The 72,089-nt window shown below is 38.2% G+C and overlaps 2 protein-coding genes across 2 annotated transcripts; one reads left to right on the top strand and one right to left on the bottom strand.

Moving 5' to 3' along the window:
• Window positions 1–21,456: 21,456 nt before the first annotated feature.
• LOC104440485 (G-type lectin S-receptor-like serine/threonine-protein kinase LECRK2) lies at window positions 21,457–22,938 on the top strand. Its single transcript, XM_039309941.1, has 2 exons — window positions 21,457–22,017; window positions 22,066–22,938. The coding sequence occupies exons 1-2, from the start codon at window positions 21,457–21,459 to the stop codon at window positions 22,936–22,938; spliced, it is 1,434 nt and encodes a 477-aa protein (XP_039165875.1).
• A 35,638-nt stretch (window positions 22,939–58,576) lies between these two features.
• LOC104440486 (germin-like protein subfamily 1 member 7) lies at window positions 58,577–59,464 on the bottom strand. Its single transcript, XM_010053406.2, has 2 exons — window positions 59,347–59,464; window positions 58,577–59,259 (listed from the first exon to the last, which is right to left on the bottom strand). Exons 1-2 carry the CDS (start codon window positions 59,462–59,464, stop codon window positions 58,706–58,708), a joined length of 672 nt encoding a protein of 223 aa, XP_010051708.2. The 3' UTR covers window positions 58,577–58,705.
• Between the last annotated feature and the right edge of the window lie 12,625 nt (window positions 59,465–72,089).

Raw genomic sequence — 72,089 nt, forward strand, 5'->3', positions numbered from 1 at the left:
GGACAGTCATCTAGTCATCTAGCCACATGATAGCTATTATTCATTTTAGTGTCGTACGAGACATGTTGGTTCGAGGGTTTAGTTATGCACGAGGAAATTATAATGCCCCTATAACTTTATCTCGATTTCATGGTTCAATCGACAAGGCCATTTCCTATGAGGCCGCCCCATAGGACTAGTATTATATATCTTGGGTGGTCTTAAGCCTCTCTCACCCTAAAAGCTAACTTAAAAGTGAAACTTTTCTTCATGCTTATAAACCGACCATAGGCCCCGATAATTTGTAACTTGTGACTATTGGATCTAAACTTATTGGCAACGTAGGCTCTAATACTAGTGTTAGATTTTTTGGGTCTCTTTCACCCCAAAAGTTAACTCAAAGAGTAAGATTTTCCCTCACACTATCAACTCCTTTCTTCACAACCAATGTGATACAGCCTTAACAATATATAGGCTAAATAAATTTGGATTTAGCTCATAATCTTCCATTCATTTCTGGATTTTGCATTGTAAATGTTTAGCAATGTTCACCTAAATGAGAGCCTCTTGTTATAATTTTTTTTCCTTGAAAGCTGGGTAATCTGGACAGATGTTATTATTATTATTATTATTATTATTATTATTATTATTATTATTATTATTATTATTATTGGTGGAAAACCCATCAATCAAGATTGATAGAAGGAATTGGGCCAAAAAATCAGCCCCAAAAGTCGGGTACGAAAATCACCTGGAAATGAAAATTTCTCTCTCCAATTAAACCACTAAAATAGAAATCTAAAGCCTGAGTGAAAATGAGGCTGATTTTCCTTTAACTCAATTTATATAAAAACGATCAAATTCTACCCAAAATTACAAGAAACGAAGTAAACTTGTGACATCCTAGGTTTTCAACCCTGTTTTCTGCTGAATAAATCGGGCATTTCATTGACACGTCTATAGGGCTGTTCTCAGAGTTGATCACTCTCGAGATAACTAGACTATCTAGGGAAGCCATTAAGAAATTTTAATACAATAGACTTGAGAATTCGATCAGAAATCAGCTACTTGACCGTGTTCATCTTTAGAGGTCATTACGGCACATATATAAAACGATTTGAGATCAGTGATATGTCGGTTCAACTGAGATGTGTGACTAATCATAGATGACACCACTAAATTGAAAAATTCTCTTTGGCCGACACTAAACTGATTTTTTTATTGTTTTGGTACCCTATGTCCATATTTGAATCATCGAGATTTTCACAACAACCAAGAGTCGCCAATGTGGCAAGTGGGTTCATTGTGGCTCGAAGAAAATCGACCACGGGTCATTTGCACTAAAATTTTTGAAAGTTACTCAGTAGCCTAGGTCACGCTAAACACGCGTCGAATGGAAATTAACTGTGAATTCGAGTCTGATTCCAGAACGTGAAGATTTTGTCATGTCACAATAAATTCTAGGAACGTCGACTTAGTCTTAGAAGATTTTTCAAAGATTCCGAGATTTTACGGAAAATCGTTTTGGATGTTGTGGAAAATTAACAGAAATTCATATGGGCTGAATTTAAGGGAGTTTTGACTTTCAAGCCGAGCTATTTGGCGATGGGCACTTGTAGAAATGGTATAGGCTTTTTCTTCAAGAAAATTGGACATCAAATTTGGGGAATTTGTAAAGAAATTGAAGCTCAAAATCTAGTAGGGCTACATGTTTTTGGCATCAAAATGGGTAATTTGGTGGATATTACAAGCTAGAAAGTATTATGAGACATTAGATATTTGTGTAGGCTTTAGAGGGACCAAGCTTTAATTGAATCAAGATATAAGGGACATTGCATTCAATTAGATGGATAAAGATGTTGGACTTCAAGCTTTTCAATCTTGCCGAGCACTCCCCCAGCTGCGATCCATCATCAAACGTCGGTCTCCCCTTTACCCAGAACCGGAACAAGCTGCTTGTTTTCATTTTTTGGTTTTCGTCCGAAACTCAGCTCTCACCCCATCGAAATTCTCGACTCCAGCTCTCTCTGTTGACCATCCACCGAAGAAATCTTCACTCGTCCGCAAGCCTTGCTTCCTTCCGTCGCCAGCTATACCTAAGCGAAGACCACCGAACTCATCAAGCCAGCGAAGCAACTCCACCGACCCCCATCTCTTTCTCCATCTCACGCCCACGCGTCCAAGCCCCCATCTTCGTCAACAACCGAAGCCACGAAGCTGCAGCGTCACACGTCCTCAGCGTCGTCGCCCTCGGTCAGCAAACGAACCAGCAGAAGCCCTCCGTTGACCCGCGCTTCTCCCTCACGCTGACAGCACCGAACGAAGCAGCTCCCCATCTTGTTGACCCCGTAAATCCTACCGACTTAGCCGCTCCATCAGGCTGCCGCCCCCACCGAGTCTCCATCGTCCTCAGTCAACTCTAGCGCATCTTGAAGACCAACGACTTCTCCAGCTGCCGCGCGTCTTCAGTCTAGCGAGCTTGAGTCAACAAAACGGCGGTTTGTTGACCCAGCAAGGCCGTTCGAGCTTCAGCCAATCCAGGTACGTGGCTTCAAGCGGCCACTGAAGACCAGCAAAATTTCCGCAGCTGCCCGTGTCGTCCATTGCTCCACCGAAGCAACGCATCCAGTCAACACCAGCTGATCCCCTGCCCGTGTGTTGACTCCAGCAAGCGGCCGAAGCTGCTCTCTCCTTCGATCTTGCCGCGCGTGTCTTCAGTTCATCCAGCCTTTGGGCCCGGTTCAGCACCTGCTTCTTTATTCGGCCCATTAATTCCAGCTGCAGCCCATGTGAGATTCAGCTTTTGAAGCCGGCGAACCCAGTGAATTCTTGAAGCCCAGTCGCAGCAAGCGCAATTCAATCTTCAGCTTTGGGTCCAGCCCATTCGAAGCCAAGCTGTGGCCCGCGAATTCATTTTCAGCCCAGCAGCCCAACCTTCGTTCAGTTTATTTGAAGCCCAAGCCCGTCAACCAAGCCCAGAAATTTCTGTGGTCTTGCAAGACCTGTTGGGCCCGACCCGAGTGTCCGCCAACACCGCCGAAAACTTGGATTTCGGCCGGCCGCCGTCACGCCATCGTCGCGGTGATCCGGTCTTTGCAAATCAAGTGAGTTTTGCTCACTAATGCTTTATTAGTTTGCTAATGATACTTAAGAATTGATTAGATTTAATTAAGTGCAATTAGGTGGTTAGAGTAGTTTAGAACAATTAAATTAGTGACTTAATGATGCATGTTAGGTGGTTAGACATAGTCATTAGCAAGTAGAGAGCTTCTAATATTTACTGAATGCATCTCAGGATTTTTCATGATCCGTCTCGAGCTTCAATTAGGCAATACAGGCCTAAATTGGATTTTTAGTAATTATTTATTAAATTTCGAAATTAATTATTTAATTATTTATTTTTTGGAAATTAGGCAGGGATAGTCGACGACCGGAATTTTATGCTAATTGTCATAGCGCTGTCGGTTTATTTAATTGAGTTTTATTTTGTGTTGAATTGAATTATTTGTGAAATTGAAAATTATTCTTTAATTGAATAATCTTTGGTTATTAATTGAAAAATAAATGGGCATTGGTTGATAATACCAAAAAAATGTTTTGGTGGACTATAGAAAATGGTGGGAATTATGGAAAGGAAGAGTATGGTATTTTGGCTAAGGCCGACCGTGTACCCACACACAATAAATTTGTATCGGGTATCGTTAATACAAGGGAAATAAGCCAATTATTATTTTGATTGAAGATTCTAAGTGTGAAGCACACAGTCTTTGGCCGAGAGTAATTAATCGTGTGAGGGTTATTAGTCACATTGAGCAGACTATTGAAAGATGAAATGATGTATGATTGGTGTGTGACAGTGTGGAATAGGACATGGAAACCACCAAAATTGGAATCGGTTGTGCTTGCTGAGTCGTAATTCAGTATTTCCACCAAAGTATAGTTGTGTCCACTGGACCATAATCTATCACCGAATTTAGAACTGGTTGTACATGCTGAGCCGTAATTCAATATTAATCGCCGAAGATTTAGTAAGCCATGCCCGCTGAGCCGTAATTCAGCATTACCGCCAAAGTTTTAGTAGGCCGTACTCGTTGAGCCGTAATTCAATGTTGGGATTGAATATTCGAGATGACTATGTAGGCCATGCTCGCTGAGCTGTAATTCAGCAGTGAATTTGAGTAAATGAGATGAGCTTACCAAGAAAGGGGCGAGATGACATGTAATCGACTAAATCAATTGATCAATGATTCAATTTGATTGATGTGATGTGATCGTGTATATTTGATATATATACTGACTTGTAGGAAGGAACTGAGACTGAGGTAAGTTCTCTGACCCGTGCGTGCATAGGTAGCCCAGTTAACATATTGGTTTACTAATCGAGTTTTAGGGGGTAGAACTTGCTGAGACGTGATCTCAATGGTTATTGTATAACCATTTTAAGACCTTAATGAGGAGCCTGAGGAGGAGGAACCTGAGGAGAAGAACCCTGATGTGAAACCTGAGGAGGATCCTGAGTACGACCCAAATGAGGACTGAGATTCCATCCTCTTTTGTGAACCCTGTATGTGTGTGAATAGAGTGAGACTATAAAGTTGTGAATAATTTGTGAAGCACTTGAGTTATGCTCTGTATAAAAGTATGGTTGCGAATTTCAATATGAAAAATGTGGCATTACTTTTCTATCCCATTGTTTTATTGTTTGAGAATTTATAACTGCTTCCGCATATGTTATTAAAAACGAAAGGGTCGGCGATACATAGTCCTGAGATATCGCATTTTAAAATCGACCAAGTAAAATGATGTGTGTGTACTTGAGGATCGGGGCATGACATCCTGTTTAAGTGGTATCAGAGCGAAGTTTAGAGATTGGAGTGATAAGGAGCGTTGACCATGGGATAGTTGGTAGGAAAGGCCTTTAAATTCATGCTGGTGCAAGTTGATTCCAACCCTACTCAGTTTTGTTCTTCATTGTGCACATTGCACATTGTCATGATCGATCGTCTTCATGAGTCGAATGCCTTAAAGCTTCATTTAAGCACCGTGGCATAAATTACAATTTGCAAAACAACATATACCCAAGAAAAGAAACTCTTAGTTTGTTGATATATGTGGACAATGTTATCATGGCATAGACATTTCAATCCTGCACAAGAAAAGTAACACTCAGTTTGGTTTTTGACCATTCTATTCATCGGTTGCACCCGAGGTTATCAGATAGATTTTCCAGACGAAGCTTGTGGCCAAACCTTCTTCTGAGCTTGAAGCATGTAGTCAACTAAGATAGCTAGTTCAACTATAAGAACATCTTCTTTGAAAAAATTATGATTATCGAGAACAAGTTGATAGCAAAAGTAACTAATCTCTACAAAGAACAATTTGCATTTTTCAAAAGCAATTTGTATTTGCCAAGAACAATTTGCATTTATCAAGAATGGCTCGGATATTCTAAGAACAAGTTATATTTAACCAATCATAACCTCATTTCTCCAAAAGTAACATTATTTTTAGTCATAATAAAGCTCAAGAACTCGTGGCAAATTATTATTTTTTTTTGTAAACTTTCCCATTTCCGGTAGAACTTCAAATGAACTATTCACTCGATAAGGTAGAGCTATAATTAGTAATCTACATTGTTATTAGAACAAATGAGAAAAATGAAAACTTATAATTAGTAAGAACAACTTTATATATCAAAAACAACCTGTGGTGAGTAAGAACAACTTGTATATGCTAAAAAAGACTAGTACTTACCAGGAACAACTTGTATTTATTATGAACTCCAGCATTTGGTAAGAACAACTAGGGTTTACAGAGCACAAGTTATTTTTACCACAACAGCTAGTGATATTTGTGATAAAGCTCATGAACTCGTTGTAAACCAAACATATTGATAGGAATTTTCCCATTTAAAGTAAAATTAATTTTAAAATAATAATTTTAATCAATAAATCGTAATTATTGGTAGCTAACTTAATAGTGGGCCTGGCTGCACGTAGGCCTGCCTTTAGCATATCTGTGTGGGCCTAGGCAAGGGCCTGTATTAATTAGGTCCTACGCAGCCCGCAAACTACTATGGAATATTTTGTTAATGAGGGGGCTCGGGCCAGGCCCGGCTTGACCCAGGCTCTGCCCATTGATAACCTCTTATCAGTAATGATGCTAAATTACTTTTCGGTGGTAAATGGAAAAAAGCGAACTTTTGTGTTTGCAAAGATAAGTTACTTTCGCTAATAAAACCAACTTATATATACGAAGCAACTTTCATTTCCCAAGGACGATTAGCATTTAGCACGCATCAGTTCCTTTACCCCCATCATGATTTCTTTGACCATAAATTAGATCTTCAACCACAAAATCAGTAACATTTACCGTGTAATGAATATTTTTTTACCAGACAAGAGACTCTTTTACTATGAGAAGGGAAACTTTTATAACAGGTAAAAGAATAGACGAGGGAGATTTTACTCATTCTATTTTATTCAATGGTGCCTCACCGTAGAGACTCTTTTTCTGCTCAAAATCATCAGCATCAAAACCTTGTGATGTCCACGAAGACCTTAAAAAAAAAAATACTTACACCTGCAAAATAAAATAACACTTTTTATCCCTAAAATATACATAGTTTTCTACCAAATCCTTGAAATTTTAATTTATTCTAAATAATTCTTGAAACTTGTCTAAATTTTCTAGTCAGGTCCATCTCCCATCAATCTCTGACTGAGCTAATGTGGCGATCGGAAGAAGTTGGAGGATGATATGGGGATACACGACCTAGTTGCCAGATAACCTTCAAGAACGTTAGGCCTTAGCAACCCAATTGACAACTAAATTCGTTTTCCTATTGCAACAGGCCAAGGAAAGGCCAGCAAAACCTCTCAATAAGTCACGGGCTCGGGTGATAAGAGCACCCACTTCCCAACCTGGTTGATCTACATTTAGATTACGCTTGACGGTCAGGATAAAATTTAAGATGTCATAAAATTTATTCTTTTTTGTGTTTGATACCTATTCAAGACAAGATAGAATTGGATATAAATGGGATATAAGCTGGATAAAATTATCCCATAGGGAAAAGTCATAAAAAAATGAACATGATTTCTAATATTCACAATAGGAAATTTTTTCTCAAATAAAAAATTCTTTAATTAACAAATTCAAAATTATATTTTGGTATAAATAATATTTGAATTCTAATATAAGAAATTCAAAATAAAAAAAATAAAAAAACATATTTTTAATTTAATCTTATTTTTATTTATATATTCGAATTTAATTCAAGTATATTAGTATAGTTTTCTATTAATAAAATTTTATTACGAATGATGGAAATGGAAGAAAGAAATAAAAAATAAATTAAAATAAGAGAGGAAAATAAAATAAAAATAATAATAAATTTGGTCACGAGAGATTTTTACCATCTTCGTCTCAGTAAAATTTATGGTTAATTTATATTGATAAGGCATTGTCACCAAATAATATATATGATATGATGTGAATATATCCAATTTTATTACTGTAATCACCAAATAATGGATAAGATATAGCAAAATCACATGCATTTTATATCCTATTTTACTCTATTTAGAAATTTAGATGACCAAATGTAACCTTAGAGTCTACTGCACAATCTCAACACAATCGAATTCTATGCTCAAAGCCTATTTAGAACGAAGAGAGAGAAATATGCGGCCTTTGTCTAAAGCTATAGCTTCCACTTGCTTGACTGGGAATGCCTTCATCGATTTAGCGAATCCGTCTACCAGTCGTCCACCGGAGTCGTGGCAGACACAACAAAAAGAGCCATCAATATTCACTTTCAAGGTTCCCGGACATGGACGGTTCCACTTTTCTGGTAATCGTTCTCTTTCAACTGTCGTTTCCCTATGACTTTTTCGCATGGGTCGCTTTCCACAATGACTTTTTCGCGGAGGCAACATGTTTTCCACGCTATACTTTGTCACGGTTCGACATGTCAACTTGAATTGACTAAATTAGTCGCTACAGGGACCTGGCTAAAAGATTATTCAAGTTAAAAAACTTGACTAAACATATTAAAAGAGAAAGGGTTTTAATTGGAAAACTACACAAGTCCGGTAATGAGAAATAGGATTTTTCATATAAAGAAAAGAATAAATAAGAATTGCAGTCATGAGAAAGAAGTCTAGGTGGCTTGGGTCTCCCAGCATTGAAACTACAAATTTTTAAGGAAACTAATGTCACAAATGCCATAACTCATATAACTCTCACTTTGTTGCCATAACTTTGAGAAAAATTCAGTTGAATTTCACATGAAATTTATTGTAAACATGAGTAAAGTAGGATCGCTCTTAGATTCTAAAAGTACTTTGTCTATTAAGGCTACATTTGATTTGTGAAAAATTAATGATTTGAAAATTATTTGTCAAAAAACAATTGCTTGTGTCGCTTATAAATATGAATTATCCATGAAATTATTTAGACATAAGTTGTTGTCAATAATAGAAATTTTTTTATTGGCTAATTATTTCAAGTGATATAAACAATAATTTAAGGAAAATGTTTTTGCTTTTGTCAACAATTTATGTTTGAACATATTCGTGGATAATGAAAATATTTTTTGTTTATTTATTTTTGTAAGCAACACAAACGATTATTTAAAAAAAATAATTTTCAAATTATTTACTTTTGCAAACAGATCCTAACTGTCTAGTCCATAAAAAATTGACATTGCTTGGGCACTTCATTGATTCTTCGCTGGAAACTCTTATAAAACGTGCTCTTGGGCGACATTTTGTTCAATCAGGACCATAGATTCCAATCCTGCATGTTTCCTGTTCGAAAGAAATCAAGATGATGATTTGAAATTCATATTAAATAGAGTTTCTTAATAATTGTGAAATTAGATTACCTAGCTATAGTTGGTATTGAAATTTCACTTCCATATTTCTGTAATATCAAAATATAAAAAAACGAACTCCTTTGCCACCTGCTGTTGGTCGCCACTAATGCCGCTAACGATCACTGTTGGTGGTCATTGCCACCGGTCCCTGATGGCCACTGCTGGTCTCTACCTAGTCACGGTGTCAGTGCCAGTGCTTCACTCACTCATTGGCATGCTCGTCTTGATCATCCTAATAAACAAGTTTTACGTCGTGTTTGCAATTCTAGTTTAAGTCGATATCTTGTGGCCAAATCTGATCGATTATTCTTTGAGTCCATTAGTTATCATGCATATTTTCTCTTCGTATGCCTCCTTCATATTGAGTTGATGCTCTTCTCACAATTGTTTATTTTATTAATCGGCTTTCCACTCTTGTCCTATCATGATATTTCTCCTTTCCACTTCTTATTGGGGTTCCAATTTGATTACTCGTTCTTTTGGGTTTCTGGACGTGCTTGTTATCCTCTTCTTCCATCTCATGTCTCCCATAAGCTGGCGCCTCATTTTGTGCCATGTGTATGTTTTAGTTATGCGTCGAATCACAAAGGCTATCATTGCCTTGATAAGTCAAGTGGTTGTGTTTCCATCAGTCATCATCTTCCCTTTTCTCTTCCAAGTTCAATAAGGAAAATCTTCCCTTCGTTCAAGGCAATGATAGCCTTTATGATTCGACGCATAACCCATCGTTCAACACTAAGTCCCATAACCCACTATTCTAGTTCAACCCCTTCGCCTTTTGTTTTTCTTTAATTAATCTATTCTTCTTACCTCCTTTGGCCCTTAAGCTCTTCATTTGCCTCTCTCCATTTCTCTATCCCAAACTTCTATCCCATCTCTCTTCTCCTCTTGGCCTGCTAAACCTACTTTCAATTCTTTTGGCCTTCATTGCCCCTCTTTCCAAACCCATTCACAGTATCCCGAACCGACTCCTTTCCCAATCAAATTCCTCCCACACTAGACCTGAAAAATCATCTCTATCTAGCTCCTCGACTTTCATTTGTTCTCTCACCCTCATCCTATGCAGACTCGTGCCTTATCAAGAATTTCTAAATTCAGAAAATGTCTAACCTTTCTCAATCTTTTCATGAAGAGACATTGACTTGGTACTTGAGACCATTCTTGACCCATATTGGAAAGTGGCCTTGGTAGATGAATTGAATGCCTTGGTCATTCACATATGGGATCTTATACTACTTGATCTTGTTACTAATCACTCGATTGTAAATGAATTGTTAAGGTTAAAGAAAAATCTGATGGAACTATTGGACATTTTAAAGTTTGCATTGTGGCACGAGGATTCAAACAACATGTTGAATTGGACAATGATTAGACTTTTGGCCTGGTCATTAAATGCACTACAATTCGAGTTGTTCTCTCCATTGCAATTTCCTTGGGATGAATCATATGTCAATTTGATGTTAAGAATGCCTTTTTGTACAACATCCTTTATGTGGAAGTTTATAGGCACCAACTTTCCAGTTTCTCTCATATTAAGTTCTTGCATCACAGGTCCTATATCTGAAAAGCCATTTATAACTTAAAGCTAGCACCGTGTGCATGATTCTTTCGCTTCAGTAGTTTTTATTTATTTATTATCTTTAGGTTTCATGGCGAGTAAGGTTTGTTGGAGAAAACATCTTCAAGTGATTTTGATGATATCCAAACTATTCTTAATATATTACTTACTATGCTATTTACAAATGTTTGGATTAAAGGACTACACAACATCCATGGTGTGATCCATTGGGAAGAAGTTTGCAGATATCCTGTTATAACAAACAACACCAATCAACCTAAAGGATCAAGTACTTATGATGTTTATGTTAAGGTAGTAAATATCATATTGATGGTGATTGAACAACAAAGTATATCAAATGATGTTCATTGGGTTAGCTAAAGAGCCGTTGAAAGATTTGGATTCACACAGCAGCAGAATCAAAATAAAGCATGCAATAGATTAGTTAGAGTGTTTGACAGGTCATTTAGAGATTGTAGTGAGAACACAAAAGTAGTTGTTATTTTTGGTTAGTTTATAGAAGTTCTAGGAAAGAAGTTGTATGGGCAGTACCTTCTTGAACAGTAATTCAAAGGTCACCTATTTCTCTAAACCAAGCTCAATAGATGGATTGTGGAAGAGTATAAAAGAGAAAGCTTTGAGAAACCAAAGGAGAGTGCACTACATAAAATGTCAAGTAGCTTATATACTATTGTTCTTAGCTGAAAGCTTTTTGTCTTATTGTTTTGATTGTCATGCTATTTAACAATTGTGCTACGAATTAAGTGTACAAGTGTAAGAGCACCAACTGAGTCCAAATAGTGTGATTTATCATGTGAATGATCAGTGCTAGCTGGTTGTAACTTTCAAAACAAATTGTTAATAGGATCCAACCCATTTTGAGGCTATTAGTTTGAAGAGTGGACGTATTTCATCTTCTTATATATCTCACTATGTCCTACTGTATTTCATCTTCTTATACACATTGGCATACAATTAACGAGTGTTTGCTTAAACATTAGGCCGAGGTCATTTTTACTTGGTAATTAGCTAATTTCCGAGAAAGATCATTGAAGTTTGAAAACAACCTATTTACCTCATTCTAGGTTGTATTGTTAACCTCAACAAGGTTGATCCGTTGTTATTCATCTATGCTTCTTCTCGAGGTTGTCTATATCTTTTGTTGTATGTTGATGATGTCCTTGTTAACGGTGATAATCCTCATTTATTATGATCTTTGATTACTTGACTCTCATAGGAATTTGCTATGAAAGATCTTGCACAACTTCCTTATTTTCTTGGCATTGAGGCTTATCATTATTCTGACAGTATGCTTTTATCTCAACCTAAGCATGTTAATGAATGTTTGCGTAAGTTTGACCATGTTAAGGTCAAGTCTTTATCTACTCCCTTAATCTCAAATGCTTCATTGCCTGCTAATGATTGTTAGCTTCTCACTTTTTTGACATTGTATTGATTGATGGTTGGTGCTCTACAATATGTGTTCATGACTAGACTTGATGTTAGTATTGTTGTGAACATGGCAAGACAATTCAAGCATTAACCTAGATTAACTCATTTCCAAAATAAATATATCAGTATTTAGTTGGCACATCCACCCACGGATTGCTCATTGGGTGGTGTTCTCCCAATTCATTGACTACTTGTACGGATGCAAACCGGGTCGGGTGCTTAACTACTCAACGTTCTATCTTTGCTTTTTCTGTTTTTCTAGGCACCAATCTTGTTTCATAGAGTACCAAGAAGCAACCTGCCATAGGCCGTTCTACTATAGAGATTGAATATCTCATTTCGTTCACTGTGTTGTTGAGAATATTTGGATTCATCATTTATTTTGTGAGCTTGGAGTCCCTCTTTTTAATCCTCTCACTGTTTATTGTGACAACATCTTTGTCACATATCTTTCTCTCAATCTAGTGTTTCATGAATGTACAAAACACATTGAGTTAGATTTTCACTTTGTTCGAGAGCGGGATGTTTCTAGAGATCTATGTGCTCGTGATGTGCCCATAGGGGACCAAGTAGTAGACATCTTCACCAAGGGACTACCTAGTTCGCATCACACATAATTGAGATTCAATCTCTCAATTGTCACAGCTAATTCGAATTGAGGGGAGTAATAAAGTGTAATTTATAAGTATTATAAGGTCTTTTGGTAATTATGTTTTAACATGTACCCTTACCCTAATTAGTCACTTCTATAAACATATATTGTACAATTCTAATTGGGTTGAGCCACCATAAACACTTGATAATGGTATTTTTTTAGGGATAAGTGCTATAGAAATCCTAAAACTTGTTACGAAAATGCAATTGAGTCCTAAAACTTACAAAACATGTAATCAAGTTTTAAAACTTGTCAAAACGGTTCAATTGAGTCCTAAAGTTAACACTGTTAGTCTTATTAACGGAAAATGCTGACGTGGCGCTGACGTAGCATTTTAAATGATCTTTTTAATTTTCCACCTGGCTTTTTAAAATAATTTTTAAGTCAATTTTTTTAGAAAATTATATTTAAAAACTAAAATTCATTTTTTTTAAAATTGTTAAAAAAAGAAAAAAGAAAAAAACTAAAATCCATTTTTATTTTCCACCACCGTTGCCCATTGTTGGAGGGGCCGGTGACGTCGCCAGTTGCCGCTTGACTAGGGTGAGGCCTCACCGGCCCTAGGCCAAAGCTGGTGACCCTCGCTTGGTGCAGGTGAGGGCGCCTAGATCTGGGCATGTCGGCCCTCACGGGGGGCCGACGATCATTGCCCACCTTGGGCGAGGCTTTAGCAGCCCTCGCCTAGGGGCCGGCAACCGTTGCTAGCCCCGGGCGAGGCCTTAGCGGCCCTCGCCTAGGGCTAGCGAGGCTTGCCCAAATCTGGTGCCCGCGCCCACACCTCGACGAGGGTCGGCCCTCGCCTAGGACCGGCGAGGCCTCGCCTGGTCGGGCGGCAGCAGGCGATTGTTGTCGGCCCCTCCGGCGATGGGTGGCGGTGGTGGAAAATAAAAATGAATTTTAGTTTTTTTCTTTTTTAACATTTAAAAAACTGAATTTTAGTTTTTCTTTAAAATAAATGAATTTTAGCTTTTTCTTTTTTCTTTTTAACAATTTAAAAAAAATGAATTTTAGTTTTTCAATATAATTTTTTTAAAAATTTGAATAAAAATTATTTTAAAAAAGCCAAATGGAAAATAAAAAATCATTTAAAATGCCACATCAGCATTTTCTGTTAATAAGACTAACGGTGTTAACTTTATGACTCAATTGAACAATTTTGACAAGTTTTATGACTTGATTGCACTTTTTGCAAGTTTTAGAACTCAATTGCATTTTCGTGACAAGGTTTTAGGACTTCTACAGCACTTATCCCTTTTTTTTTTTTTTTGAAGTATTTGTTCAATTTCTCATGAATTTCTTGGTCATAGCAATTGGGCTATGATTGAGAAAGCACCACTCGAGCTTGTGGTCATTCTAGCTGCTACTTCTTCTTCTTACTATTCTACATTACGCTGAAATAGAGTCAATTCCCAAAAAGAACATAACTTGATATTTCCTTTATACTATTTTTGTTGACGCTTTGTTGAATTTCCTTAATTTGGGTTCATGGGTTGTGCAAAGTATGATTGGTTGTGTTATTTCTAGCTTTCTGTCTTGAGAATTTTGTTGTTATATGTTTGTTGATATAGTGATTTGATTTCTCCTCTCTCGAAGATTTTGTGTTGTGCAAAATTGTGTTAATGCTCTTGCACACTCCCTCAATCTCTCTTTCCATGTAGCATTCGGTGGCAATGTATGATATTTTGTGAGATTACTATTAAATATTCTAAAATCTTAAATTATTAGATAAAGACATGATTTAATATTTAAGTGTTCTATCATGATAGAGGTAAGCGCCCAGTCGCTTGCACCCTGGTAGTAGTTGGGCATTGCTACCAGCTTCCACAACCAAGTTGCTCATTACCTTGACCTTCCCCATCCCCCTAGTTCTCTCTCTCTCAACATTGATGTGGATGGGCATATTTGGATTTCAGTCTAATAGTTTGATAGAATGACTAACTTGAATAAATAAACAAGCAGTTTAAAGACTTAATTGCTCCCAAAAAAAAAAGTCAAGGGGTGACAATGCAAGTCAACAAAAGTTCAGGGACCTCCCATTCCACTATCCCGTATATAGAATCTATGTAGTCACTTATCCCACGATAATTTAGCTCCCTAGTATGGCTAGAAAACTATATTTTTTTGTTAGAAGCAAAATCATGTATAATGACAGCCAATGGCATTGAACCTTACTTTACATTGGGATAAGAAATAAATTGACAACGAAAGTTGACTCCAATGATTACATATATGACAGAATTAACATCTTGATTAATATCCAAAAAAGACCAGGTTTATGCAAAGTACTAATTGTTATGCAAAAAGACTGAGATTATCCTAATATTTATAAAAAAGTATTGTACAATTTAATCAGTTGCTAGTCAGGACATTCCAAGGAATGCAATTCTAGCTTCACCTACCACCGTGCAAGATAGCCAGCTACTCAAGAGCGAACTAAATAATAATGACCGATTCATAAATTAAATTAAAACTAAGGTTATGTTTGTTTCGTAAAAAAATAAATTATTCGGAAATATTTTCCTAAAATTAATCGCCTAAATCACTTGAAATACTTTGTTAATGAAAATGTTTATATTATAAAAAATAATTCATGTCTAAACATTATTGTGAATGATAAAAAAAAAAATTTGTTCATTCATTTTTGTTAGCGATAAATGTTATCAAGGAAATTATTTTCCAAATCATTTATTTTCCGCAAAGCAGATAGAGCCTAGTACAAGTGCTCTCATATTCAAACAACTATGATTGACTGAAAAATAAATCCTAGACAACTAAATAGTTAACACTTGTAGTTTTTACTGTGAAAATGGGTCGACAAGTTGATGTCAAGTAAGCAATCACTTTTATAGAATATTATTTGCCAAAAATTATGAATAGTGAAAGTAAATTGGACTACAACATGTCATTAATTTTAGAAATGGAATCCTCCTTGAACTGGAAGACCCTGGAAAATTAGCCCTTCGCCTTACTAGTCGAGCATTGTGGAAAGCAGCGGGTTGTAATTTATTTGCGGGACGAATGTATAAACAGGAAGTTTAGGCTGACATTATCACGGTGGCGCGGGAATACTTCTGCCGTGACTGATACGCTGAAGTGGCAGAAGACTCTTGACAGTAAGATCAAAGATGTGCAGAAAACTGTAGATAGTTACCTCTTATGCAGTAATTTATATACAGGAACACTCCCCCTTCTGTGAACTGATCATTTATACTAAATGGAAACCAAATTGCTTTTAGATGTGGTAAGTATTGCATGATGTCGTAAACTCCACAAGCATGATATCTTTATGTCACCGTGACATCCATTTAGCCCAACGTATCAGTTTCAAAATTCGGAATTCCTGGATGCAAACTTTTGGAGAGTGTCTGCTGAATCATGTTCGTTCATCATTGTTGTAATCATTCTTCTCCAAGTTGCACAAGACTGCACAATGCCGCTGCCGAAAGCATTGATCGTGTTAAAATATGTCTCGAGTTTGAGTCCAATGTGAAATTTCGAATATTCCAAATTGGATATGTTGCGGACGTTCGAAATCAAGCAAAGAAGATCCAAATATCAACTTCCCAAAATTTGAATTTGTGTTGGAGAATTTGGTCGCTAAAATAGGAAAGTCCAACTTTGACTAGGATTTGGATTTTGTTTAAAATATATAGAGATATATTTTGGTTAAAATAGGCAAGATAGGAAACAAAATCCTATGAGAAGTCGGCAAAAGAATAAGGGTCACACTTATATATATATATGGAATAGGGTTGATCATGAAGAATTGGTCTTGAAGTGCCATCTTGTCATCGAGTGCTTGGGAGGGATTTTCTTTGTCGTTCTTGTACGTGAATTACATCCGAGAAGATTTAGTGTTAAAGTCAATTAAATCTTGTGGTAAGATTTGTGTGTAATTCTTTTGTGAGATTGAGAGATTATTTCTTGAGGAATTTTGGGGCTAAACACCGCATGTGTTATTGGGTGTAATTGGGATTTGGGAAACATCAAGTGAGTGTTTGAGTGACTCGAGTGTGTAATCTCCTTGTATCGCTTGATTTATAGTGAAATTCGCCGCTGCTCTCCCTATGAATATAGGTCTTTACGATCGAACCTCATAAATCCAATGTCCGATTTATTTTCTTCTTTTGTCTATATTATTGTTCAATCGCTTGCTTTTCGCAACAATTGTTATCAAAGCCAGATTTGGCTAAGTTAAAGTGAATCGATGGCGATAGAAGAAGTAAAAGTGAGAATTGACAAATTTGATGGGAATGATTTTAGTTTCTGGAAGATGCAAATTGAAGATTATCTTTACCAGATGAAATTGCACTTGCTCTTATCTGGGGAGAAACCAGAGACGATGAAACAAGTTGATTGAGATTTGTTGGATAAATGAGCTATGGGTGTTATTCGGTTGATGTTGGCTCACAATGTTGCGTTTAATATCTTAAATGAGAAGACTACTACTGATTTGATGCAAGCCTTATCAGATATGTACGATAAGCCTTCTGTGATCAACAAAGTCCTATGTGATGCGATGTCTGTTTAATTTGAAGATGAGCGAATGTGTGTTAGTTGCATATCATATCAATGAATTCAATGTGATTGTTAGTCAATTTAGTTCAATTGAGATTGACTTTGAAGATGAGGTACGTGCTTTGATTTTGTTATCCTTATTGCCTAATAGTTGGGATACTATTGTTACCACTGTTAGTAATTCCTCTAGGTCAACAAGTTTGACGTTTGATGGGGTTTGAGATTTAATTATGAGCGAGGACATCCGTAGAAGAGAATCTAGCGAACATGTATTTGCTGCTTCAGTAGGTGAAAATAAAGAAATATCTAGAACACGTGTGGGTAAGAGTAGTATTAATATGAACAGGCGTAGTCAGTCTAGGACTGCTGATGTTGTCTGTTGGAGCTATGGCAAGAGGGGGCATCTTAGAAGGAATTGCTTTAAGCTGAAGAATGAGAAGGGTAAGGGAATTATAGTTGATTCCGCAGATAATATCGCAGCTGTAGCAAATAATGCCGATTATGTCTTACCTATCACTAATTATTCATCATTTGATGGATGGATTATGGATTTTAGTTGTTCTTTTCATGTTACACAAAATAGAAACTAGTTTACTACTTATCAATGCATGGATAATAGTAAAGTGTAATTATGGAATAATGCTGAATGCGATGTCATCGATGTTGGCAATGTTAAAATCAAAATGCATGATTGTATTGTGAGGACATTGATTGGAGTAAGGCATGTTCCAGAGTTGAAAAGGGACTTAATTTCCTTTAGTGCCCTAGATACAGCTGGGTATCGATATATTTTAGAATGTGGAATTCTAAAAATTGTTCAAGGTGCTTTGATAATAATGAAAGTAATCAAGCACAATGGCTTATATGAGCTTCAAGGTGAGATAATGAACAATTTCGTTGCGGAGACGTCGAATGCATCTATTCGAGAGTTTGAATTGTGGCATATGCGTTTGGGGCACATTGGCGAGAGAAGCCTGAAGGTTTTAAGAGAAAGAAATCTGCTATGTGGTTATGTTTTTAACAAACTGAATGTATGCAAGTGCTGTGATTCAGATCAACGGCGGAAAGTGCAGTTCAATACGACTCTCAAAGAAACCATGGAAATTGTAGAATTAATTTACTTGAATATTCGCAGGTTGTCGTGGTTTCTCTCGAGGAAGAGTGCTAGATATATGTTAACAATTGTTGATGACTACTCGATGAAAACGTGGGTATTTGTGCTTAGGCACAAGTTTGATGTTGTTGTCAGGATTAAGCAATTGATAGCTTTGGTCGAAAAGGAGACTGGTAAGACGATCAAGCCTGTGCATATCGACAATAGCATGGAGTTTTGCTCGAAACTGTTATACAAATTTTGCATGAACGAAGGCATAGTGAAACACCGCACTAATGCTGATGAACCACAATATGTTGCATAATTGATGAGCAAAACGTTGCTAGAGATAGCCTATAAAAAGGCTCTTTAGTGCTGGTGTGGCTAGGAGATTCCTAGCGAATGTGCTAAGTACGGCGTGCTACATGATGAATAGATCCTCATCAACTGCGATTGGATATGAGACTATTGAAGAAGTGTGGTTAGGTAACATTGCTAATTATTCTATTATTAGAATATTTGGTTGCCCATATTATATTCGAGTGAGTGATGATAAGCTCGATGGAAGGGTGAGAAAGTGTATATTCCTAGGCTATGCTGAGGTGAGAGGGGTTATCGATTGTGGTGCTCGGAGTTAAATTCACCTATTATCAGCAAAGAAGTTAATTTTGACGAGTCTCCAGTACTTTTGGCTAGGAGTGATTATAGCAGTATTTAAACGGATCTGAATTGTGTTCGGCTTGAGATGGAGTTGCGACCAGAAACTCTTGAGGTAACATATACGGGTACTAGCAAAGTAATCGACACAAATGGTGCTTATAGCAAGGTGGAGCCTATAGAACTAATGGTTGCTATAACTGCTGAAATTAACAAGGTACGTATTCGATCTCTTGATAGATATGGATGCAATAATGGTTTTTCTTTATCTGTGGTTGAGGAGGTTGTGTCGAAAAATCCTTGCGGAGCAATTAAAGGTGCATGTGGAGTTGGTATTCTGATGAGGTCCTCAGTTATTGTAAAGTTCAAGCGAGGCTTGGACTTGGATAATATTTGTGGCGGTTGAGCCCATTAGGGGCTATGGGAGAGGAGCAGCAGAGTTTGAATTTTTGCAAAGCGATTGCATCTTGGCTCCAACGTCGAGCCAAGATGGAGATTGTTAAAATATGTCTCGAGTTCAAGTTCAATGCAAAATTCCGAATATTCCAAATTGGATATGTTGTAGATGTTCGAAATCGAGCAAGGAAGATCCGAAGATTAACTTCATGAAATTCGAATCTATGTTGGAGTATTTGGCCGCTAAAATAGGAAAGTTCAACTTTGACTAGGACTTGGATTTTGTTTAAAATATATAGAAATATATTTTGGTTAAAATGGGTTAATATCCTAAAAAACCCCAAACTAGTACATTTGTGACAAATTTACCCCAAACTATTTTTTTTTGACCACCAAAAACCCCAAACTGGTACACTTGTGACAAATTTACCCTATGTTAGTTTTCGTTAAATTTTATTATCAAATTATTAAGTTAAATGACACGTGACAATTCACTAGTATACCAATTTGGGATTTTAAGATCTGTTTGTCAGAGTTTACAATTTTTATGATTTTTTTGTGGTATTAATCTAATTTAGCGAAGGGTATATTTGTCACAAATTTATCAGTTTGGGGTTTTTTGCGGTCAAATAAATTAGTTTGGGGTAAATTTGTCATAAACGTACCAATTTAGGGTTTTTTATGGTCAGTCGGGGTAAATTTGTCACAGGTGTACCGGTTTGGGGTTTTTCATGGTTAAAAAAATAGTTTGTGGTAAATTTGTCACAAGTGTACCAATTTGGGGTTTTTCAGAGTATTAACCCGGTTAAAATAGGCAAGATAGGAAATAAAATCCGATGAGAAGTCGGCAAAAGAATAAGGGTCTGACTTATATATATATAGACTTGTGACCGTGCATGGAATAGAGTTGATCATGAAGAATTGGTCTTGAAGTGCCATTTTGTCGTCAAGTGTTTGTGAGAGATTTTCTTTGTCGTTCTTGTATGTGAATTACATCCGAGAAGATTTAGTGTTAAAGCCAATTAAATCTTGTGGTAAGATTTGCGTGTAATTCCTTCGTGAGTTTGAGATATTATTTCTTGAGAAATTTTGGGATTAAACACTGCGTGCGTTATTGGGTGTAATTGGGGTTTGTGAAACACTGAGAGAGTATTTGAGTGACTCGAGTGTGTAATCTCTTTATATCGCTTGATCTATAGTGAAATTCATCGCTGCTCTTCCTATGGACGTAAATCTTTACGATCGAACCACATAAATCTGGTATCCAATTTATTTTATTCTTCTATCTATATTATTATTCGATCGCTCGCTTTTTGCAACAGATCGGTCACATGCTCAATGCAATTTTCCACGTACTTTCGAGTATATTCATATTCAATTTCCGCGGATAAACTCGTAGTCGGTTTGAATTCATGGGGATTGAATCGACTGCCGGCCCTGCCTTCTTTTTCCATCAATTTTATCTTAAAAAGTCTCCAACTAAACATGTACAGTGAAGTTTGGTCGAATTTTTCCAAGTGGGTTCTTTGAAAAGTATAAAGGTGTCGCCAAGCTTTTGGAGTGGGGTCACCTTATTCTAAATTTGATAAGTCTCATTCACCATTGATTTCTATATAAAAAAAAGGGAAAAATAAAAAAATATGAAGAAAGATAAATTCACAGAGATATTATTATCAGAAAAATTAATATTGACGATATTATTATAAGATTTTTTTAAAGAAAATTTGATGAATATATCAGTAGAACTAATAAGATACTTCAAGAAAAAGAAACAAAATCAAGGAACTCATTATATACTCTAAAATGGTTTATTAATTGCCGTTAAATAAATGGTTTATTAGTACAAAAAAAGGATTGACTAATAAAATATATGTACAAATATAACCTTCTATTTTGATTAATCATCTCCTTTTACTACAGGTGGAGCTTTATAAAACTTCAGACCATATGGTAAAATCATTATTCTAGATAGAAATATGTGTTTATTTATTTATTATTATTTTTTTTTTGGCGTCAAAGATAGTGATAGATATATGTGTTGACATGGGCAAAGCCTGTGCACAACTTTGGTTCAAACTTGCTGTGGAGAAAAGGAGGAGCAATCACATCGACGCGGAAGAGGAATGGTCGCCTCTCTACCTGCCATGGAAGACCGGACGTACGAGAGACTCTGGTAGCTTGGAAAGTAGGGAATCTCTATAAGAACGCTGGTTTCATCCTTAAGACCAAAGTAGCTCAACTCAAGGAGCACGCCTGTGTCATCAAACATGGCTTCAGTTATACTAGGAATCCTTCTAGTACTCACTCCACTTCCCCTTTCCACTGAAGCTCAAACCCGCGGCAACTTGACCTTCGGCAACTCATTGACGGCGAACGACCGAAACTCTTCCCTGTTGTCGCCGTCGGGCAAGTTCGCCTTCAGGTTCCGGAAAATGGGACAAGGGGCTCATTTGCTGGCAATATGGTTCGAGATGATAAAGGAGAAGACCATCGTCTGGTCGGCGAATGGCGATAATCTAGCGCCCGAAGGTTCGAAAGTCCAGTTGACCACCAACCGCGGGTTGGTGCTTACCGACCCGAGAGGGAGAGAGCTGTGGTCTTCTAACCTGACCGCCACTGGCTTACCCTATGCGGCCATGCTCGACACCGGGAACTTCATCCTAGCGAGCGCAAGCCACGTCAACTTGTGGGATTCGTTCAGCCGACCGACGGATACGTTACTACCAACGCAACAGTTAAATTTGGGGGCTGTTTTTAGAGCTTGCTATTCCGAAATGAATTACTCCGCTGGGAGATTCCTCTTCGGACTGCAACCCGACGGAAATCTCGTGCTCTATGCCACTTTGACTCCGCGGGTTGTCAATGATGCATACTAGGCTACAAACACCTTTATCGGCTTCCGATTGATATTCAATCAAAGTGGTCGGGTCTACCTCACGGACAGGAATGGAGTAATACTCAATATCGTCACCTCAGACGAATTTCCAACCATTGGATTTTACCGAAGAGCGATCCTCGAATATGATGGGGTCTTTAGGAAATATGCCCACCCTAGTACGGCAGATTCGAGTTCTGGCTGGGCAATGGGCTGGTTGATGGTCTCTTCCCCAGTCCCTCCAAATATATGCACGAGCATCCACCGAGAGAATGGTACTAGAGCTTGTGGCTTCAATAGCTACTGTACTCTTGGAGACGATCAGATTCAGAGGCCCCGATGCCAGTGCGCACCTGGATATTCTATGTTAGATTCGACTAATGAGATGAACGGATGCAGACAGGACTTCATATCACAGAGTTGTGATGGAAGTAGGCCTGAAAAGGCCAGCTTGCTTTGCGTGACATGCTCAATACAGACTGGTCGCAGCCTGATTATGAGGTTAGCACAGAGAAAACCGAGGACTGGTGCCGAGACTTTCTTGGCTGATTGTCATTGTGCAGTCGCTGTTTTCAAAGATGGAAAATGCCAGAAAAAGAAGGCCCCTCTTTTAAATGGTAGGATGGATCCTAGTGTGGGTGGAAAAGCTCTGATCAAGGTCCAGATAAATAACTCGACTTCAAAATCTACGGGAAATGGAAACAAGAATTCGGCTCTGATTATCATCGGATCGGGGCTGTTGAGTAGCTCTGTGTTTGTGAACTTGCTTCTACTCCTCCTCACCTATTATAGAAGCTTTCGATCTAGGGATTCTAAGTTGTCACAACGAGTCCAGATCAACCAAGCCACAGGCACGCAGACTTTCACTTATTAGGAGCTTCAAGAAGCAACAAATCAATTCAAAGAAGAACTAGGTAGGGGTGCTTTTATAACGGTGTTCAAAGGTGTTCTCATATCCGAGTATACAAACTTTGTGGCAATAACATTGCTGGCAACAAGGACTGGAGAAAATGAAAAGGAGTTTGAAGAGAAGTGAGTGCAATTGGCCAAACTAACCACAAGAACTTAGTGCAATTGCTTGGATACTGCAATGAAGGTCAACACCGACTTCTGGTGAATGAGCTCATGAGCAATGGCACTTTGGCAGATTTCCTATTTGGCGCTTCAAGGCCCAGCTGATACAGAAGAATAGAAATTGCCTGCGATGTTGCACGGGGCCTCTCTTACTTGCACGACGATTGCACCAGGCATATAATCAAATGTGACATCAAGCCGCAAAATAATCTTCTTGATGGCTCTCTTATAGCAAAAATATCAGACTTTGGGTTAGCTAAGCTCTTGATGGTGAACCAAACACGACCCACCACTGGAGTCAGAGGAACTAGAGGTTATTTAGTGCCAGAATGGTTCGGGAATATTCCTATTTCAAGCAAGGTAGATGTTTACAGCTTCGTCATTTTGTTGGTAGAGCTCATATGTTGTAGAAAGTGTGATAGCTAGTATAATCACCTAGAGGGGGGTGAATAGGTGCACAAACAATTTATCGAGATATGGAAGCGATTCTTTGCAAATGATAGAAAGAAAGTTTACTATGATTAGCGAAAATGAAGTATGATCAAAGTAAAGAGAGTAAGGAAGAGAAAATTGAACACAGGGTTTATAGTGGTTCGGCTTATTCCAAGCCTACGTCCACTCTTCCGCACTGACAGCCCACCAGCTGGATTTCACTACGATCAAAAGAGAAGTTACAGCACAGCTTTGCCTTGATTCCACAGTGTAGATGTTCTACCACACCTCCTCAAGGTTTCTCACAAATATAGACTCTCTTTTGTATACAAATATTCGCTCAAAGTGATTGTCTAAACAAAAAGGAGCTTCAGACTTTGGAATTCTTCTATCGCGCACTACTCAACAACTAAGACAGTCTTCCTTATATACTCCTTTATGCCATCACACCCGTTGGCACTTACCAAAGGAATTCCTCCAATCTACCCATTGGACGGAATCAATTAGAAGATTGTTCAAGCTATTAAAGGAACGTGTCGATAGCCCATCAATCATGTTCGCCCATACAATCAGGATTTCGGTTTCTATAAGTAGAACCTTCCAATAATATTAGGCAATCACCGGATCTTCAATCATCGAGTCAATCTCAATCAATCAAAGGATTCCTTTACGTCTTTTTCAGCCACGAGATCTTCTCCAGTTGATAAGGTTAAATCCTTGATGAAACATCCAGTTCTGGATAGCCTTTCTTCAACAGATTAGAGACTGTCAATGAGGATAGATTTTGAGTCTTGAGTCTGGCTGTCCGGAGGTCTTCAGACTTTAAATAGCAGAGTCTGCAAGCCTTCAGACTAGACTGATGGAAACGTTTTGTTAGCTTCAAAATACTTCAAGAAGATTTCTCCAACAATCTCCCCATTTTTTATGGTGACAAAACTTTCCTGCAGATTTGGATAACTTTGACCTGCAAAACATTTCTCAAACACATATGCATATCTTATAGAGATAAATGGCTAAATGAATAACACTAGAATCTGCAACCACAGAAAATAGGTTAGTCTAGTATGAGATAAAGCCATCCATAAGATAACAATAGTAGTTAATAGAAACAGTCAAGTCCAAGTCTAGTTCAGTTCTCATCCAGACACAAAACAAAGTCAAACAAAACACAGTCCAACAAACCACATGATTAAAAAAGGTTTAACGATTAAAAGTTTGATCAAATCTTGCATCTCTCCCCCTTTTTGTCAGCATTAAAAAGGTTGAGATGAAGTTAAGATCTCTTGGGAATGCGGACAAGCTGGAAGTCTTCCATAGACTGAACGATGCCTTCCAGTCTTTTCAAGTCTTCCTTCAGTTGTGCAATCTCCTCACCCTTGGCATTGGCCTGGATTTGAACAGAGAGGGCTTGGATCTTATCATTCAATGAACATGAAGAAACTTGACCCGCATTCTGCAGGTTTTGAACCTCGCATCCCAAGGCATAAATTTGACCTCGCATCTCCAAGAGAATATCCATGATTCTGCGAAAATCTACTGCATTATCAGTCTGAGTACTTGCTTCAGCCCGATCTGATGGAGTAAATGCAGATGATGGTAGATCAGCATAATCTCGCAGGTTTGGCGATGAAACTTCATGACCTTCTTCTGGAAATTGAGAGGTATAAATATCCTATGGGTCTGCAGGTGAGTGACTAACTCCTTCACTTGCATCAGGGTATGAGGACTTCCCTCATTTTTCTTGATCTCCCCCTGTTTTCATGCCTATAGGTGGAGAAGAGAGTTCCTCAGGTTCTCCTTCTTCTCTTCTTTCTTCTTCAGCTCTTTCCTCCTCTGCTTCTTTTTCAGCTTCTCTTTCTTCTTCTTCCTTCTCCCCTGCTTCCTTTTCTTCTACTTCTTTCGTCATTTGTTCCGATTCTTTCTCTGGAACAGGACGACTTAAATTCTTCAAAGCCATTGCAGAGATGGTGATATCATCTTCATCATCTTCATCCTCAACGAGGAGAGCTCTTATTCTTTTGGATGGAGCAACCATGGGCTCCTTCCCTTTTCTTTTAGCTGCAGAAGAGGTTTGATGAGATTTGGCAGGAGTCTTCTCCTTGAATTTCTCCAACTCCTTGCTCAGTTCCTTCAGACACATTTTGGTCACCATTTTCAGTCCTACCACCATATGATCACATGGTCGAACACAAAAGATTTGTGGAGGCTGAATATTCAGGTGTCTGAATAACTTTGTAACAAGGCTTGGGTAAGGAAGTTGACCTCTGTCCTTCATCACTGCTCTATACATGTGAAACATAACAGTATGAGGGAGAGAAAACTTTTTTCCACAGAGGATGGCATACATTAACTTTGCCTCTGAACTTGAAACATCAGTTTTGGAAGTTGATTTTGGTCGAAGGCAGTTAATCACAATCTTGTGAAGCAAGATGTTGAATGCGCTCATCCTTAAGTAGGTGATCTTCTCATCTGTTCTCATATCCTTCACTAGTTCCAGTGTGGCCCGAGCAATGGAAACTTTGATTGGTTGATATCTGCCTCTCTCAACTTCTAACACATCTGCCAGCATATTCATATCCACAACATAGTCTTGGTCTTTAACGCTGAAAGAGAATCTATTCGCATCCAAAAGCTAAGATTTGAATAGAAATATGCGTTAATCCAAAGATAGGCCTCGGTAGAGTCGAGTAGAACTTTTCAAGTTGAAGATAACTGAACTTTTCCCTCAAGTTCACTTTCACAAAGATCCGAAAAATCAAAATCCACACTCCTAGGGTTTATTACCCCATGCTTCAGCAATTTCGAGTACAGATCCTTTTGTTCCTTCGATCTGAACAAATCTCCCATTTTTCCTTGAATTTCAGCCGCAATACCCATTTTCGGTTGAAATAGACTGAACAAATTGTCATCATCATTCCCATCTACAGGATTCGGCCCCCAAATCCACGAGAATCAATTGGGATATTCGCAAGGGTTTCCTCGCCACCCCTTTACGAGCAATTCCCAAACTTTCCATTTTTCGCAGAAAGATATATTCGTTGTTATATCCTTTGTCTTTAAGAAAATCATCAACATAGTTCAAAGGAGTATGAATTCCTTTTAAGGCATGATATAGCTTGTAAATAAAAGCGGGCTTTTGAACTCTTACTAGGTCTGCATCCTCGATGATTTCTTCATTTTGATGATGAACAACGCCTTGAGGACTAGATGGAGGAGAATGACACTGCTGAGAATGTTGTGGGCTCGGTTGCTGTTCGGAGACACTTCTTCTTCAGTAAGATTGAAGTGCGTAGGCCCCTCACTCATTCGCCGTGGTCCCCGCTTGCGATTCTCGAAGACTTTCTTGAAGATGACATCTTTCTCGGTTTTGGAAGATTCCTTGCTTGACTTTCCCAAGAAAGATGACAACTTTTTTGAGATTAAACAAAGAAGACAAACGGGAATGGAGGATCGATGCTTTCTAGGGTTTTTGAGAGTAAAGTGAAGAGGAGTCAATCGGTTAAAAAGAGAGATAAACGAACCGTCGCAAAGGAAGGTAAAAAGATACCTTTTTAAAATAACTGTCTTTTTCCATAAAAATAGTCATTTTAAAAATAACTTCTTTTTGGAAAATGAAATGATGCGACGATTAAATATAGCAACAATTTAAACAGAGTCTGACGATCGTACCTCTTCAAGATAAGATTAGAGAGAGAAAAACTTACAGTCTGACAGTCGTACCAAGACTATCTTACAGATAAAGTCTTGTATATCTTAGTCTGAAAGTCTTTAGACTTTGATTTCCTCATACCTCAAAATGTTGAGTTTGGAACAGATAGATTCAAATTGATTTTTCTCCAAAGGCTTTGTGAATATGTCCGCTAGTTGATTCTTTGAGTCAACAAATTGAATTGAAACATCTTCATTTTGAACATGGTCTCTAATAAAGTGATGTCGAATCTCTATGTGCTTTGCTCTTGAGTGGAGAATTGGATTTTTGGTGAGGTTGATAGCGCTGGTGTTGTCGCAATTAATCTTCGTGCATGAGTCTTCAATTTCAAAGTCTCTTAGTTGTTGTTTTATCCATAGAATTTGCGAACAGCAACTTCCAAGAGCTACATACTCTGCTTCTGTTGTTGAAAGAGCCACAGTGCTTTGTTTCCTTGAAAACCAAGACACTATTTTGCTTTCAAGCAACTGGCAAGTTCCCAAAGTGCTCTTTCTATCAACTTTGCAACCTGCCAGATCTGCGTCTGAATAACCCATAAGATTAAAGTCTCCCTTCTTAGGATACCAAAGACCGATGCTTGAAGTTAATGAAACATATTTAATAATACGCTTCGCAGCATTCAAATGAGATTCTTTTGGGTCTGATTGAAATCTGGCACAAATGCAAACACTAAACAAAATGTCAGGTCTAGAAGCGTAAGATAAAGAAGAGATCCGATGATACTCCTGTATAGCTTTTGATCAACTTTCTTTCCTTCTTCATCTTTGTCTATCTTCAAGGAACTTGACATTGGTATGTCAGCCTTTTTGCAATTGTTCAGACCGAACTTTTTGACAAGTTCATTTGCATACTTTTCTTGATGAATAAAAGTTCCTTCCTCCAATTGTTTTATTTGAAGTCTAAGAAAGAAGGTTAACTCACCCATCATGCTCATTTCGAATTCATCCTGCATAGTCTTTGAAAATTTCTTGCACATACTTTCATTAGAGGATCCAAAAATAATATCATCGACATATATTTGAACAAGCAGAAAACTTTTGCTTTCTTTTTTAATAAAAAGAGTAGTGTCCACTTTACCTTTAACAAATCCATTTTGAATTAAAAACTTACTTAATCTGTCGTACCAAGCTTGAGGTGTTTGCTTTAAGCCATATAAGGCCTTTTTGAGTCTGAATACTGAGTCTGGTTTCTTTGGGTCTTCAAACCTTGGTGGTTGTTCCACATAGACTTCCTCATGGATGAATCCATTTAGAAAAGCACTTTTGACGTCCATTTGAAATAACCTGAAATTTTTATGACAAGCAAATGCAAGTAATAAACGAATTGCTTCTAACCTTGCTACCGGTGCATAAGTCTTGTCATAGTCGATCCCTTCTTCTTGTGTGTATCCTTTGGCCACGAGTCTTGCTTTGTTTCTTATGACTTTACCTTTCTCGTCCATCTTGTTTCTGAAAACCCATTTAGCTCCAATGACTGATTTACCTTTCAGTTTTGGAGTTAATTCCCAGACATCATTAATTTTGAATTGTCTGAGTTCTTCTTGTATAGCTTCAATCCAGCTTTCATCGGATAAAGCTTCTTCTATGCTCTTGGGTTCTATTTCAGAAATAAGAGCCACGGCACTAGACTCTTCTTGCCTTTTGGATCTTGTGCGTATTCCTTCATTAATGTCACCAATAATAAGATCTCTGGGATGACTGGACTTATGTTTCCAGTTGCTGGTTAATTGATGATCACTTCCTTCGCTTGAATCTTCAACGATTACTTGTTGCTTTGATCCTTCAAAATCTGAGCTGCTTCTTGAGATTTAGACTTTGTTGAGTTCTGGAGCGATTCGGTCTCTTCTAGATGAGTCTGAATGGATTCATTTTGAATGGAATCTTGGAATTTGACATTCATTGATTCTTCCACGTTTGAGTCTTCTTGTTGTAGACTCTGTACGCTTTACTTGTGGTTGAATATCCAAGGAAGATGCCTTCATCGACTTTTCTTCAAACTTACCAACTTGATCATTTGCATTTTTCAATATGAAACATTTGCATCCGAAAACATGAAAATATGAAACAATTGGCTTCTTTTCTTTAAATAGTTCATAGGGGTTTTTTCTAGAATAGGCCTTAGAAAGACTCTATTGATAATATAACATGATGTTGAAACTGCTTCAGCCCAAAATCGTAAAGAGATATTGCTTTCAATTAAAAGAGTTCTAGCCATTTCTTGAAGAGATCTATTCTTCCTTTCTACGACTCCGTTTTGCTCTGGAGTATATGGAGATGAGAAGAAATGTTGAAAACCATATTCATCACAAAATTTTGCAAAGTCTTGATTTTCAAATTCACCTCCATGATCTGTTTTTATACTTGAAATGACATATCCCTTTTCATTTTGAACCTTCTTAGCAAATTTTTCAAAGTAAGAGAAAGTTTCAGACTTACTTGCCAAGAAATATACCCAAGTAAATCGTGAGTAGTCATCCACAATTACTAGGCAATATTTCTTACCTCCAATGCTCTGGGTTCTGGTTGGTCCGAAGAGATCCATATGCAAGAGCTGCAGTACAAGGTTAGTGGAAACTTGATTTATTGGTTTAAAGGAATTTCTTACTTGTTTTCCCAATATACATGGTGTACATAGATCGGACTTTTGATATGATAAATTGGGTAGACCACGAACAAGCTTCTTTGCTGAGATTTTGGCTATCTCGCTTCATGTTGATATGCCCAAGCTTTTTGTGCCATAAGTTCGCTTCGTCTTGGATTGAGATTAGACATTGCGATTCATCTGGTTTCACGATCAAGAGGTAGATATTCCCATGTCTTCAACCCATGAATGTCTGAGAAGAGTCTTTACTGGTTCCTGAACAAATACCCTCTTGAAAGTTGATTTTATAACCGGCATCACAAAGCTGGCTAATACTGAGCAGATTGTAATTGAGCCCTTCAACTAAAGAAACATTGCTTATTGTGAGATTCCCAATCTTTACAGTTCCAAATCCCACTATTTTTCCTTTGATGTTTCCTCCAAATGAGACTTTTCCACCATTCACTTGAACGAGCTTTATGAAGTAATTTGAATCTCCTGTCATGTGTCTAGAGCATCCACTATCCAGATACCATTTCACTTTTTTCTTGATAGTGACCTCGAATTCACTTTCTGAATCTGAATCAATCTCGGAGTTTGATTATGAATCTGATTGTGCCATTAGACATATGTTGGCATAATCATCATCACTATCTTCGCACTCTGTATCACTCCGTGGTTTCAGCTTTGAGAGCTTTTCGATATCTTTCAGTTTTTCCTTTCTTCTTCCTTAGAAGAGGACAGTTGGGTCCGATGTGTCCCTTTTTCTTACATTCAAAGCAGACTACATATTTGTTTGATTCTTCATCTTCAGCAGACTTGGTCTGTTGCTTTTGAAAAATTTGTTTCTTTGCATTGAATCTTTTTCCTTTTCTGTTCAGCTTTATGAATCTTCTTATCATAAGAGCAAGTTCTTCATCATCCACGTCGTCTTCAGAATCTGTTACATCATAATCATCATTAGATTTTAATGCAATAGATTTCTTACCTTTAGGGTCTTCGTCTTCATTGATTCATTCCACTTCATAGGATTGAAGAGTCCCAACCAACTCATCGACGACAAAGTGGCATGATTCTTTGGGTCTCCCGATTGAGGTCTTTATATGATTCCAATCCTTGGAGAGTCCACACAAGAAACTTGTTTACTTTCATGGGATCAGAAATTGGTTGGCCTTGATTTTCAAGACCATTCACGATATCTGTAAAACGACTAAACATGTCAGTTATAGATTCTCCTGGTTTCATTTTGAAGGCTTCGTATTGACCGAGAAGAATGTTGATTCTTGTCTCTTTCACTCGATCGGTTCCTTCATAAGTAATGTGTAATCTATCCCAGACTTCTTTGGCTGTATCACAATAAGATATTCTGTTATATTCAGTAGGTGATAAAGCACAATATAAAGAGTAAATTGCTTTTGCATCAAGAGCTTGTCTCTTGATCATCTCTTCCTAAGTCAATTTGCTAGACTCAATAGAGTCTTTTCCTCTTTCTGAGACAGGAGCAGATTTAGGAGCGATTCCTTTTTCTACAACGTCCCATTCCAGAGGATCCTTTGATCTTAAGAACGCCTTCATCTTGTTTTTCCATATGTTGTAGTCCTTTCCATCAAAGTAAGGCGGTCTCGTGTTGCTTTGCCCTTCTACCAGCCCTGGAGCCAACATACTAGCCATGGATCTTTAACTCTGAAGTAAAACACTTCAAACAAGGTGAGTACACGAGCTCTGATACCAATTGTGATAGCTAGTATAATCACCTAGAGGGGGGTGAATAGGTGCACAAACAATTTATCGAGATATGGAAGCGATTCTTTGCAAATGATAGAAAGAAAGTTTACTATGATTAGCGAAAATGAAGTACAATCAAAGTAAAGAGAGTAAGGAAGGGAAAATTGAACACAGGGTTTATAGTGGTTCGGCTTATTCCAAGCCTACGTCCACTCTTCCGCACTAACAGCCCACCGGCTGGATTTCACTACGATCAAAAGAGAAGTTACAGCATAGCTTTGCCTTGATTCCACAGTGTAGATGTTCTACCACACCTCCTCAAGGTTTCTCACAAATATAGACTCTCTTTTGTATACAAGTATTCGCTCAAAGTGATTGTCTAAACAAAAAGGAGCTTCAGACTTTGGAATTCTTCTATCGCGCACTACTCAACAACTAAGACAGTCTTCCTTATATACTTCTTTATGCCATCATACCCGTTGGCACTTACCAAAGGAATTCCTCCAATCTACCCGTTGGACGGAATCAATTAGAAGATTGTTCAAGCTATTAAAGGAACGTGTCGATAGCCCATCAATCCTGTTCGCCCATACAATCAGGATCTCGGTTTCCATAAGTATAACCTTCCAATAATATTTAGGCAATCACCGGATCTTCAATCATCGAGTCAATCTCGATCAATCAAAGGATTCATTTACGTCTTTTCCAGCCACGAGATCTTCTCCAGTTGATAAGGTTAAATCCTTGACGAAACATCCAGTTCTGGATAGCTTTTCTTCAACGGATTAGAGACTGTCAATGAGGATAGACTTTGAGTCTTGAGTCTGGCTGTTCGGAGGTCTTCAGACTTTAAATAGCAAAGTCTGCAAGCCTTCAGACTAGACTGATGGAAACATTTTGTCAGCTTCAAAATACTTCAAGAAGATTTCTCCAACAGAAAGAACTACAAGCCGGAATCATAAATTGAATCTCAAATTGTGCTAGTTGACTGGGCATATGACTGCTACCACGATGGGAGCGTACTTAAGCTAGTGGAGAGCGATGAGGAGGCATCGAATGACATAAAAAGGGTGGGAAGATTTGTGATGACAGCATTGTGGTGCATCCAGGAAGACCCGTCTTTGAGAACAACCATGAAGAAAATCACTCAGATGTTGGAAGGAGCTGTTGAAGTCCTAGTACCTCCAGTTTCAAGCTCTTTTATCAGTTTAGTATGATTTTGCTTATTAAGAGAACTATTGTCGCTGTAATCATGAAAAGTACTTGTATTGTCTGTAAGTGCCATTACGCCGGATCAAACATTTTCTAAATGTCTTCGCATGGATCCTTCTTAAATAAGCTAAATAATCAATCAAGCTTAACATTCCCTCGCATGTATCCAAGAGAGAACGGGTTGACGATTGTCACAAAAGGGATTGCATCTGAGGCCGCATGCATTAATTGAGAGACTACGATGGTTGAGTGACCAAGTAATTATATATCAAATAATGGAGAATCAGTCGCCGAAAAATTTGAAGTCACAGGAATTATTCTGTTAAATAACTTAGGAATTATATGTGGATCATATCCGTGCATGTAACGGTAAAAACTAATGAGGCTCCAACAAAGCATTTACATTGACGATTTTGCTTCACCAAAATTGCGTTTGACACAGCAGAAGAGTATTTTAACTTGATCCAAGCAAAACAGACCTTATTTGCTAAATTAGATGATGAGAAGCATATGAAACTTGCCGATCCTCTGGTCGTGGATCGGTGATCTAGAATCCCAATTTCAACAGTTATGCTGCTTTTCATACAGAATGGACACTCACTTCCTCTTGGCAACCAACTTCTTCAAGACCAAAGAAATTCCAGTCCACAAATCACGTAGTTGGAAGCATAATCAAATGATCTTTCTTCTCGATGCATCTATTGAGAATTAGGGAGAAGCAACACACGGTAGACAATTTTTCTAAGCAATCCGTATTCCTTTCCAAATGATCATTAGAGATCTTGTATAAACAAAGCAGCGAGCTACGGTCAAAGCCATTCCATAACGGGTCCAAACAGGACGGAACTGGAAAATACGCCGAGACGAGACAATGGAAAGACCTCGGAGATTTAGATCTAACGATCGATCTGCACCAGCAGCTTAATGGTTTCGATTACGTGTTTGTCTTAGTCAACTATGGCGTCTGCTAACGCCTTCACTATCTTTTCCATGCCATATTCTCAATTCGATGGGACGGAGGATGTTTTGGTCAAGGGTCTTCTGTCTTTCGGTTATTTCACTTTGGAAAAGTCTGCTTGCAACAATTTCATAGAAGTAGATTACTGCCCCCGTTCATGCAACTGGCGAAGCAAAAATCTACTAGACAATTATGAGCTTGTTCCCTTCGCATGCATGCATGAGGCCATTCCACTCAATGCATATACTTTCCTCCTTGTCCAATGTATGCTCAATTTAAGAGCATGTGGCCCAATGTCATCTTCATGTGGTTAGGCCATGACTTGGTTCACTCTCCTTAGGATTTTTTTATGATGCTACTTAGAAATAAAAATAATCCCCAAGGTGAATGTTTGCTAACCACTATGTTAATGATGTATTAGTTAAAATGTTATCTGATGCAGTGACAGGATGAGTGAGAGTTGTTTTGAGTGATAATCGATGATGGGTGAGTGTATGGGGAATGAATGTTGATGGGTAATTGCGAAATGAGGGATGTAATAAGAATGGAACCAAGGTGTATAAGATGTGCCACCAGCTAAGGATTAAGATTGAGATAAACGAAGCTCGCCACTAAGGCCTATAGAAATTACTAGTCCAGGATACACGACTTCGAGATTGAAAAAGATCATCACCAAGGCCTATGTGAAACCACCAGCCAAAGGTACAGTACTTCTTTGGTTCACCATCGAGGAAGAATCCACCTTCGAAGGATACAAAAACTAGGAGTAATTCACTCTCTAAAGATATTCGCTCATAAAAAGGAAAATCTCAATAATTCATAAACTCCAAATTCACTATCTTACATTTAAGAATTCGCCTTATTATATAGAGGGATGATTACATAGGAAATAGACTAAACATTAAACACAAGAAACTATCTATTTAATTAAAGACATAGAGAAAAGCACAATAATGACCTAGGAACTAGACAATGCATTAAAACATGTAGAAACTTGAACTTTGACTCCTTGAAAACTACAACACACTGAAGACTCCCTAATTACACTTGATTAGATGCAAAGTAATTAAAGTAGACTCGAAATTCGTTCATCTCCTTGGGCAATCTAATGGACATCTTTGAAGATCACCAAACAACAAAGGAAATTGTCCAGAACAGCGTTCGATTATTAGATAGTTTGTGAGCAGTCTTGGATTGACAATAACCTTGTGTATCAATGTCTTGATACCTGATCGACAACTATGAAATATGTCAAGCACCGATCCTTGGACACGCACACACCATTCTACTTGGTCGATTTTATAATGCGATATCCCAAGACTAAGTATCACCGACCCTTTCGTTCATTAAGCACATGCGGAAGCAGTTATAAATCCCCAGACAATAACACAATGGGATGGAAAAGTAAGGTCATATTTTTCACATTGAAATCCACAACCAAACATTTATACATGGCATAGCTCAAAGCCTATTCACAAGACTATTCATAACATTCTAGTTTCACACTATTCATATTTAGACAGGATTCACAAAAGAGGATGGGATCTTAGTCCTCATCCAGGTCGTACTCAGGATCATCCTGATCCTCTTCTAACTCTTCTTCACTAAGCTCACATCCTTCAAGCTCTTCATCTTTTACCGGCTCATCATCCTCTTCCGGTTCCTTCTTCACAGGCTCATCTACTAGCCTGAAATGATATCTCACAACCGGGATGAGACTACGTCTCAACAAGTTCTACCCCACTAAGACTCGATTAGGAAACCAATACGCTATTCGGGTTACCTATGCACGCACGGGTCAGAGGGCTTACCTTGGCCTCATATTCCACCTGCATATTAGCACAGTTCAATAGGCACCCAAGCAGTCACATCACAGATTGATATCTCAATCAATCAACCTAGTCAATTACATATCAAACGGACCATTCTTAGTCATTTCAATCAATAGTGTCCATTTTCTAAAATAACCCATCAAGTTACCAAGCCAGTATTTTATACGATTCATTCTCCGAGATGATACACTAAGTCACCGAGTCACTATAACATACTATTCATTCTCCAAGATAACCTATTGAGTTATCGAGCTAGTATATTATAATATTCATTCTCCAAGATGACATATAGAGTCACCAAGCATATTCATCATAACGTACATTCTCCAAGATGGCATGTTGAGTCACTGAGCCGTTATGGCATGTCGTCCATTCTCCAAGATGATCTATAGAATCACCGAGCCAACATTTAATACCGTCCATTCTCCAAGATGACCTATAGGGTCATCAAGCCAGTATACAAGCAATTCTTTCTCAAAATGACATGAGAGTCATCGAGCTGTAATAGTATAACATCCATTCTCCAAATGACATACGAATCATCGAGCCGTTATAGTATTTTTTTTTGTTCCGAAGACACAATCAATATTACCATTTTCATCATATTTGATAAAAGTACATGTGTGTGGGCACACGGTCGGCCTTAGCCAAAATACAAGAATTTCCTTTTCATTCATCCACCCCTTTCAGCAGCATGAAAATAGATTTTTGACGCTGTAGACGGACGCCCGGTAATTTTCCACTCAATTACCAAGGTTATTCAATTTCTGAAATAAATACCCACAACTACTATTTGCACTCAATTTGCACAACCAGGTACTCAATTAAATAAACAGAGAGCACCACTGCAATCGGCACGAAATTCCGGTCATCGGCTATCCCAGCCTAATTTATGGTAATTAAATAAATAATTAATTAATTTCGAAAATTAATAATTAAATGCTAAAAATCCAATTTAGGCCCGTATTGCCTAATTGAAGCCCAATAAGGGTTGGGACAAATCTTGAGATGCATTTAATAAATAGTATAGGCAGTTCTCTAGCTAAGTACACTAACCACCTAACAAATATGCAATGCAATTAACTAATAATCACTAATCAATTCTAATCTAACCACCTAATTGCACTTAATTAAATCTAATCAATCCTTAAACATCATTAATATACTAAGCAATGATTAGTGAGATTACTCACTTGGCAAAGCGAAGACTAGAACACCGCAATGGCGACGTGACGGCGTGACAACGGCCGAAATCCGAATTTTGGGCAACGTCGACGATCACTTGGGCTGGGCCCAAAGGCCTTGCAAGCCCATAGCAAATTGATGGGCTTGGGTCGAACTTGAGCCGACTTGCTTCACGGGCCCAAGATGGGCTGAACTTGCTGGGCCTCACTGAAATACAAATGATGCTGGGCTTGAAACTAAACTGAACTAGGCTTCAAATCCAATTAATGATGGGCTGGATGCTGGGCTGGAGATGACATTCACATGGCTGGCCTGACTTCTTTGCTGGGCTGAAGACACGGCCCAAAGGAGCTATTATCATGTGGGCTGAAGGAAGGCCCAACCGTGGGCTGACTTAGCAAGCTGGGCCGAAACTCGGCCAAATTATGGCCGAACAGATTGACTCGATGGGCTCCTCGCAAACAGTTGACTAGAGAAGCAGCTGGCGTGCGCAGGGGTCTTCGATGGGCGCTGGCACGGCAAGACTTAAGCAGAAGCGGAGCTGGGAGATGCGCGGCTTCACTGAATTTAAGGCGTGCAGTCAACGATGGGGGCTGCTTCGGTTGCTAGGCTGAAGTCTGAAGAGGTGCGGGCTTTGCTGGCGAAACAACAAACCACCCAGGAGCTGTTGGTGTTGGGGCTTCGTGGGTGGAGGCCGGCAGGTGGCAGCTTGGGGAATTGCTTCGGTGCTGTTGGACTTCGATGGAGCTGAGGAGAACAAACCGAAGTGGAAGCGAAGGGGGTTCTTTCGGTCAACCATGGGGAAGGGGTTTTGTTGGTTTGACTGGGGGGAAAGACGTGGCAGCAAATGGCTTCTGTGGAGGGAGAAATATGTGGGGCTGTCATGAGGAAAAATGGAGGGATTCAGCTGCTTGATGGATAGAGAAATATGAAGAAAAAAAGAAAAGGAAGCAGGAGCAGAGCTGGACACGGTGATGCAGGGGCTTCGCACGAAGAAGAGGGCAATCAGTCGATGGCTTGGCTTGCGAGAGAAGCCGAAGAAGAGGGAAACAAAAGTCTCAAAACAAATATCTAAAACCATCATTAGATTGCCAAATAGTCTTCAAGTTTATCCACTTGTTCCCCAATACTTTCTTGCCCATTTAATCGCAAATAATCCAATTTAATGACAAATGTTGTACCCCTCCATGCCTAGCTCCGAATTCCCCTTAATTTAGGATTTCAATTTCATCTTCAATTTCTCAAATTCGAAGTCCAATTTCACCAAAGAAAAATCCCACACATCTCCACAAATTCCCATCATCCAATAGTTTGGCTTAGAAGTCAAAAATTCCCTTCAAATGGGCTAAACCGAATTTCCGCTAATTTTCTATGATGTCCGAAGTGATTTTTCGTAAAAATCCTGAACTCGACAGAATTTCTCCGAAAGATAGGACGGCATCCTAAAAATGAATTGTGATATGCTTGAACGTTCGAATTCCAAAACCGAATTCAATTTTGTGGTTAAAATCGATCGAACGCGATTTTAGTTCGATCCGACCTATCGGGTAGCTTTTAGGGATTTTACCGCGGTTATATCCCTTAACGGCTTCACCCAATAGATTGGTTAACTCGTGAGTGATCAGCTCAGAGAAAAAGGACCATAGGCACGCCGGCGAAATGCCCATTTCATATATTCGGAACAGGGTCGAAATTCGGGATGTCTTAAAATAGGCAACTTGTCCTTGAAGCGACAACTTTTCTGCATAATCAACATCTTCCACTTGAATCAATCAATGAAGCTCAATTTTCCCACATCAATCTCCCTAGGTTATTGAAGATTTGTCCTCAATTTTTTCATTGCATCATTTCTAGGACAGCCTCTCCAACGAACTAGATAGTACATTAGCTTCATACAAACAAATTTATTCAAACCATGCTGAAAAGTTGAAAATATGTCAAATATATTTTGACAATTGATTAGCACTTTGAGAGAGAATGCTTTGAAGCATATAAAATGAAATTGGCAGGTAATGTCTATGGCTGCTATAATCATTCCCTCTTCATTTATAACCTTGGGATTTGCATCAACAAGTTTATGTGGAGATTCATCATCCATAATATCATAGTTGCTTGATGACGTGTAGATAACCAATATCTCTCCTTCTTTACTTTGTTCTATGATCTAGTCTTGGTCATTCGATTCGGACTCTCATGGTCTGAATCTTGTTGAGTCTCTTGAAGTTCCAAGTCAATCTTCTCAATTTCTTCAATGGTGATAACCTTCCGTTTAGGACAATCCACTTGTAGATACCCATATTCGTAACATTTGAAGAACTTGCTATCTTCTTCACCATCCATTTCTTTTGGGAGCTCTTTAACAATCTCTAGGGGCTTTTCGATTTCTTTCTCTTTTTTTGAAAATTTCTCGACTTGGTTAGAAGAAGTACATTCGAAGAAATATGTACCTTTAGTTGAAGACTTAGCCAAAAATCTCTTGCCACCCTTTAGTCGTTTCTCTATGAGGTTGATGTCTCTCTCCATTTGTCCAAGTTTGAAGCATAGTAAACACTCTTGTGGTTATTGCGCTTGCCTCCTTAAATCTTACTTCTACATCTCATAGGCTTCTTTCTCATGCTATAGGAGACTCAACGTGTGACATCCTGATTTTCGACCCTGTTTTGACTAAATGAAATGGGCTTTTCATTGACACGCCTACGGTCCTTTTTCTCCAAGCTGATTACTTACGAGATAACTAATCTATCTGGTGAAACTGTTAAGGGATATAAACGCAACCAATTTGAGAATTTGACCAAAAATCGACTACTCGACCGTGCTAATCAGCAAGGATCAATACGGCACCATTAAAATCAATTAGAGACCGGAGATAGGTCGATTTTCACATCAACATGTAATTAAATTGTGCGTAATTCTACCTGATTGAAAAATTCACGTCGAATGGCACTAAATCGATTTTTCTGTCGATTCTGTACCTGGTGCCCGTAATTGAAACCTTGATATTTTCATAACAACTAAGAGTTGCTTATGAGTCGAAAATGCATAATATGGATCGAAAATAATCGACCACGGGTCAAACGCGCTAAAAATTTCTAAAAGTTACCCAGTAAATTAGTTCACCCTAAAATCACGTCCGGCTGAAATTAATCATGAAATTGAACTTAGTGTCAAGAATCGAAAGTTCTAGCATGTCACGATTTATTTTAGAGACGTCGACTCATCATTCGAAGAATTTTTGGCGAGCTTGAAATTTTGGCGGAAAATCAAAGTTCAGCAATTTAAATTCAAGAAATTCGGAGGGGCAATATTTCGAATTTGTTAAAAAATCAAAATTCAAAAATGCATTCATTTAGGATGTTAGTTTTAAATTTGAATTGCACGTTTAATTATCTGATAGTTTTAATTTCGAATTTCATAAAAGAAAAAAAGAAGAGAAATTAGAATTAAGTTCATGAAATGCATGTCATTTAGTGACTCTTGTTAGGTTCATTAGAAATTACCCGTCATTAGATTAGGTCATTTAATAAATGTCGCATGACATATAGCTCGCATAATAAATTGTATGTTGCATGTCATTTTAGTTGAAATAATTTTTTACGTCATTACATTAAATTGCATGTCATTAGAATTAGGTCATTTTGGTTAATTTAGATTGCATATCTAATTGTTGCATGTTCATTAAGAAATCATTAGTTTTTTTTTACTCATTCATATAGTTTAGGACATATTGCCATGCCATATCATTTCATATTAGATTAGAAGCATTGCATTGCATATGGACTATATTCTCGTTGAAAAAGAGAAAACTTGCTTATTAATTAGAAATCATATCTAGGGTCGTTGATGTGGATTTTAATTTAACATTGTAGACGCTTTGGTTGCTATGAGGTAAGTCCTGCAATTTATTTACTGCTTTATTTTGGTGCTAAATTGATGGTTTGCGCACCCGCATGATAACCTCACATGTTAGGGAAATAGTTCAAATTCAATTCAAGCTGCCTACAGAACCATTTTTTCAAAAAAAAAGAAAAGTAAAAAGAAATGGTACCGAAAGGGCGTTAGAAAAATCTAGCATAATCAAGTCCCCATACCCATCTCTGGTTCGTAGGAGTAAAGTGAATCTCCCGTTACTTTACTTGGGTTTCTAATTGACCCGCCAAAAATAGATTAGTGGCAACTCCTAATTGAAAATCAATTGCATGTTAAAAACTTGAACCTAAGTCGCGAATTGGTATGGGCTTGGGAGAACCCGAGTTAGGTCTAGGCTTAACAATTCATTAGCCAAATCCTAGGTGGTTCACACTCGAAAAATTGGTCGCGACAGCTTGGCGACTCCGCTGGGGACTTGAGTTAATACTCTTAGTGGACTTTGGCCAATTTTCTTTTTGAAAAAATATTTTTGTTTGGCAGCGAGGATTCTAGGTACGTCCCTAACATCTAAGGTGTTAAATGTTCTTGTAGATTGGGAGGTATAAGGGGAGTAGTGATTGCTAACCTTTGTCTTGCAGGTTGGAGTTGAGACTGAATGTTTTCGACTTGTTGAAGTGCTGTTTGATTTAAACTGTTGTGCATGCTTTGCATTTATCACTACACTTTGCACACACAACCTACCGCCAGACCTGGGCTGCATAAGATTATTTAGGATAGTATTGAGATGGATACCACTCCGACCACATGCTCACAGTACGAGTTGCCCACCTCAATTTCGAAGTTTCTTTCATGGTGTCAAGAGTACCCACCTCGGTCCGCATGCCCACGACCTGGGTCGGCTCTTTGACCAAGCTGGAGTCATGAGGACCCGACATAGTCCACAAGCCCGTGGCTAGTCTGATCATTCTTGTGGCTCCACCTTGATAAGCCTTATAGACTAGAAATCAAACCACTTACCATGCGCATGTCTATGTGATTGCCATTGATTCTCCTTGGTGAAGTAAGTCTTCTTTCCCTATACCATGCAATTTATTTTGTCGTGCTTTTGGTCTGTCCATGATAATCTAGGTTAGTCATCTGATCTAATTCCTTTGTCAATTAGAAATGAAATGAGGAAATTGCCATGTAATGAATCAATTGGAAAATAAAAAATAAAAATGGAGAATTTATTTTCAATTCATGTTTAGGAAATTTGGTCTTGATAGGGTGTCTATCTTTATTTCCCTAGTCCATTTTTAGGAAATACCCTTATTGACCGAATTTTTCATGAATAAATAAAAAAAAAAGTGGAAAAATTGATTTAGATCATTGTCATGGATTGACTTTCGATTTACACATCATGCTTACATGTTCCCATTCATTTGATTTAGGTGATTATGGAGCCGCTCACCCATCCATACACGATCAAGAGCTAAAATGATGGATCGAAACAAGTGAGAAATTGCGACTCGAAGGAAAAACCCAGAGACTTTTGAACCATCTCATTTTCCCAAGGACCAAGGAGAGTGAAGAACTCAAGCACCCATAAGGAATCATTTGGAAAAGGCGCATCGGGTTGCGATAATAAATCAATTGGCTCAACTATTGCTCAACAAGATTGATAATACAATTCTAAAATGTTAATATGGGTCACATCTCGATACCACTTAAAATAATCATCTTGAGGAGCCAAGCAAAATGCTTTGCATTTCCTTACTTGACGGAATTTTCATCCTTGCCCATTAAATGAGGGGCAAGTAAAAGAGGACCGTCATTTTCTAGTGATAGAGGTACGTCTCGTCCTTGAACATAATTAATTTTGAGAAATGACACTATTTCCTTGCAGATGATAAATTTGGGGCATGAAAATTTTCGATAGTGACCCAACTGAGATAAAATCTCGATCTCAGCCAAAATGGATGTGCAATTTGAGTTTACTTTGATGTTGCATAATATCATATTCATACGTGTCTTTTGTGCAGGGGCAAAAGTGGATTTTCACTTTTTGATTGATAGAGTCAATCCAAGGATATCCATTGCTGAGACAATCCTTTTATGGAGCAATCCCCTGAATGAATGCTTAAAACCATGTTTTGAGTGCAGTAACTTGTTTGTTTTGAAGTCACAAACGCTTTTCATGCTTAAAGTTGCTAGACTCTTTTGAAAAGAGAATTTTTACATTGATTTAGCTCACCATTTTCATGTGGAGATTTGTCAAGATAGACAACTCAATGGAGTGACATCAATGTTTAAGAACACTAAATGAGACGTATCGGGATGATGAAAGGCAAGCCATATCCTGTACACAATCCCTTATTTATACACTTGTAAGATGAGCGTAGAAAGTTCCATACTCGCAAGGTAAAGAGTTCTCTCACAAAAGGTACAATAACCGAAATGATGAGGGGCAATTCATTTCAATATCCAAACACTACATGTGATCCATTACTTAACCACTTTGAAGCCCCATACACTTGTGGAAATTCTTTTAAATTACCCATGTCAAGAACCTCTCCACATTGGGGCAAATTGAAGGATAAGACAGCACTATAAGGTGAAGAAAATGAATTGAAATTTTCTTGCTCTCACTTGCATCAATCTTCTAGTTGTGCTATTACATTGAATTCATGTGGTAATTCAAGTGCCTTAGGATAACAAAGAGCATTTCTTTCTCTATCCTACACACTTATATTCTTTGCATAGCCCACTTGAGCCTGCAATTTCGTTTCTTTAAACCCAGTTGATGATCATTCCCCACACTTGGGCAAGGCAAAAGGCAAATGAAGACCCTTGAAAGTTCAAGTGTCATTGTTTGACGCATGCAAATAAATCAAAATAATACTAAGGGGCATGAAAAAGCAGTGTGCCCGGTAAAAGCAAAGCCAATGCCCATATAAAAAGTGAAGAAAAAAATGAACGAGAACTAGGGGCATGAAGAAGCAGTGTGCCTGGTAAAAATAAGGCCAATGCCCATAGATGAAAAAAAAAAAGAGTCAAGATAAGGTGACTGTCAATTATAAGAATTGAATCCTGATCGAGCAATACTCAAAGAACTCAAAAGTTGAGTTTTTACAATCAATGGGGTATTTCATGAAGACAATCCCCGATGGTGAAAAAGAAAACTAGTGGCAATGCCAAGATGATCACCAACTCTCATCATTCACACACATTTTGAGCCTAATGATTCTTTCATTTATCAACCCATTAACCTAGCCTACGTTACGTCCTTTACAAAGTCTCTTCAGATTATGACACTTGAATTAACATAGGAGTTCATATGTTTATAAGCATCACTTGAAGAAGTGCGAGCAAGAATATATCTTTCTCATTTTGCAGGGTTCTTGACTTGTAAACCTGGAGATGATTACAAAATTGTTCTTTCAATTGCCTTGACTCAAAGAGTCTTTTTGTTAAACTGTTGACCAAGCCCACATTACGGTCCTTGTTAAAGACCTCTCAGATTGGTAAGGTTGTACAGCTTACGAGAATACTCGGACCCTTGTTGGTATGATGATAGTGAGACGGAATGATTCTCATAAAATAGCCTCGAAATGAGAGTGAGTGAAAGTCCTTTCTAATTGAAGGTCCCTCATTTGGTATTCTTAAGAAATCCATGTCATGAGTGAAGATTATCTTGAATGATAATTCTCTTCAGTTGAAATTTGGGGGATGCAAAGGTCATTTATGCATGAACCCCGATTGAGTTGATGAAAACCTCATTGAATTTTGAAATGTGCATTCTAGGGTAGCTCGAATTGTCTATCTCTTTGATGAATGCATATCAATTTTTGCTCTAAATCATGTCTGATAAGTAATTCAAGTTATTTTCAGAATGTTTCATGATATTAGGAGATGAGAAACTTCCACCATGAGGTGAAAGACCTCCACAAGATATATAAATTTCAAAAGACATATCCCTAAGAATCAGAGATATCACTAGGTAAGTATATCTCTACCATACTCTAAAATACTTGTCAATATGCAGGTATTCTCTCTCAAATGCATCGACACTTGACTTGGTCAAGCTATCCAATTATATTGACCTGGCGTACTTTCGTAGCCCAAAGTCATTTTCATCGACTCGGTGTGCTTCTGTAGCCCGATGTCCCTTTCTTGACCTAGCGTGCTTTCGTAGCCCAGTGTTCCTTTCAATAGACTCAGCGTGCTTCCATAACCTGATGTCCCTTTTATTGACCCGGTGTGCTTCCGTAGCTCGAAGTTCCTGACCTAGTGTGCTTTTGTAGCCCAAAGTCCTTTACATTGACACTCGATAGAGTTGTCCCCTAAAGATTTTTCTCCAGATTCAATCTGATTAAGGCGACCGAAGAACAGTTCGGGTCCTGGCCCAATAATCTATGTTGCAACGCTGGGCGACCGAACAATGGTTCGGGTCCTAGCCAAGCAAAATCTCTGTTTGGGCAACCGTAAAATGGTACGGGTCCTGGAAAAGCAATTTCCCCATTCAGGTGACCGTAGAATGGTACGGGTCCTGAAAAATCAATTTTCCATCAAGGCGATCGTAGAATGGTACGGGTCCTCGACAACACTTATTCCTTATTCAGGCGACCGTAGAATGGTATGGGTCCTGGAAAGTTAATCCTCGTTTAGACGACCATAGAATGATACGGGTCCTAGACAACACATATTTCCTCATTCAAGCGATTGTAGAATGGTATGGGTCCTAGACACAACCAAGCACTGTCATACTAGGCGACCATAGAATGGTACGGGTCGTAGGAAAGTAGTCTCTTCATAAAGTCATGTTACTATTCTAGGCGACTAAAGAATGGTATGGGTCCTAGACATGTAACACCAACTACCTCGAACTACTCTATCCTCTTTGAAGGTAAGTTATTCTAGGTAGGTTCATTTATCATTTGCATTAGTATTTCCATGCATCATATAAATTGCATTAAAAAAATGGAATTCATTTTCCTAAAAAAAAAAAAAAAAATCATTCATTGCATGTGTATGGTCAAAATTTAGGTCTCAATTTGTCTTTAAAAGTAACCTCTTTGAGCTCACCTTCAAAGAGGTACAGTTGTTGACACCTAAATTTTGGCGACTCATTTAGTCATTTATTGTATTAAAAAATTAAGGGTTAATTTTATCCCTGAAAAAATAGTCAATTGCATAGCATATAGTTTTAGGTGCATTTATGTTTTTATTTGCATTTACATTGGGTCGGTGACAAATGGGTTTGATTTAGTGATTCTAAGCTTTAATTTGGAAGTTCGAACTAAGCCCACGAAGCAAGTAAATTGGCCTGAGCCCATTTTCTTTTAATGACAAAAATGACCTAAATGGAGATTTGAAAAAATATTACGGTGGATTTTTGGAATTTAAGAAAATTGGGTTGTGATCTTATTTTTAGGCAATAAAATCAAGAGATGAGGAAAATAAAAAAAGTGATATTGCGTGCGAAAAAGAAATCTTCGCGGATGTTGATTTGAAAAGGAAATTAAAACCCTAATCTTTAGCTTATAAAAAGGTTTTTCGCATAGGGTTTCGGGGAGGCCACACATTGAATATACGGCCGCACAAGAGGGGTTGTCACTTTTTTTAGGGGGGATCGGTAGAAGAAAAGCCAGCAAAGTGAGGGTGCTTCGAAAAAAGAAAAGAAAAGAGGAATTGACTGGAAGGAAAATAATCTGCGTTGGTCATTGGAGGTGGCCACGACCTCGGATCTGGCCGTCGTTCGTCGTCTTTCATCGTTCCAAATTCTGCCCAGTGTCAAAAGCATTGCGGGAACCACACACGAATAGCTAAAAGACAAGCCTCAGTCCGATCGCATTGCCGTCTAGTCGTTTGTTCCTTATTTGCAGGTTTCTAGTGATCCCCAGTGCTTCTTAGTCCTTATTGTGCCGAGCATCGCTGTCCTCGACCTAGACGATGCTGCTGCCCTAGTCTCACCTGTCGATCACCATGCCGCAAGCCACGAAATTCACATTTTTACGGCTACAAATTGAAGAATTCTTGGCAAAGGAAGAACACATGAACTTGGTCAAGAGCACCACGTTAGTTTGGAGTCCAGGAGTCTTCCTGAACCAACCCCATCTCTTGAAACTTTAGGCATCCATCAAAATTCATGCCTTGCACGCACGCACGCATGCCCTTGTTCATGTTTGGGTTTTGCTGCCACGCGTTGCCACTTTGCCCACTATTACGATTCAACATCCCAAGCGAATCCCGGAGTTTCTTGGCCTCATCGCAAGCAAACACCACCGCATGGAGCAATATTGACGAGCACAAATTTTCTCACATATATTGTCTAATATTGCTTGTTTTGTTTGAAGGAAAAATCCAGGGCAAGAGAAGGGCACACAATCTTTCGATAAAAGAAAACATGGAGAGAATTCTTGTCTTCTTTCTCTGCAGATCTTCAAAGGACATGCACAAAGGAGCTTGATACCCAAAGAGAGGAAGCAAAGCGGAGATTTTTGGCTTGGTCTTCTTAGTTCTTGCAGTAAAATCAGAATCTCTAGCAAGCCTTACGGTGACACCTTGCCATATGCTCCAGTCACGCCCAGATCAGCAAGGTCGATATCGTCGCAGGTTCTGATATGGCTAGTATAAGTACCTAGAGAGGGGTGAATAGGTATAAAGAGTAATTTCTTATGATAATCGCACAATACTAGACAGTTGATAGAAATTAGACAATTTTTTCTCGTCAATAAACAAACAACGATCAAAGTAAGACTGAGAGTAGGGAAGAGAAAATTGAACACAAGGTTTATAGTGGTTCGGCTTATTTCAAGCCTACGTCCACTCTTCTGCACTGACAGCCCACTGGCTGGATTCCACTATGAACAAAGAGATATTACAGTACTGTTCTTCCTTGATTTCTTGGTGTAGAAGATCTACCACACTCCCTCAAGGTATCACTAAGTATAGATTCTCTTTGCGTGTACAGTTTCGCTCAATATGAATCGACTAATAATCAAGGAGCTTCAAACTCTGGAATTTCTCTATCGAGCACGCACTAGAATAACTGGAACGTCTTCCTTTTATACTCCTTTATGCCATCATACCCGTTGGCACTTACCAAAGGAATTCTTCCAATCTTCCCGTTAGACAAAATCAATTAAGAAAATTATTCGAGCTATTAAAGGAACATGTCGATAGCCCATCAATCATGTTCGCCCATACAATCAGGATCTTGGTTTCCAAGAATAAAACCTTCCAAGAATATTTCGTCAATCATCGGATCTTCAAACGATCTTGTTTTTGAATAAATAATCTGTTATATCAAATCTAGCCAAGAGATCTTCTCCAGTCAATAAGACCAAATCCTTAACCAAACACTTTAGCTCTGGATCGCCTTCATCGCTGGATTAAAAACTGTCAATGAGAATAGTCTTGAGTCTTGAGTCTTGTGTGCTGAGTCTAGTGATCTGAAAGTCTTCAGACTCTAAGTACAAGGGTCTGCACGCTTCCGGACTAGACGATAGAAACGTTTTGTCAGCTTCAAAACACTCTAGAGAGATTTCTCCAACAATCTCCCCATTTTTTATGGTGACAAAACTTTCCTATAGATTTGAACAGCTTTGACCTGCAAAAACATTACTCAAGCAATATGGATATCTCATAAAGATTAATAACTCAACTAGACTCTGCATCCACAGAAAATAGGTTAGTCTTTCATGATTAAAGCCATACAATAACACTTGATATAAATACAACAGTCAATTTCAAATCCACACTCAAGTCATACTCAAAATAAATATACATACAAACTAAAATTAAAAACAAATTCAAAGTCAAAGTTCAGTTCAGTTCAGTTCAGTTCAAAGCTGGCAATTCTCCCCCTTTTTGTCATCATTAAAAAGGTGAGAAAGAGTAAAGTCTGCTTGGGAACACGCACAAGCTGGAAATCTCTCATCAACTGTACGACGCCTTCCAGCCTCTTCAAGTCTTCCCGTATACGTGCCACCTCTACTCCTTTGGCATTTGCTTGAATTTGAAGAGCGAGGTCTTGCATTTGATCCAACAAGGTAACAAAAGACACTTGTCCAGCATTCTTCAGGACTTGAAATTCACATTCCAAAGCATATATTTGACCCTGCATTTCCGAAGAAGATCAAGGATACGACGAAAATCTACGGTATTGTCCGTCAACGTGCTGGCATTTGCTCTATCAGATGGAGTAAAGGCAGACGATGGAACTTCGGTGTAATCGCGCAAATTTGGCGTTGAGGTGTCATGTCCTTCCTCAGGCATTTGAGAAGCCTGAATATCTTCTGGATTTGCTTGCGAGCAACTCACACCTTCACTGTGAACAGGATATGGTGTAGTCCTTCCTTGCTCGTCATCTCCCCCTGTTTCTAAGGCCTCAATTGGGGAAGAGTGATGGTCATGCTCGGCAGCATCTTGATTGCCTTTCTCTCCAGCTTCATCTGCAGACTTTTCTTTGACTGCTTCTTCTTCTTCTTCAACTTCTTTCTCCTCTTCTTCTTTTTCTTTCTCTTCTTTCTCCTCTGCTTCTCTCTCTGTTTTTTGTTCCTCTCGCTTCTTTTCCTTTCTTCGTCGTTTCATTGATTCGGATACAGAACGACTGAGTCTTTTCAATGTCAAGGCAGAGATAGTGAGTTCATCCTCTTCATCTTCATCCTCTAAGTTTAGAGCTCTTTTGTTTTTGGATGGAGCACTCATGGGCTTCTTCCCTTTCCTTTTCGACGCAGAAGAGACTGGATGAAATTTAACGGGAGTTTTCACTTTGAATTTCTCCATTGCCTTATCAAGCTCTTTTAGATGCATTTTTATCAACATTTTCAAACCTACCACCATTTTGTCGCATGGTCGAACACAAAGAGTCTGTGGAGGTTCAATGTTCAAGTGTCTGAAGATCTTGGTCACAAGACTTGAGTAAGGCAACTGGCCCTTGTCCTTCACCATCGCTCTGTACATGTGGAAGAGAATGGTGTGAGGGAGAGAGAACTTCTTCCCTGAATTGATCGTGTACATCAATTTCGCCTCAAAGTTAGACACGTTTGTCTTGGATGTTGATTTTGGCCTGAGACAGTTGATCACGATTTTGTGCAGTGAGATGTTGATGGCATGCATTCTTGTGTAGGTAATTCTTCCTTCTGTACTCCTGTCTTTGACGAGTTCCAGTGTGGTGTGAGCGATTGAAACCTTGATCGGTTGATATCGTCCTCTTTCAACTCGAATTATGTCTGCCAACATGTCCACATCTACCACATAGTCTTGGTCTCAAACACTGAAGGATATTCTATTTGCATATAAAAAGCCGAGATTCAAATAGAAATATGCTGTCAATTGTGCATAGCCGTCTGTGGTGTTAGAGCAAAATTGCTCTAGTTGAAGCAGATTGAACTTCTTCTTCAAGTTCACATTGATGGCATCCAGAAAGTCAAAATCAACGCTCCTGGGGTTTATCACCCCACGTTTCAACAATTTGAAAAACAGATCCTCCTGTTCCTTCGATTTGAACAACTCCATTCTTTTTCCCTGTACCTTCGCAGCAACACCCATCCTGGGTTGGAATTCACTAAACAATTTATCATCGTCATTCCCGTTAGTCGGATTCAATCCCCTTACACGAGGATCACTTGGAATGTTCGCAAGTGCTTCCTCAGCCTTTCCTTTGGAAGCAATTCCCAAATCCTCCATCCGTCGCAAAAAGACATACTCATTTTCATACCCTTTGTCTTTAAGGGAGTCATCTACATAGTTCAGTGGTGTACCTATGATTTTCAAAGCACGATAGAGCTTGTAAATAAAAGAGGGTTTTTGGACTCTTATAGGGTCTGCTTCCTCGATTATTTCTTCCTATGGTTGTTTTTCCACACCCTGTGGGGTAGATGATGGAGATTGATGTGGTGGAGAGTGAATCGGGCTCTGTTGCTGTCTTGGTAACTCTTCTTCCTCGGTGAGATTGAAATGGGTAGGACCCTCCCTTATTCTCTGTGGTCCCTTGCTCGCGATTCTTGAAGACTTTCTCGAAGAAGACATCATTTCTTTTCGTTGAAAGATTCCTTGACTCAATTTCCCAAGAAAAGATGACAACTTTCTCGAAAATGAACACGAAGTCAAGACAGGATTGGGAGGAGAATGCCTTTTTAGGGTTTTGAAGTTAAACGAAGAAAACAACTGACTGTATATATATAACCCAGTTAAAAAAAGAAAAGCCAATCGACATAAAGGAAAGTGAATAGTCGTCCCTTTTTTAAAAACGATAACTGCCTTTTTAAATAGAGGTTATCTTTTTGAAAGGACAAGATTCCGTTTTTCTCGGAAATTAAAGATAAATCAAATATAACTAAACGAATGATCGTACCTTTTCGAGATTGAATATTAAAACAACTTATAGTCTATAGCCGTGAATGTTTGAGTCTAAGAGTCTGAGAGTCTCAAGACTTTGATTTCCTCAAGCTTCAAAATGTTGAGTCTGGAACAGATGATATCGAATTGATTCTTCTCCAAAGGCTTTGTGAATATATCCGCTAGTTGGCTCTTTGACTCAACAAATTGAAACGAGATTTCTCCATTTTGAACATGATCTCTAATGAAGTGATGTCGAATCTCTATATGCTTTGCCCTTGAGTGAAGGATTGGATTTTTAGTAAGATTGATTGTGCTGGTGTTGTCATATCTAATCTCAGTGCATGAGTCTTCAATTCCAAAGTCTTGTAGCTGTTGTTTTATCCACAGAATTTGCGAACAACAACTTCCAAGAGCTACATACTCGCTTCATTGTAGAGAGAGCCACGGTGTTTTGTTTCCTTGAAAACCAAGACACTGTCTTGTTCCCAAGCAATTGGCAATTTCCCGAGGTGCTCTTTCTATCAACTCTGCAACCGGCTAAATTTGCGTCTGAATATCCAAGAGGATTAAAGTCTCCCTTCTTAGGATACCAAAGACCAATGCTTGAAGATGAAGCAACGTATTTAATAATACGTTTCGCAGCACTGAGATGAGATTCTCTAGGGTCTGATTGAAACCTAGCACAGATGCACACACTCAACAAAATGTCAGTTCTTCAAAGAAGTGAACCGTTGATACTCCTATACAGCTTTTAATCAACTTTCTTCCCTTCTTCATCTTTGTCTATCTTCAAAGAACTTGACATCGGTATGTCGGTCTTTTTGCACTTTTCCAGTCCAAACCTTTTGACAAGATCATTAGCATATTTTTCTTGATGAATGAAAGTTCCTTCCTTCAATTGTTTTACTTGAAGTCCAAGAAAGAAGGTTAACTCTCCCATCATACTCATTTCAAACTCATCCTGCATAGACTTAGAGAATTTCTTGCAGACTTTCATTAGAGGATCCAAAAATAATATCATCCACATATATTTGAACAAGTAAAAAGCTTTTGTTTTCCTTTTTGATAAATAGAGTAGTATCTACTTTACCTTTGACAAAACCATTATGTATTAAAAACTTACTTAGTCTGTCGTACCAAGCTCGAGGTGCTTGCTTTAAACCATACAATGCCTTTTTCAGTCTGAAGACTGAGTTTGGCTTCTTTGGGTCTTCAAACCCTGGTGGTTGTTCCACATAAACTTCCTCATGGATAAGTCCATTTAGGAATGCACTTTTGACATCCATTTGGAATAACCTGAAATTTTTATAACAAGCAAAAGCAAGTAATAATCGAATTGCTTCTAACCTTGCTACTGGTGCGTAAGTCTCGTCATAGTCTATCCCTTCTTCTTGTGTGTATCCCTTGGCCACGAGTCTTACCTTGTTTCTTATGACTTTTCCTTTCTCGTTCATCTTGTTCCTGAAAACCCATTTAGCTCCAATAACAGATTTACCTTTTGGTTTAGGAGTCAATTCCCAGACATCATTAATACTGAATTGCCTGAGCTCTTCTTGCATAGCTTCAATCCAGCTTTGATTTGATAAAGCTTCTTCTATGTTTTTGGGTTCTATTTCAGAAACAAGTTCCACAGCACTAGACTCTTCACGCCTTTTGGATCTGGTGCGAATTCCTTCATTAATTTCGCCAATAATGAGATCTTTGGGATGACTGGACTTATGCTTCCAGTTACTGGTTGATTTTTCTGATTGATAATCTCTTTCTTTACTTGAATCATCACGAACAACTTGATGCCGGTCTTCCAGAGTCTAAGATGCTTCTTGAGTTGTAAGCTTTGGAGAGTCTGGAGCAGGTTCAGACTCTTCATGTTGAGTCTGACTGGATTAATTTTGCATTGAATCTTGAAATTTGACATTCATTGATTCCTCCACTGATTGACTCTTCTTGTTGTAGACTCTGTAGGCTTTGTTGCTTGATGTAGAATATCCAAGGAAGATGCCTTCTTCTGATCTTTCTTCAAACTTACCAACTCGATCTTTTGCATTTTAATATAAAGCATTTGCAACCGAACACATGAAAGTACGAAACAGTAGGCTTCTTACCTTTGAATAACTCATAAGGGGTTTTCTCTAGAATAGGTCTTAAAAAGACTCTATTTATGATATAGCACGCTGTTGAAACAGTTTCAGCCCAAAATCGTGAAGAAATCTTACTTTCAATTATAAGAGTTCGAGCCATTTCTTGAAGAGATCTATTCTTTCTTTCCACAACTCCATTTTGCTGAGGAGTGTATGGAGAGGAGAACACATGCTTAACGCCAGATTCATCACAAAATTTTGTAAAATCTTGATTTTCAAATTCACCTCCATGATCTGTTCTTATACTTGAAATAACATATCCTTTTTCATTTTGAACATTTTTAGCAATTTTTTCAAAATACGAGAAGGTTTCAAACTTACTCGCAAGGAAATAAACCCAAGTAAATCGGGAGTAATCGTCCACGATTACTAGGCAATATTTCTTACCTCCAATGCTTTGGGTTCTGGTTGGTCCGAAGAGATCCATATGTAGCAGCTGTAGTACATGATTAGTAGAGACATGATTTATTGGCTTAAATGAATTTCTTACCTACTTTCCCAATATACATGGAGTGCATAGATCAGAATTTTGGTAAGATAAATTGGGTAGACCACGAACAAGCTGCTTTGATGAGATTTTGGCTAACTGCTTCATATTGATGTGACCAAGCTTTCTGTGCCACAAGCTTGTTTCGTCTTGAATTGAAATTAAGCATTGCGATTCATCTGGTTTCACATCCAAGAGATAGATATTTCCATGCCTTCGACCCATGAAAGACTGAGTAGAGTCTTTACTGGTTCCATAACATATTCCTTTTTGAAAGAAGATCTTAAAACCAGTATCACATAGTTGGCGATCTTTGAGAAGATTGTAATTGATTCCTTCTACTAGGGAAACATTACTTATTGTGAGATTTCCAATTTTCACAGTTCCAAATCCCACAATCCTTCCTTTGCTGTTTCCTCCAAATGAGACTTTTCCACCATTTACTTGAACGAGCTTTATAAAGCAATTTGAGTCTCCTGTTATATGGCTTGAGCATCCACTGTCCAGATACCACTTTACCTTTTCTTTGATGGAGACCTGCATTTAAAAGAGAGTCTCAAGCTTTCTTTGGTACCCATATTTTCTTGGGTCCATTGGTGTTAGTAAGATAAACAGTATTAGCCCATGTTTTCTTAACAGGTTTCCAAACCATAGGACACTCTTTTTCAAAGTGATCCGAGCTTTTGCACTTTGAACACCTGAGGGCATTTCGACCTACAGACTTTACAAAAACCTTCTTGAAATGATTTTTGTAGGCCTCTCTTGAGGGTCTTTGCTTAATTCTTTCTTTTACTTTAAGAAAATCAATCAAGGGAATAGTTTATGTTGTCATACCTAAACCGGACTTATTGAAATAAGGTCTTTGAGTTGAAAGAATTTTTTCAAGTTTCTCGGACCCTATTGAAAATTTCTTTGAAATATTTGATGAGTCAATTTTTAAAAGAGCATTTTCTTTCAAAAGTTCTTTAAGAGTAGAAACATTCATGTCTAAACATTTAACTCTTTCTTTCAACACGTTTTCCTGATGTTTTAGAACAGAGTTTTCCTTTGTAAGTTCAGAAATCCTTTTAAGAGAAGTCTTAAGACTAAAACACAGCTCATCAATATACTTAGAAACCTTGACAGGAATTTTAAAATTACTTACCTCAAATTCACTGTCTGAGTCTGATTCAGAGTTTGAGTCTGAGTTTGATTGTGCCATCAGACATAAATTGGCATATTCATCATCACTTTCTTCACACTCTGTATCACTCTAGGTTTCGACTTTGAGAGCCTTTCGAGACTTTTCAGCTTTTCCTTTCTTCTTCTTTAGAAGAGGACAGGTTAGATGGGTCGATGTGTCCCTTTTTCATACATTCAAAGCAAACTACATCTTTGTTTGATTCATCATCATCAATAGACTTGGTCAGTTGTTTTTGAAAGCTTTGTTTCTTTGAGTTGAATCTTCTTCCTTTTCTATTTAGCTTTATGAATCTTCTTATCATGAGAGCAAGCTCCTCATCGTCCATATTATCTTCAGAATCTATAACATCAGAATCATCATTTGATTTTAATGCAATGGATTTCTTACCTTTTGGATCTTCGTCTTCGTTAATTCGTTCCACTTCATAAGATGAAGAGTTCCAACCAGCTCATCGACATATAGTGGCATGATTCTTTGTGTCTCTCTTATTGAAGTCTTTATGTGATTCCAATCCTTGGAGAGTCCACGCAGAGCTTGTTTACCTTCATGGGATCAGAAATTGGTTGTCCTTGATTTTCAAGACCATTTACAATTTCTGTAAAACGGCTAAACATGTCAGTTATAGATTCTCCATGTCTCATTTTGAAGGCTTCATATTGACCGAGAAGGATGTTGATTCTGGTCTCTTTTACTCGATCAATTCCTTCATAGGTGATATGTAACCTATCCCAGACTTCTTTTGCTATAACACAAGAAGATATTTTGTTATATTCAGTAGATGACAAGGCACAATATAAAGAATATATAGATTTTGCATCAAAAGTTTGTCTCTTGATTATCTCTTCTTGAGACATTCCGCTGGTCTCAACAGTTTCTTTCCCTCTTTCTGAGATGGATGCAACTTTAGGAGTGATTCCTTTTTCTACAACGTCCCATTCCAAAGGATCCTTTGATCGAAGAAATGCTTTCATTTTATTTTTCCAGATGTTGTAGTCATTTCCATCAAAGTAAGGAGGTCTTGTATTACTTTGTCCTTTCACCAGCCCTGGAGCTAGCATACTAGCCATGGATCTTTTACTCTGAAGTAAAACACTTCAAATAAAGTGAGTACATGAGCTCTGATACCAATTGATATGGCTAGTATAAGTACCTAGAGGGGGGTGAATAGGTATAAAGAGTAATTTCTTATGATAATCGCACAATACTAGACAGTTGATAGAAATGAGACAATTTTTTTCTCATCAATAAACAAACAACGATCAAAGTAAGACTGAGATTAGGGAAGAGAAAATTGAACACAAGGTTTATAGTGGTTCGGCTTATTTCAAGCCTACGTCCACTCTTCTGCACTGACAACCCTAGACTCTCTTTGCGTGTACAGTTTTGCTCAATATGAATCGACTAATAATCAAGGAGCTTCAGACTCTGGAATTTCTCTATCGAGCACGCACTAGAACAACTGGAACGTCTTCCTTTTATACTCCTTTATGCCATCATACCCGTTGGCACTTACCAAATGAATTCTTCCAATCTTCCCGTTGGACAGAATCAATTAAGAAGATTATTCGAGCTATTAAAGGAACATGTCAATAGCCCATCAATCATGTTCGCCCATACAATCAGGATCTTGGTTTCCAAGAATAGAACCTTTCAAGAATATTTCGTCAATCATTGGATCTTCAAACGATCTTGTTTTCGAATAAATAATCCGTTATATCAAATCCAGCCAAGAGATCTTCTCCAGTCGATAAGACCAAATCCTTAACCAAACACTTTAGCTCTGGATCGCCTTCGTCGCTGGATTAGAAACTGTCAATGAGAATAGTCTTGAGTCTTGAGTCTTGTGTGCTGAGTTTGGTGATCTGAAAGTCTTCAGACTCTAAGTACAAGGGTCTACACAGCTTCCAAACTAGACTGATAGAAACGTTTTGTCAGCTTCAAAACACTCTAGAGAGATTTCTCCAACAGGTTCTTGTCTCTGTGCCAAACTGCTCTTTGACCGACGTTCAACTATTGCGACGAGCCCCTAGTTCCGAGTCACCATCGTACCGTCCTTAGCCGTGCCAAGCCCTAGGAAAAAAAAGGAAAGCAAAGTTGGTAGCTTTTCTTTCTATTTATTTTATTTTGTTTTTTATTATTTTGTTTTTTTTAGTAGAATGATTCCTTAGTGTAAGGATGAGAATTCACGACATGAAATTGCCTCTAAAATTTATGATTGACAGTCTGATTTTCATGCCCAAGATCCGACTCACAATCTCTTACACAATCGTCAATCCGATCTCATGCCCGGGATTTGATTCACAATTTAATTTAAAATTGGTCAACCCGATCTCATGCGCGCGATATGGTTCGCCAATTTTTTAATATCAATCTTATCCTGTTTGATTTGTTGTCGTGGTGTTTGAATCAATTTTATTTTCGTAAAAGGAAAAATCCAAAAATTATTTGAATTAGGATTAGGTTGGTTTTAGAATATCTCTTGTTATCTTGCATATTTAGAATAGGGATTTATTTCTAATTTTTTAAAAAATAAAAAATAAAAAATGCATTCATTTAGGATGTTAGTTTTAAATTTGAATTGCACGTTTAATTATCTGGTAGTTTTAATTTCGAATTTCATAAAGAAAAAAAGAAGAAAAATTAGAATTAGGTCCATGAAATGCATGCCATTTAGTGACTGTTGTTAGGTTCATTAGAAATTAACTATCATTAGATTATGTCATTTAATAAATGTCGCGTGACATATAGCTTGCATATTAAATTGCATGTTGCATGTCATTTTAGTTGAAATAATTTTTTACGTCATTGCATTGCAATGCACGTCATTAGAATTAGGTCATTTTGGTTAATTTAGATTGCATATCTAATTGTTGCATGTTCATTAAGAAATCATTTGTTTTTTTTTTTACTCATTCATATAGTTTAGGACATATTGCCATGCCATATCATTTCATATTAGATTAGAAGCATTGCATTGCATATGGGCTATATTCTCGTTGAAAAAGAGAAAACTTGCTTGTTAATTAGAAATCATATCTAGGGTTGTTGACGTGGATTTTAATTTAACATTGCAGACGCTTTCGTTGCTATGAGGTAAGTCCTGTAATTTATTTACTGCTTTACTTTGGTGCTAAATTGATGGTTTGCACACCTGCATGATAACCTCACATATTAGGGAAATAGTTCAAAATCAATTCAAGCTGCCTGCAAAACCTTTTTTTTTTTTAATAAGAAAAATGGTACCGAAATGGTGTTAGAAAAATCTAGCGTAATGAAGTCCCCGTACCCAAATCTCTAGTTCGTAGAAGTAAAGTGAATCTCCCCTTACTTACTTGGGTTTCTAATCAACCTACCAAAAATAGATTAGTGGCGACTTCTAATTGAAAATCAATTGCATGTTAAAAACTTGAACCTAAGTCGCGAATTGGTATGGGCTTGGGAGAGCCCGAGTTAGGTCTAGCCTTAACAATCCATTAACCAAATCCTAGGTGATTCACACCCAAAAAATTGTTTGCGACACTGTTCTTCTCTCTTAATCCATTTACAAGACTATTTCAAATAAGACTTTTTAATAGGGTTGGACATTCTTTTCATGATACCCTTTTCGAGAACAAATTCTTTTGATGTAGGAAGCAATATTTAATCTTAGATGACATCCTTTCAAGTTCCAAATTCTACGTAGTTATGTTATTGCACATGGATTTCCCATTAGCTGAGGCATGAATTATTTATTCAAAATCAATCATACATGTGGTACATAGTCTAGTTACGTGTCTAGAGCAACCACTAGAGAGATAACAATCTTTTATTCAGAATGAATCATACATGTGGTAAATAGTCTAGTTATGTGTCTAGAGCAATCACTTATGGAAACAAGATTAAGCAAGTAAGTCTTATAATTCAATTATTTTGTGTAACTAACGATAGATTCATTTAGTTGTTGTCATACCAAAATTGCGCCTCGAGATACTCGACGACCTTCTTGTTTAATTGGAAGGCCTTGGTGAGAACATCAGCAGAAATGGGTGGCTTCGCTCCGAAGACAGCATTAGCAATGGTAATGAGCCCAGGGTTCTGGCTGCTAAAACTGGAAAAGGCTAGCGCGTATGTGTTTCCGATATTCAACTGGAAGTGAATGAGACCAATAGAGAACACAAACACGTCCCCCTTGTATATGACTTTTGTGAAGAGAGTGTTGTTTAATTGGTCGGACGTGACGAAGCCAACGAGTAGCGTACCCTCCACCACGATCAGAACCTCAGTGCCATGAGGGTGATTGTGGGGAGGATTTAGGCCGCCGGGAGTAAAGTCAATGCGAGCCATGGATATTCCAAGAGTGTTGAGTCCTGGAAATTGCTGGACAAAAGCCTGTGTGACTTTTGATCCGAGCGGATTTGATGTGTTTCCAGGATTCCTAAGCCCCATAAAGATGAAATCATCAGCCGTGGCTTGTTTCGGGTCCTTGCAGAATTTTCCATTCACAAATACTACATGAGAAAAAGAATTCGTGTTTCAGTTTCGGCATCATAAGCTAGATCCGAAATACATGACTAATGCAAGAATTGAGGACCAACCTCCAGATTCCAGGTCATTGGTGGCCACGCATATGTCCTGAAGAGGACTCGGGTCGTAAGCTAAAGCAGTGGCAATGGCCAAAGCCAAGATGAGAAAGCTAATCAGCAGAAACTTCATTGTGGTTGTAGATGTTGGAGAAATCCTCGTGAAGAGTTTTGAAGTTGACAAAACGTTTCCATCAGTCTAGTCTGAAGGTCAGCAGACTCTGTTGGTTAAAGTCTTAAGACTTCCGGACAGCCAGACTCAAGACTTAAAGTCTATCCTCATTGACAGTCACTGATCCGTTGAAGAAAGGTTATCCCGAACTGAATGTTTTGCCTTAGGATTTAACCTTATCATCTGGAGAAGATCTCATGGCTGGAGAAGACGTATCAGAATCCTTTGATTGATCAAATTTGATTCAATGACTGAAGATTCGATGATTGTCTAAATATTATTGGAAGGTTCTACTTATGGAAACCGAGATCCTGATTGTATGGGCGAACAGGATTGATGGGCTATCAACACGTTCCTTTAATAGCTCGAATGATCTTCCTAATTGATTCCGTCCAATGGGTAGATTGGAGGAATTCCTTTGGTAAGTGCCAACGGGTATGATGGCATAAAGGAGTATATAAGGAAGACGTCCTTAGTTGTTCGAGGAAGTGCGCAATAGAAAAATTCCAAAGTCCTAAGCTCCTATTTGTTTAGATAAATTCTTTGAGCGAATACTTGTATACAAAAGAGAGTCTATATTTGTGAGAGACCTTGAGGAGGTGTGGCAGTACATCTACACTTTGTGGAATCAAGGCAAAGCTGTGCTGTAACTACTCTTTTGATCATAGTGAAATCCAGCCGGTGGGGCTGTCGGTGCGGAAGAGTGGACGTAGGCTTGGAAAAGCTGAACCACTATAAATCTTGTGTTCCAATTTCTCTCTTCCTACCTTGATCGTATTTCAATTTGTTAAGAATTGCTTCCGTATATCGACAAATTGTTTGTGCGCCTATTCACCCCCCCTCTAGGTGTTTATACTAGCAATATCATTTGGTATCAGAGCTCGTGTACTTACTTTATTTGAAGTGTTTTACTTCATAGTAAAAAATCCATGGCTAGTATGTTAGCACCAGGGCTGATGGAAGGGCAAAGCAATACCAGACCACCCTACTTTGATGGAAAGGATTACAACATCTGGAAGAACAAAATGAAAGCTTTCCTACGATCAAAAGATCCTCTGGAATGGGACGTTGTAGAAAAAGGAATTACTCCTACCACTTTGCATCGAGTCTACGAAAGAGGAAAAGAAACGAAGAATCCAGCGGAATGTCTCGGGAAGAAAAAACCAAGAGACAAACACTCGATGCAAAAGCAATTTACTCCTTATATTGTGCTTTATCACCAACTGAATATAATAGAATATTTTCTTGTGGTACAGCAAAAGAAGTTTGGGACAGATTGCATATCACCTATGAAGGAACAGATCGAGTGAAGGAAACAAGAATCAACATTCTTCTTGGTCAATACGAAGCCTTCAGAATGAAACCAGGAGAATCAATATTTGACATGTTTAGTCGTTTTGCAGATATTGTGAATGGTCTTGAAAATCAAGGTCAACCAACTTCTGATCCCATGAAGGTAAACAAGCTACTGCGTGGACTCTCAAGGGATTGGAATCACATAAAGACTTCGATAAGAGAGACGCAGAGAATTATGCCACTATCTCGTCGACGAGCTGATTGGAACTCTTCAGTCTATGAAGTGGAAAGGATCAATGAAGATGAAGATCCAAAAGGTAAGAAATCCATTGCATTAAAATCAAATGATGATTCGATGATACTGATTCAGAAGATGATATGGACGATGAGGAGCTTGCTCTCATGATAAGAAGATTCAGAAAACTAAATAGAAAATGAAGAAGGTTCAACTCAAAGAAACAAGGCTTTCAAAGACAGCGGACCAAGTCTCGTGATGATGAGGAACCAAATAAAGATGTAGTCTGCTTTGAATGCAAGAAAAAGGGACACATCAGACCCAACTGTCCTCTTCTGAAGAAGAAGAAAGGAAAAGCTGAAAAATTTCGAAAAGCTCTCAAAGCTGAAACCTGGAGTGATACTGAGTGTGAAGAAAGTGATAATGAATATGCCAATCTATGTCTGATGGCACAATCAGACTCAGACTCTGGATCAGACTCAGGATCAGACTCAGACAGTGAATTTGAGGCAAGTAATTTTAAAATTCCTGTCAAAGTTTCTAAATATATTGATGAACTATGCTTTAGTCTTAAGATTTCTCTCAAAAGAATTTCCAAACTGAAAAAAGAAAACTCAGCTCTAAAACTAAAAGAAAATATTTTAGAAGAAAGAGTTAAAAGTCTAGACATGTTTGTTTCCAATCTTTTGAAAGAAAATGCTTGTTTAAAAACAGACTTATCTAATATATCAAAGAAATTTTCTATGGGGTCTGAAAAACTTGAGAAAATTCTTTCAACGCAAAGACCTTACTTCAATAAGTCCGGTCTAGGTATGACAGAAGAAACAATTCCCTTGATTGATTTTCCTAAAGTAAAAGAAAGAATCAAAAAAAAGGTTTTAGAGTGAAGTTTACAAAAATCACTTCAAAAGAGTTTTTGTTAAACCCGTAGGAAGAAATGCTCTCAAATGTTCAAAGTGTAATAGTCCGGATCACTTTGAAAAAGAGTGTCCTATGGTATGGAAACCTGTTAAGAAAGTATGGGCTAATACTGTTTATATTACTAACACCAAAGGACCCAAGAAAGTTTGGGTACCAAAGAAAGCTTGAGACTTTATTTTAAATGCAGGTCTCTGTCAAGAAACAGTAAAGTGGTATCTTGACGGGATGCTCAAGACACATGACAGGAGACTCAAATTGTTTTATAAAGCTTGCTCAAGTAAATGGTGGAAAAGTTTCATTTGGAGGAAATATCAAAGGAAGTATTGTGGGATTTGGAACCGTGAAAATTGGTACTCTCACAATAAGTAATGACTCCCTAGTGGAAGGACTCAATTACAATCTTCTCAGCATTAGTCAATTGTGTGATGCTGGTTTCAAGATCTTCTTTCAAGAAGGAACATGTTCTGGAATCAGTAAAGACTCTACTCAATCTTTCATGGGTCGAAGACATGGAAATATCTATCTTCTGGATGTGAAACCAAATGAATCGCAATGCCTTATCTCAATTCAAGACGAAGCAAGCTTATGGCACAAAAAGCTTGGTCATGTCAACATGAAGCAATTAGCCAAAATTTCTTCAAAACAGCTTGTTCGAGGACTACCCAGATTGCCATACCAAAAGACTGATTCATGCACTCCATGTATTCTGGGAAAGCAGGTAAGAAATTCTTTTAAGCCAATTAATTATGTCTCTACTAATCATGTACTACGCTTGCTGCATATGGATCTCTTCGGACCAACCAAAACTCAAAGTATTGGGGGTAAGAAGTATTGCCTAGTAATTGTTGATGATTACTCCCGTTTTACTTGGGTATATTTCCTTGCAAGTAAGTCTGAAACCTTTTCGTATTTTAAAAAATTTGCTAAAATGATTCAAAATGAAAAAGGATGTGTTATATCAAGTATAAGAACAGATCATGGAGGTGAATTTGAAAATCAAGATTTTACAAAATTCTGTGATGAATCTGGCTGTAAGCATGTGTTTTCCTCTCCATATACTCCTCAGCAAAATGGAGTTGTGGAAAGAAAGAACAGATCTCTTCAAGAAATGGCTAGAACTCTTTTAATTGAAAGTAAAATTTCTTCTCGATTTTGGGCTGAAGTGTTTTAACAGCTTGCTATATCATCAATAGAGTCTTCTTAAGATCTATTCTTCAGAAAACCCCTTATGAGTTATTCAAAGATAAGAAGCCTATTGTTTCATACTTTCATGTATTTGGGTGCAAATGTTTCATATTGAAAAATGCAAAAGATCGAGTTGGTAAGTTTGAAGAAAGATCGATGAAGGTATCTTCCTTGGATATTCTACTTCAAGCAAAGCCTACGAGTCTATAACAAGAAGAGCCGACTGTGGAGGAGTCAATGAATGTTAAATTTCAAGACTCAATGCAAGATGAATCAAGTCGACTCATCAAGAAGAGTTTGAACCTCGCTCTGACCCTCCAAAGTCTACAACTCAAGAAGCATCTCGACTGAAAACCAGCTTCAAGATGTTCGTGAAGATCTAAACAAAGAAAGAGATCATCAACCAGACAAATCAACGAGTAACTGGAAGCATAAGTCTAGTCATCCCAAAGATCTTATAATCGGCGAAATTAATGAAGGAATTCGCACCAGATCCAAAAGGCGAGAAGAGTCTAGTGTTGTGGCACTCATTTATGAAATTGAACCAAAGAGCATAGAAGAAGCTTTATCTGATGAAAGCTGGATTGAAGCTATGCAAGAAGAGCTCAGACAGTTCAGCATAAATGATGTCTGGAAATTGACATCCAAACCTAAAGGTAAAACTGTTATTGGAGCTAAATGGGTTTTCAGAAACAAGATGAACGAGAAAGGAAAAGTCGTACGAAATAAAGCAAGACTCGTGGCCAAGGGATATACGCAAGAAGAAGGAATAGACTATGATGAGACTTACACTCCAGTGGCAAGGTTAGAAGCTATTCGACTATTACTTGCGTTTGCCTGTTATAAGAATTTCAGGTTATTCCAAATGGACGTAAAAAGCGCCTTCCTAAATGGATTTATCCATGAGGAAGTATATGTGGAACAACCACCAGGGTTTGAAGACCCAAAGAAGCCAGACTCAGTCTTCAGACTGAAAAATGCTTTGTATGGTTTAAAGCAAGCACCTCGGGCTTGGTACGACAGATTGAGTAAGTTTTTAATTCAAAATGGTTTTGTCAAAGGTAAAGTAGATACGACCTTATTTATCAAGAAGGAAAACAAAAGTTTCTTACTTGTTCAAATATATGTGGATGACATTATTTTCGGATCCTCTAATGAGAATCTGCAAGAAATTTTCTAAGTCTATGCGGGATGAGTTTGAAATGAGTATGATGGGAGAATTAACATTCTTTCTTGGTCTTCAAATAAAACAATTGAAGGAAGGAACTTTTATTTATCAAGAAAAATATGTGAATGATCTTGTCAAAAGGTTTGGACTGGAGAATTGCAAAAAGGTCGACATTCCAATGTCAAGTTCTTTAAAGATAGACAAAGATGAAGAAGGGAAGAAAGTTGATCAAAAGCAGTACAGAGCATTATTGGATCACTTCTTTATCTTACGCCTCTAGACCTGATATTTTGTTGAGTGTTTGCATATGTGCTAGGTTTCAATCGATCCTAGAGAATCTCATCTCGGTGCTGCGAAACGCATCATTAAATACGTCGCTTCATCATCAAGCATCGGTCTTTGGTATCCTAAGAAGGGAGACTTTAATCTTCCGGGATATTCGGGGACGCAGATCTGGCCGGTTGCGAGTTGATAGAAAGAGCACTTCAAGAACTTGCCGCTTGCTTGGAAGCGGGACGGTGTCTTGGTTTTCAAGGAAACAAAGCACCGTGTCTCTTTCAACAACGTAAGCGAGTATGTAGCTCTTGGAAGCTGCTGTTCACAAATTCTATGGATAAAACAACAGCTAAGAGACTTTGAAATTGAAGACTCATGCACGGAGATTAATTGCGACAACACCAACGCTATCAACCTCACCAAAATCCAATTCTCCACTCAAGAGCAAAGCATATAGAGATTCGACATCACTTTATAAGAGACCATGTTCAAAATGGAGATGTTTCAATTCAATTTGTTGACTCAAAGAATCAACGGCGGATATATTCACAAAGCCTTTGGAGAAAATCAATTTGAGTCTATACGGTCCAGACTCAACATTTTGAGGTATGAGGATATCAAAGTCTAAAGACTTTCGGACTCGAGCTTACAAGACTTTATCTACTTGTCTTGGCTCGACCTTCGATCCGTAAGTCTTTCTCTCTCCAATCTTATCTTGAAAAGGTACGATCATCGACTTGTGTTTAAATTGTTGTTATATTTAATTAACATAAATATTGCATCGATTCATTTTCAAAAGGGAAGTTATTTTTGAAATAACTATTTTTATGCGGATAAAGACAGTTATTTTGAAAAGGCATATTTTTATTTCCTTTGTGACGGTTTGTTTACTCTTCTTTTTAACCCAACGAGCACTGTCGATTTCTCTTCACTTTTCTACTCTCTCTCAAAAACCCTAGAAAGCATCGATCCTCCATTCCCGTTTGTCTTCTTCGCTAAATCTTCAAAAAGTTGTCATCTTTTCTGAGAAAGTCAAGCAAGGAAACTTCCAAACACCGTTAAAGATGTCTTCTTCACGAAAGTCGTCAAGAATCGCAAAGCGGGGGACCACAGAGAATGAGTGAGGGGCCTACGCACTTCGATCTTACTGAAGATGAAGTTACTCCCGGATCAGCAATCGAGCCCACAACATTCTTAGCAGGCGTCATTCTCCACCATCTAGTCCTCAAGGCGTTGTTGATCGCATCGAAGAAATCATCGAGGAGGCAGACCCGTAAGAGTTCAAAAGCCCGCTTTTATTTACAAGCTATATCGTGCCTTAAAAGGAATTCGTACTCCTTTGAACTATGTTGATGAGTTTCTTAGAGACAAAGGATATAGGAACGAATATATCTTTCTGAAAAATGGAAAGTTTGGGAATCGATCGTAAAGGGGTGGGTGAGGAAACCTTTGCGAATATCCCAAGTGATCCTCGTGATCGGGGGCCGAATCCCGTAGATGGGAATGATGATGACAATCTGTTCAATCTATTTCAACCGAAAATGGGTATTGCGGCTGAAATTCAAGGAAAAAGGGAGATTTGTTCAGATCAAAGGAACAAAAGGATCATCGTACTCGAAATTGCTGAAGCGTGGGGTAATAAACCCTAGAAGTGTGGACTTTGATTTTCTGGATGTTGTGAAAGTGAACTTGAGGGAAAAGTTCAGTTATCTTCAACTTGAAAAGTTTTGCTCTGACTCTACTGAGGCTTATACTGAATTGACTACATATTTCTATTCAAATCTTAGCTTTTTGGATGCGAATAGATTCTCCTTCAGTGTTAAAGAACAAGACTATGTTGTGGATATGAATATGCTGGCAGATGTGCTAGAAGTTGAGAGAGGCAGATATCAACCAATCAAAGTTTCCATTGCTGGGGCTACACTTGAACTGGTGAAGGATAGGAGAACGGATGAGAAGATCACTTACTCACGGATGAATGCATTCAACATCTTGCTTCACAAAATTGTGATCAATTGCCTTCGGCCGAAATCAACTTCCAAAACTGATGTGTCAAGTTCTGAGGCAAAGTTGATGTATGCCATCCTCTGTGGTAAGAAGTTTTCTCTCCCTCATACTGTTATGTTTCATATGTATAGAGCAAAGTGATGAAGGACAGAGGTCAACTCCCTTACCCAAGCCTTGTTACGAAGTTATTCGAGACATCTCGAATATTCAGCCTCCGCAAATCTTTTGTGTTCGATCATGCGATCATATGGTGGTAGGACTGAAAATGGTAACCAAAATGCGTCTCAAGGAACCGAGCAAGGAATTGGAGAAATTCAAGGAGAAGACTCCTACCAAATCTCATCAATTCTCTTCTGCTGCTAAGAGAAAAGGGAAGGAGCCCATGGCTGCTTCATCAAAGAAAAGAAGAGCTCTCCTTGTTGAGGATGAAGATGATGGCGAAGACATCACAATCTCTGCAATGGCTTTGAGGAATTTAGGTCGTCCTGTTCCACAGAAAGAATCGGAACAAAAGACGAAAGAAGCAGAGGAGAAGGAAGAAGGAGAAAGAGAAGCAAAGCAAGAAGCAGAGAAAGAAAGATCTGAAGAAGAAAGAAGAGAAGAAGGAGAACCTTAGGAAATCTCTTCTCCACCTGTAGGCATGGAAACAGGGGGAGATCAGGAGAAAGGAGTGACGTCTTCACATCCAGATGCAAGTGAAGGAGTCAGTCGCTCGCCTGCAGACCCAGAAGATGTTTATGCATCTCAATTTCCAGAAGAAGGTCATGAAGCTTCATCACCAAACCTGCGAGATTATGCTGATCCACCATCGTCTGCTTATACTCCAAATCGAGCCGAAGCAAGTACTCAGACTGATAATGGAGCAGATTTTCGCAGAATCATGGATATTCTCTTGGAGATGAAAGGTCAGATTTATGCCTTGGGATTCGAAGTTCAAAGCTTGAAGAATGAAGGTCAAGCTTCTTCCTGTTCATTAAATGAAAAGATGCAAGCCCTCTCTATTCGAATCAGGCCAATGCCAAGAGTGAGGAGGTTGTACACCAAGGAAGACTTTAAAAGGCCGGAAGGCATTGTTCGCCTATGGAAGATTTCCAGCTTGTCCGTGTTCCCAAGCAATCTTGATTTCATCTCATCCTTTTTAAATGATGACAAAAAGGGGGAGAGATGCATGATTTGAAAACTTTCAATCTTTTTTAATTGTTTGTTGGATTGTGTTTAACTGTCTGTTTGTTTTTGACAGACTTTGACTTTGTTTTGTGTCTGGACAAGAACTGCCTAGACTTGGACTTGACTTTACTGCTTTTATTGATCAATATTGATATCTTATGAATGGCTTAATCATTTACTGGACTAACCTATTTTCTGTGGTTGCAGATTCTAGTGTTATTCTATTAGCCATTTATTTCTATAAGATATGCATATGTGATTGAGAAATGTTTTGCAGTCAAAGTTATCCAAATCTGCAGGAAGGTTTTGTCACCATCAAAAAGGGGGAGATTGTTGGAGAAATCCTCGTGAAGAGTTTTGAAGTTGACAAAACGTTTCCATCGTCTAGTCTCGAAGGTCAGCGACTCGTTGGTTAAAGTCTTAAGACTTCCGGACAGCCGAGACTCAAGACTCAAAGTCTATCCTCATTGACAGTCCACGATCCGTTGAAGAAAGATTATCCCGAACTGAATGTTTTGCTCAGATTTAACCTTATCATCTGGAGAAGATCTCATGGCTGGAGAAGACGTATCGTAATCCTTTGATTGATCAAATTTGATTCAATGACTGAAGATTCGATGATTGTCTAAATATTATTGGAATGTTCTACTTATGGAAACCGAGATCCCGATTGTATGGGCGAACAGATTGATGGGCTATCAACACGTTCCTTTAATAGCTCGAATGATCTTCCTAATTGATTCCGTCCAATGGGTAGATTGGAGGAATTCCTTTGGTAAGTGCCAACGGGTATGATGGCATAAAGGAGTATATAAGGAAGACGTCCTTAGTTGTTCGAGGAAGTGCGCGATAGAAAAATTCCAAAGTCTGAAGCTCCTATTTGTTTAGATAAATCCTTTGAGCGAATACTTGTATACAAAAGAGAGTCTATATTTGTGAGAGACCTTGAGGAGGTGTGGCAGTACATCTACACTGTGGAATGGAATCAAGGCAAAGCTGTGCTGTAACTACTTTTTTGATCATAGTGAAATCCAGCCGGTGGGCTGTCAGTGCGGAAAAGAGTGGACGTAGGCTTGGAAAAGCTGAACCACTATAAATCCTGTGTTCCAATTTCTCTCTTCCTACCTTGATCGTATTTCAATTTGTTAAGAATTGCTTCCGTATATCGACAAATTGTTTATGCGCCTATTCACCCCCCCTCTAGGTGTTTATACTAGCAATATCAGTAGACACTAGACAGGAGTTAGGGCCTTGATCGCAATCTCTAATCCTTGCACAGACTAGTATTGCTTGAGGGAAGAGTGAGGACTTGCATGGCAACATGCTCTCTCTTTATAGAAAAAAATGTTTGACCCAATATTTAGTGTTTCCATTTAGATTACCAAGTCTTAAAAAGTTTTATCTATTTTGCCCTTCTCAAGTCAAGAGATGAATCACCCTATAACAACTACTACCACTTGGTGATTTGTTGTATCTTGGCTGATATGGAAATGGTCTTTGAGAATCCTCGTACCATTTCTTCTTCGTTCCTTTGACGACTCTTTTCCCCACTCTAAGAAGATAACCAAGTAAAGAGTACATCTCGTGCAAGGTTTTAATAGCCGAAAAAGAGTGAAACTGCGTCGCCTCCAAGGGGTTGGTGGAGTGGTAAGGGCTTTGGCTTGTGGGTGATCGATCCCAAGTTTGAGTCCCTCTACCCTCCATCTTACAATATCCTTGACTTATATTGAGGCTAGCTAATGGAAAAGGTTTGGTTCGCTTAGAAAAATGAGCCAAGAGAAAATGTTTTAGTCGATGGAAAAGATTTTTCTGCCAAAACTTAAATTCAAAAAAAATGATTTTCTTCTTTAAAAGGGCTTGAAAATGTTTTCCAAAATATTAGTAGTTATCGGTACTCAAATTCAAAACTCTTTGCTTGAGCACAAAACCACAAAGTTGATTCTTGGAACCCAGCATTTAGGACTAGGTCTCTCAACGGTAAAGCTCAAGTCGATTGAGGCTAAGCCTAGGACCCCAACACTCGAGCCTAGGCCCCTGGCACCCATGCCTTGTTCTATAAAGGCTAAGCCCGAACCCCTAGTACTAGTACCTAATGCTTCAGCACCCAAAATCCAATCCATAAAAGCCATGCTTGGGTCCTCAATGGTCGAACTCTGATCTCAAACCCTAGGCTCGGGTTCACAAAGACTGTGCATGGGCTTGAGTCCTTGGTTAATAAGATATTTCTTCTTATAAAAAAAATTAAAAAATGAATTTTTAGTTATTTTTATTTTAAAAATCAATTTCTTTATTGATTTATTTTTTGCCATTTTTTTCTTTTTCTTTTATTTTCTTCTTTTCTCTTTTCTTTTCTTTTCTTTTCCTATCTCCTTCTTCCTCCGCCAGCCACGTGCCTCAACGATGGTCAGTACCCAGCCAACCAGCCATAACACGGGTTGACAACCTCGAGGCTCAATCAATCTAGGCAAGCTTGAGCTCGTAGCTTGCCCGATCTCGACAAGGCTGAGGTTGCTTGAGGTCATCAAGCTCCACGCTACTCGATCTTGCCTATAGCCATCACCGAGGCTCAATGACCGGTGGACAGAGAAGAAAAAGAAGATGAAAGAAAAGAAACGAAAAATAAAAACAAAAAATATTTAAAAATTCAAATTTCTTTTTTGGCTTGAAATACAATCATGAATTGAAATAATTTTCTGAATGAGATCAAACACCATAAAACATTTTCGGTCACATAACAATAAATAAAAGAAAACTAATCATTTTCTTGAAAAATTATTTCCTAAAAGTATATTTTTTTACTTAATTATGAAGTTTTACTTCAAATAAACGCACCTATGTGATAAGCTCATCCCTGATGCTTTGATCAATTGAACCCAATTTTTCTTGTTTGTCATATGATACTTTTAGTAGGTTTTTCTCTTTCTAAGCACGGTTCGTGGATGACAAAAAATAAAATCTTATTCTTCTCCCAAGCTGCCACTTCTCAACAGCCTAATGAAAAGGTTTTAATTCCACTTTCTTTATAAGACATGACTTACGTAATGATTAAGGGTGCACTTATTTTGAGATATAGTTTATTGAAGGAGTTACACTGCACATTACCAACTCTTCAGAAGTGGAATCTTTTTTACCATCCCCGAGTCCAAGTATGAACTTCGCCATAACAACTACGAGGACTCGGTGATTTGTTTGAATTCCTCTCCTCCAACTTGAAGAAGGCATGACATCGGAGGTGGAAGTGGTCTTCGATGACTTTTATGTCCTTATACTATTTCTCCTTCACTTTCTCGTGAAAAAAAAGGGTAAACTCTCTAGTATCAGCATAGTTTTAGGGTGCGGTTCATACTTCCTACGGATAAGAAGGCATGGCATCCCTTTCCCCAATGATTGGGTGAGAGCCGCAGGGGCAGTGCTCTCGAGCTAGAGGTTCTATAGTTGGAGTTCATATTTTATTGATAGTTTTAACTTGGGCTTATGAATAGCTACCCAGCAAAAATAATATCTTTCTCTTGTAATTGATGGTTGTTATAGAAACATGCCATATGCTAATTATTGTGAAATCCTCTGCTAAATGTAGCTCTATTGTAGGGTGAACTAGGATAAAACCTTATGTTGATTTCTCTTTCACTTTAATTTTCAATTTCCATACTATTGCTAGGGGCGAGTATGGTCCGGGTTGAGCTAGTCCATCCCCTAATCCTAGGACCAACATGCATAATATTGGGCCACAATTGTTGAGACCAAGGACCAACCATGTTGAGCTCAAGACCGAGAACCAGACCAACCCAATGGGTTTAGTCCAGTTCCAAGATCAATCCGAGATCAACCAATAATTTTTTTGTTTCATTTTTTGTAGTCTCTAAAAAGGCAAATCTACCATTTCAAATTACATATCTATTGATAATGCAGCATTGTGCAATCAAACTATAAATACCAATACCTATTCAATAAATTTAAGATAAGGCAACAATAGAAATTCCACACTCGCCAAAAGCAAGAAATCATAAAAACGATTAAGACCGCTTATAGAGATATGAGATAAGATGTGAAGTTTCTGTAATCATCTATTAATAATACCCATAACACCATAAGTAAAAGCGTTATAAATCATATATAAGATATATAATATATAAATATATTTTAGATATATTATATATATTATATACAGTCAAGGTTGGTCCAAGTTTGATTGACCCTAAACTCCTAAAATTGAGAACAAACCCACATAGTGCTGGTCCAAGGATCTCAAGACCAAGAACCGACCCAGTCCCCCGAGAAACTGGGCCAGGACTAGTAGGGTTGGGCTGGTCTAGGGTCGGTTGAAAGTTGAC

The sequence above is a fragment of the Eucalyptus grandis genome, chromosome 3 (assembly GCF_016545825.1).
Source record: "Eucalyptus grandis isolate ANBG69807.140 chromosome 3, ASM1654582v1, whole genome shotgun sequence".
In the NCBI taxonomy this organism is placed as follows: domain Eukaryota; kingdom Viridiplantae; phylum Streptophyta; class Magnoliopsida; order Myrtales; family Myrtaceae; genus Eucalyptus; species Eucalyptus grandis.

What these genes read in the sequence shown, in the direction of transcription:
- LOC104440485 (XM_039309941.1), top strand. Translation starts at nt 21,457, where the DNA reads ATGGCTTCAGTTATACTAGGAATCCTTCTAGTACTCACTCCACTTCCC. An exon ending in TGCAACCCGACGGAAATCTC is followed by an intron (nt 22,018 to 22,065) that starts GTGCTCTATGCC and finishes GATGCATACTAG; the next exon opens with GCTACAAACACCTTTATCGG.
- LOC104440486 (XM_010053406.2), bottom strand. Translation starts at nt 59,464, where the DNA reads ATGAAGTTTCTGCTGATTAGCTTTCTCATCTTGGCTTTGGCCATTGCC. An exon ending in CAATGACCTGGAATCTGGAG is followed by an intron (nt 59,260 to 59,346) that starts GTTGGTCCTCAA and finishes TTTCTCATGTAG; the next exon opens with TATTTGTGAATGGAAAATTC.